Source organism: Nerophis lumbriciformis, linkage group LG14 (genome assembly GCF_033978685.3).
Source record: "Nerophis lumbriciformis linkage group LG14, RoL_Nlum_v2.1, whole genome shotgun sequence".
In the NCBI taxonomy this organism is placed as follows: domain Eukaryota; kingdom Metazoa; phylum Chordata; class Actinopteri; order Syngnathiformes; family Syngnathidae; genus Nerophis; species Nerophis lumbriciformis.
Genome location: NC_084561.2, coordinates 2,355,841 through 2,427,673, shown reverse-complemented (window position 1 = coordinate 2,427,673; position 71,833 = coordinate 2,355,841). Strand labels below are relative to the sequence as shown.

Sequence of the window (71,833 nt, the reverse complement as noted above, 5' to 3'; positions counted from 1 at the left end):
AAACGGTGCCTGTGGCCTTGATGGATCTTCACGCTTGCTCGCCGTCTCCGAGCGGCAGCCAGGAAACACTGCAGGCATCTTACAGCAGCTCATCCTAACTCGTGTTCTGTTCCATTGCTGCTAATGTGCATCAAAAGTGGCCGCAAAATGGCAACTGGGCCTCTTGTTTTTTTTGCAGTTTGAATAATTACACGTAACCTCATTTGCAACACAGAACCAGCAATCACCTTTGGACTTCCAGTCTCTCACTCGTAAAATGTCAAAAAAGTGTTTGCATTCCATCTAAGCGCTAAAAAGAGAACTTGGTCTCCTTCAGAGCTTTTATCTACATTACCTGTTTCTTCTATCAGGCTGTCTTCACCTGCATCCGCAGACTGAAACACAAAAGAACATATTTAAAGTCAATACTTTCTTCCTATTCTTTTTTTGATGCAAATATATGTACCATATAAAGGGACGAGAATGTCATATCTTCATCTTTATCCATTATCCCCGACTCATTCATCTGGTGAAGAAAAGATTTTCAATTCATTGTGTCTCCTTTTAAAAGCTTTGTGTTAAAGAGGTGGAAAATATTGATTGGATAGGAGCTGTGTATGTAACCCAATTAACATCCATCCATCCATTTTCTACTGCTTGTCCCTTGCGGGGTCGCTGGAGCCTATCCCAGCTGCACTCGGGCTGAAGGCAGGGTTTTAACATTAAATGTACACAAAACATATTTTGGAAAGATTATTTTACATTCCAACTGCTAAATCTGTCAATTTTTTTACAAAATACTAAGCAGTAAATTGTTTTCTCTCTCTCTAGCTGTTAAAAAAATATTAAAAGAAGTGTTTCCCATATGTTTATTTCACTCTGGCGACCCGCCACAAATAAATTTGGAGCGCCACAGAGAAGATCTTTTTATTTTTATTGTTTTACATGCCTTGAGTTGGTCATCACTTGCAAACACATGAAACGGGACTAGCTGTGTAGCTTGTCATTCCATATCCGTGCTGTAGATGGCATCATAACGCCTCCTCTCAACACAACTCAAATAACTCATATCCATCTGTTAACCTGAGTTTATATCTATTTATAGAATGCTGTTTTAACTATGAAATGGCATTATTTTAACAAAATAAGACACCATTCTATAGAGCACAGAAAATATTAGGGATGGTTTTTTTTTATTGCTGTAGGTGTTCTAAGTTATGCTGCACAAAATTAAGCAATCAAATGTACATTCCTAATGACAAAAACAACTACAAGGCGGTGCTGGATGCAATATGGACAGTGATCAATGCGGCGCATACACCAGTGCAAAGATAATAAAGGTGGAAAATAGTACATTTAAAACACAGCCTGACTGGGTTTTTGCCACAAGCAAAAACGGTACTGATAGTGGCAACAAGTGCTACCGCTGGTGGATTACAACCACGGCTGTTGTCAACAAAAACTAATACAGATAAGTAGTGACGGGTCATTTTTGGCACCACCCGAATCCTGCCGGTCATACTGGGCACCAAGTCACGTAAAATCTAACAGTGCCATGTTACGGTACCCGTGTTGCGCCTGATGTCACTTAGGCACTTGGCGATCACTCCAGCAGCACTGAGAGCGGACTTAGCCAAACTTCCTTAAGGTCAGAGCAGTCGCATTCGCAACTAAAAATAGGTCATGCGCGTATTAAAAAAATAAAATAAAAGTAGCACACGTGCGAATACAGATTTTGAACTTTAATTAGTGCTTTGCCCCTAAAATACATTCATCCAAATTTGATCAAAATAGAGTAAAATGTGTGTCAATATGTGTAACATGTTTGAAATAAACTTAACCCATAACAATCAAATGGAAAGGGATTGACGCGGAGGTGTCACTGATCACTGTGCGCGCTGACAGCAGTGTGTGTGTGTGTGTGTGTGTGTGTGTGTGTGTGTGTGTGTGTGTGTGTGTGTGTGTGTGTGTGTCTCCTGCGCCGCAGCGCCATGCATAGAGGGGAGTGGGCAGTAGTTGTAGCGGGGCTGTGTGAGACCTCCAAGTCTTGGAACAAGCAAGAAAACAAGGTCTTAGTTGGAGGAACTGGTCAGTAAAAGACTTTTTTTTTCACCACCTTAAAACTTGACACAAACTGCATAACTATGAGGGTCGGAGGGACAAACTTGCCATTCAATTAATACCCCGTTTATTGACAAGAACATACAGCCATGACAGCACATTCAATCTATTTATTACGCAGAAGCAACACAAACCAGTGAAAGATTCAAAAGAGTGGACAAACTGCCGCTGCTAGCCTGCTAAGCTAACAAAACAGCTCAGAGCAACTACCGTATTTCCCGCACTATAAGGCGCACCTAAAAACCACAAATTTTCTCAAAAGCTGACAGTGCGCCCTATAACCCGGTGCGCTTTATATATGGAATAATATTAAGATTCATTTTCATAAAGTTTCGGTCTCGCAACTTCGGTAAACAGCCGCCATCTTTTTTCCCGGTAGAACAGGAAGCGCTTCTTCTTCTACGCAAGCAACCGCCAAGGTAAGCACCCGCCCCCATAGAACAGGAAGCGCTTCTTCTTCTACTGTAAGCAACCACCCGCCCGCGTAGAAGAAGAAAAAGCGCGCGGATATTACCGTACGTTTCATTTCCTTTGTGTGTTTACATCTGTAAAGACCACAAAATGGCTCCTACTAAGCGACAGGGATCCGGTTCATGAAAAGACGCAATCTCTCCATCCGCACACGGATTACTATTTCACAGCAACTGATATTCCTGTGAACCGCACTGTGGATACAACGGGAGCACGTACGGTGAATATTCGCACCACAGGGAATGAGAAGTCATCCTTCACTGTGGTTCTAGCTTGCCATGCTAATGGCCAGAAACTTCCACCCATGGTGATATTCAAAAGGAAGACCTTGCCAAAAGAGACCTTTCCAGCCGGCGTCATCATAAAAGCTAACTCGAAGGGATGGATGAAGAAAAGATGAGCGAGTGGTTAAGGTAAGTTTAAGTTTACGTGAAGAGGCCGGGTGGCTTTTTTCACGCAGCTCTTTCCATGTTGATATACGTATGTTTGTGATTGCACATTTGCGTACATTTTGGGAGTGAACAGAGTTGTTAGAACGCTGGTTTTTAATATATTATTAAAGTTTGACTGACCTATCTGACTGTTTTTTTGACATTCCTTTAGCGCAGTTAGATGCGGCTTACAACACCGGGCGGCTTATAGGTGGACAAAGTTTTGAAATATGCCGTTCATTGAAGGCGCGGCTTTTAACCCAGGGCGCCTTATGGTGCGGAAAATACGGTACTTATATACATTGGCTTTGATTAGCATTAGCAAGTATACATGGCAATTTCAACACCTCATAATTTGTTATGAAAACTACAACTAAGAGGCACGCTACAATCAAATGAGCTGGTGCTTATTAAGTGCAATATTTGCTGTATTAACACTTTTTAGGGCGCAACAAAATACTAGTTTTAGCATTGACTGGACTGACCATTAACTATAGACTACTGCCACTACATTTTTAAATGATGCAATAAAAATGTTATCATCAAGAACATCCATTCTTCTATTTTCTACCGCTTGTTCCGTTCGGGTCGCGGGGGTGTTGGAGCCTATCTCAGCTGCATTAAGAACAATGAATATTTATTAACGCAAACAAAAGTACCATTGAGTACCACTATTGTTTCCCAGGTACGGGGAATTGGTACCGTATCGGTTCAAATGTGAACGGCACCCATCCCTACAGATAAGTTAAGCAATGCTTTTGTAGCAACTGTGATTCATTTTGATTAATCCAAATTCAATAGAGTGATTCATCTGATTTTAAATTAATCGTTTGACAGCACTCATTTTAGTCAGATAAAAAAGCTTGCCCTTCAGTTACATAAACTGGGCAACATTTAATATATTGATTACTGCAAACAGATAACCGTATTGCAACAATGAATCATTACAGGTCATTCATTTAAATACTTGTATGTATGTATGTAAACATAGAAAATAAACAGAAGACATATTTTACAAAATGATTTAAGTATTGCCCTTTTGACCTTTTAGGTGTTCTCCAAATAGTGTTTATGATTATCAATATTTTTGGGGCTCCATTTCAAACGTCCTACCAAGTTACCAAATATGGTTTCAGTGCAATTAACGGGTTATTGTTATCACAATATCCCAAAAATATTGTAACAAGCTACGCAGCACTCCTGGCCGCTATTTTTTTTCCAGCCAAAAGGTTTCTCACCTCATCATCAGAGTCGAGAGTTACCTCGTCTTCATCATCACCAGTGCCGAGATGATCCCCCTCGTCTTCATGGAGCAAACCCCCCAGCTCGTCCACGTCGTCATCTTCAGTGGGCATTCTGCCGTTATTCTCTGCTTCATCCAGCACGTTCATGTCAAGGATATCCATGTCATGCATGTTCTCATGTTCGTCCTGAGTAGAAAGGGATTATATTTACAGCCTGATAATGTCAGAGTTATGTTGCATTAACAAAACTTACATTGCCGTCCTGGGATTCCTCCTCTAAATTGCTGTCCTCTGGTTCATCGTTGTCTTGTCTTGCATCTGAGAAAATGTATTGGGACAAATATCACTGCAAGAACTTATGAAGTGACATTTTCAAAATGTGGTTTTGTTACTTTCAAGCATGCTAATGTGCTCAACCACTTGCGTGCTGTGTGCGGTAGGGCTAGGCGTATCGATTCAAATATCAATACCACGAGTATTGGATCGATACCAACTTGATATGATCCATTTTTTTCAATTTAAATTTATTCAGGATAGCCTCTTGAGATGCAGCATCTCGTTTTCAAGGGGTTCTTAACACAAATACAAAAACATACATCACAACACAACACACTGTTCTACCATGTGCTCACACACATTTACATCAACCATTGCAATCCAACACAACACAGGAGCAACATCATACAACTTCTAAATCAGAAACAAAAACACTTTGTTTGCAGGTTGGAAAATAAATTTGATTTCAAATTAAAAAAGAAGTAATGAACTTTACATACTCTGCTGTGCTAACAGTGCACCTCTACCAATCTCTCTGCTGCTACGCCTTGTCCCTCCTCTCCCTGCTCCTCTGTCAATGTGCATGTAATTGAGGTTATTTTTGTTACGTTTTAATATCTAGATTTTTGGAACATTGTTATATTGGAATAGCGTTTTTTTTCTTAAATAATTGTGAGTACAAAAAATATATTTGATATAGTAATGTTTATTTATATTGTATTTAGTTAGTCGTTGGCGTTCATGAGATAGAATGCATTAACAACATGTGTGCTTGTCTCATAAGGATCGTGAACAATAAAATTACAAAAAAGTGCAGTTCCCCTTTTCAGCTGATGTTATATTTAAATGTAATTTTATTGTTTGTTCATTGTTATGCCTTTTGATCTTATTTTAAACGTTTAAAGATGTTCAGTACCATTTCACTTTGCATGTTCTGTGCCTTTGATTTGTTTTAAGTATTTCAAACATTATTCTTTTGAGTTGTTTTAAAGTTCTTTACAAATAAATATTTTTTTTTAGGGTGTCTGGAACAGATGGGAGAAACAGTATTATTTGACTTTGTCTTGAAAAGTTTTAATCTGGTGCACAACAAGGGCAATAGATGACAGCAGTTTTACCTCTGGCAGCCCGTCTCGGGGTAGCTTTTTTCGGCGTAGCCTCTGGCGAAATCACAATAGTGTCCGGGTTTCCACCTTCCTCCTCGATAGCCTGCGTGTCCACATAATTCAGCCAAAAATCAACTTACATTGCAAGACCACTAAATGCAAAGCAAATTTGCAACAGCGCAACTTTGGAATACTGAAACATCAACACCGCCGATACCAGCTCTTTATGCTCGAATACCAACCGTCAAATGAAAATAGCGATACTTTTGATACTTCAGTAATTAGAGATCATGTGTATCATTAACAGGAACACAGTGTAAAGAAGTAACGAGGCATTGATGCTTTTGTGAAGTATTGTTTACATGTTCAAATAAATGAAATGTGAATTACTTTTTATTATAATAGTAGTTCTTATATTTAATTTTTAAGCGTTTATTATTTTACTTATTTCCTTTAAGGTTTGAAACACCATTTTCTTAGGGTTTTTATGATTTTGTCCTCTATTTGTTCTGTTTTATTAGCTGGGCTATATCGTTATTCACGCCACTACCTCAATAGATTTCAGAGTTTTAAATAAATAAATGTCTTATATTCTTTATGCCACAGGTGTCAAAGTCAAAGACGGGGGGGGGGGGAATCTCGCCCGCTACAACATTTTATCAGGCTTTCGAAAGCCTGCAAACGTGTTAATAATTACTTTATCTTTCATTATTTAATTTATTAGTTCTTCCCATTTTGAAATAATATACATGTACTCCATGCAATTGTATATTTTTTTCGACCAAAAATTCCCACCCCTAATAATGCAACAAATATATTATCATATAAACCCATCCATCCATTTCCTACCGCTTGTCCCGGGGCATGCTGGAGCCTATCTCAGCTGCATTTGGGCGGAAGGCGGTGTACACCCTGGACAAGTCGCCACCTCATCACAGGGCCAACACAGACAGACAACATTCACACTCACATTCACACACTAAGGCCAATTTAGTGTTGCCAATCAACCTATCCCCAGGTGCATGTCTTTGGAGGTGGGAGGGGCCTATCCCCAGGTGCATGTCTTTGGAGGTGGGAGGAAGCCGGAGGGAACCCACGCAGTCACGGGGAGAACATGCAAACTCCACACAGAAAGATACCGAGCCCGGGATTGAACCCACTACTCAGGACCTTCGTATTGTGAGGCACATGCACTAACCCCTGTTCCACCGTGCTGCATATGAACCATTTTGTTAAAATAGAAATACATACTATTTATCTGTTTGATGTATGATTTCAAAGCAAGTTATTAACATTGCAGACTGTAAAAATGACAATACATTTTACAGTAAAACTGTGAAATTTACTGTAAATGAAAAAAACAGTACCACAGTTTGGCGATAAAATTCTGGCAACTGAGCTGCCAGTTGTCTACCGTAAAATAAAAAAACGGGTAAAGTTTTGCCATTAACAGTAATACACCATGTGTACAGCTCCACTAATGGACATTGGAGTGTTACTTTCAAAGGCAAAATTAAAGTACTGCTAGAAACATAATTGTATATGGGAATTTATTGTATTATATACATAGTAGGTCCTGAGCAGTCCTGGGTTCAATCCCGGGCTCTGGATCTTTCTGTGTGGAGTTTGCATGTTCTCCCTGTGACTGTGTGGGTTCCTCCGGCTTCCTCCCACCTTCAAAAACATGCACCTGGGGATAGGTTGATTGGCAACACTAAATTGGCCTTAGTGTGTGAATGTGAGTGTGAATGTTGTCTGTCTGTGTTGGCCCCGTGATGAGGTGGCGACTTGTCCAGGGTGTACCCCGCCTTCCGCCCGATTGTAGCTGAGATTTAAGATCTAGTAAGAGCGGTAACGGTTTACCATTTAAAGAAATAGGCTGTAAAAAACAAACAAAAAAAACACCGCAAATTTTACTGAAACGTTTGGCGACCGGGTTGCCAGTTTTTACCGTCAAATCTACACATTTGATATACATCGTACGTAAACAGTCTACTCAATGACATTGTGTATTTATAATCACTCAAATATAACAGCTTTCTTTACACCAAGTATCGGATCGATATCGCCGATACCAGCGTGGATTTGAATCAAATGAGTGGAATAGCACATGACTATTTAGAAGGAGGAAATGAAATGAGTGGAATAGCACATTAGAAGGAGGAAATTAAATGAGTGGAATTATACAAATGACTATTTAGAAGGAGGAACTCAAATGAGTGGAATAGCACATTAGAAGGAGGCCATTCTAACGTAGCATTAGCTTCTAGCTTTAGCCGCTAATGTTAGCACGCAGTTAAAGGCGATTAACTTGTTCGCGAGCAGTTTTATGCAACGTCATGATGTTAGTACCTGGTGCATGTGTTCAAACAAGACTAAATGATTGTTTAGAAGAGTAGAAATAGGACCTTTTTCAGGCGCTCAGACAGCACGCTCTTCACGCCAGCAGTGTCCAGGTTTCGCTTCTTCAGCTCGGCCTTCAGATCAATAACCCTCAGCTCAGACAATTTGCGAACCTCAGCGCCGTCGGGAATTTCGAGGTCAGTTGCTGGATCGGCCATCGTCCCGTCTGGATAAAAGCTTCTCTGGAAAAATGAATGAATTACAGCACAATTTAGGCGCGCAGTGTTGCGTGCAACAATTCAAAATGGAGGTCCGGCTGCTTGCGGTTGAGCGATGACGTCACTGCGCATGCTCAGTTGATTCACAATGGCGCCGCTGCCGCTTGCAGTTGGTCGGTGACGTCACTACGCATGCTGCCTTCAAGTAACGTTGGACCACATCTGCAAATATATTATTGTATGAGAAGAAAAACATAACATGAGATAATAAATGCACACTTGTGCCGCTTTCACCCCTCCCGTTTATGCACAATCGAGGTTTAATAATGTTCTTGCAGTAATATAAGTCTTCCCGGATTGTTGTTAATAATCAAATGTAAACACTCAAATGTAGATATTTTTCTTATGCCTTCTGATCTCTCTCTCTCTCTCTCTATGTCCACTACTTGCTGTACATATCCTACCAAGTCACACCTACACTGTTCCAATATCCATTTCTGTTCTCAATTGTTGATGACTGATGATAACAACCAAACCTAACCCCCCCTCCACACCCCGAATTGTAAATAATGTAAATAATCCAATGTATACACCCTGATGATTATCTTGTGTGATGACTGTATTATAATGATAATATATATGATAGTATATATCTGTATCATGAATCAATTTAAGCAAAGTGTAAAAACGTATTGGGGTGTTACCATTTAGTGGTCAATAGTACGGAATATGTACTGTACTGTGCAACCTACTAATAAAAGTCTCAATCAATCAATCAATCAGAACAGGGCGGTCCAAAGTGCAGCCCGCAGCTCATTTTTTTAACGGCCCACAGCACAATTGTTAGCATTCTAATCATTTTTCGTACGTGTTGTAATAAGAAATGGAAATGTGTAAGAAGTGGTGTAACATTATAAACATGTTCCAAATAAACAGAAACAGAACATAATAGCATGTAAGCTTTTTTGCTAATTTTGCAGATATACATCCATCCATCCATTGAGTGATTGATTGAGACTTTTATTAGTAGATTGCACAGTGAAGTACATATTCCATACAATTGACCACTAAATGGTAACACCCCAATAAGTTTTTACACTTGTTTAAGTCGGGGTCCACTTGATTCATGATACAGATTTATACTATCATATATACTATCATCATAATACAGTCATCACACAAGTTCATCATCACAGTATATAAATTGAATTATTTACATTATTTACAATCCGGGGTGTGGGATATGGAGGGGGGGGGGGTTAAGTTTGGTTGGTATCAAAACTTCAGTCATCAACAATTGTATCATCAGAGAAATGGACATTGGAACAGTGTAGGTGTGACTTGGTAGGATATGTACAGCAAGTAGTGGACACAGAGAGAGAGATCAGAAATTATAAGAAAAAGTGACTACATTTGATTGTTTACATTTGATTATTTACAATCCGAAGAGGTATGATGAGGAAGGGAGGGTGTTAGTTTAGGGTTGAAGTTGCCTGGAGGTGTTATTTTAGTGCGGTTTTGAAGGAGGATAGAGATGCCCTTTCTTTTACACCTGTTGGGAGTGCATTCCACATTGATGTGGCATAGAAAGAGAATGAGTTAAGACCTTTGTTAGTTAGGAATCTGGGTTTAACGTGGTTAGTAGAGCTCCCCCTGGTGTTGTGGTTATGGCGGTCATTTACGTTAAGGAAGTAGTTTGACATGTACTTCGGTATCAGGGAGGTGTAGCGGATTTTATAGACTAGGCTCAGTGCAAGTTGTTTGACTCTGTCCTCCACCCTGAGCCAGCCCACTTTGGAGAAGTGGGTAGGAGTGAGGTGTGATCTGGGGTGGAGGTCTAGAAGTAATCTGACTAGCTTGTTCTGGAATGTTTGGAGTTTAGATTTGAGGGTTTGGAGGTGCTAGGGTACCAGGAGGTGCATGCGTAATGGAAAAATGGTTGAACGAGAGTTCCCGCCTTAATCTTCATGGTGCATTTGTTGACCAGAGAGGAGATTCTATAGAGAAATCTTGTTCGTTGGTTGACCTTTTTGATGACCTTGGTTGCCATTTTATCACAGGAAAGATTAGCCTCTAGAATGGAACCTAGGTAGGTGACCTCATCTTTCCTGGTGATAACAATGTCACCCACTTTTATAGTGAAGTCATTGACTTTCTTAAGGTTGATGTGGGACCCAAACAGGATGGATTGTGTTTTACCCAAGTGTATGGATAGCTTGTTGTCAGCGAGCCAGGTGCAAGTTCTACAGAGTTCAGCACTGAGAATTTTCTCCACCTGTGACTTGTCCTTGTCTGATACCAGCAGGGCCGAGTCATCCGCAAACAAGAACAATTCACAGTCGCATGCTGATGACAAGGCAGCGCGGTGGAAGAGGGGTTAGTGCATCTGCCTCACAATACGAAGGTCCTGAGTAGTCTTGGGTTCAATCCCGGGCTTGGGATCTTTCTGTGTGGAGTTTGCATGTTCTCCCCGTGACTGCGTGGGTTCCCTCCGGGTACTCCGGCTTCCTCCCACTTCCAAAGACATGCACCGGGGGATAAGTTGATTGGCAACACTAAATGGTCCCTAGTGTGTGGATGTTAGTGTGAATGTTGTCTGTCTATCTGTGTTGGCCCTGCGATGAGGTGGCGACTTGTCCAGGGTGTGGGTGCGTGGTTAACGGTGTCAAAGGCCTTCTGAAGGTCCAGCATGACCATGCCGCAGTATTTGCCCGCGTCCACCTCATGTTTGATGTGGTCGCTCAGATAGAGAAGGCATGTGTCAGTGGAGTGGTTAGTTCTGAAGTCAGATAGAGAAGGCATGTGTCAGTGGAGTGGTTAGTTCTGAAGTCAGATAGAGAAGGCATGTGTCAGTGGAGTGGTTAGTCCTGAAGTCAGATAGAGAAGGCATGTGTCAGTGGAGTGGTTAGTTCTGAAGTCAGATAGAGAAGGCATGTGTCAGTGGAGTGGTTAGTTCTGAAGTCAGATAGAGAAGGCATGTGTCAGTGGAGTGGTTAGTTCTGAAGTCAGATAGAGAAGGCATGTGTCAGTGGAGTGGTTAGTTCTGAAGTCAGATAGAGAAGGCATGTGTCAGTGGAGTGGTTAGTTCTGAAGTCAGATAGAGAAGGCATGTGTCAGTGGAGTGGTTAGTTCTGAAGTCAGATAGAGAAGGCATGTGTCAGTGGAGTGGTTAGTTCTGAAGCCGGATGGGAATTTGTACATGAGTTTATTGGTGGCAAGGTAACTATCAACCTGTTCATAAACTATTTTTTCCATTACTTTGGAAATGGAACTGAGAATAGAAACAGGTCGGTAGTTGCCAGGTTCTAATTTGGTTCCCTTTGTAAAGAGGGGAGTTACTCTTGCTATTTTAAATTCTTTTGGTACTTGGCCTTGAGTAATTGAGAGGTTTATTATGTGCGTGATGATCGGGGCAATGATGGAGGCAGAGTCCCTGAGGAATCTGGAGGGGATATTGTCAAGGCCGGTGGCCTTGTTTGGGTGGAGCGCGCTCAATGTTTTATTCATCTCGTCAGCTGAGACCATTTCTAATTTGAAATCGCTATTGGATACTCCTAGCTTTCTGTAGAAGGCTTTAATGTGTTCCACACCAAAGTGACCAGAGTGGTGGGACAGCTTGTTGACTAGAGTTGTGGCGATGCTGTTGAAAAGGGCGTTAAGTCTGCTTACTACCTCCATTTTGTCTGTAATGAGGGAGTCACCCTCCTTGATGCTGATGTTGATGAGTCTGGTTTGAAGTTTCTGGCTGCAACCAGGAAGCTGGTTGTTGAGGATTTTCCAGAGCTCACGTAATGTAATTTTTTTCCAAAGGATTTAGTCAGGTTGGTTGTCTTATTTCTTAATTTCTTAATTCATCCATTTTCTACCGCTTGTCCCATTCGGGGTGGTGGACGTGCTGGAGCCTATCTCAGATGTACAACAAATACTTTGTTACTTGATGAATGATACCTGTTAGCATGCTAAAGTTAGCGTGCTAATTTTGTTTGTATACACTTCAGTCATAGTTTGGTACTTGATAGACTTAGACTTAGACTTCCTTTTTATTGTCATTCAAATTTTAACTTTACAGTACAAATAAGAACAACATTTCGTTGCATTAGCTCATGGTAATGCAGGATAACAAATCAATAAGGTGCAGATATAAATAAATAGATTACTGCACGCATTAACATCAACATCTGCCTGTTAGCATTTTCAGCTACACACAAACCTCAGATTAATATATTTTGGTACTTGGCGTTTTAGCATGCTAACATAAGCATGGTAGCTTTTTTGGCTAATTTAGCAGGTATACACCGAGTGTCTTAATATTTTGGCATTTAACTAATTCAACTGTAAGCATGCTATTGTTAGAATGTTCACAAAGTACTGTTACTACGCTAGCTTTTCAGCTTACATTGCTCTTTTTTTTTTTTACTTGACGCTATCTGGCTAGCGTGCTAAGTGTTAGCATTTCACTTCGGCTTTGGCTCCTCAGCATTCACTCAACATTTCTACCAAAATAGCATTCTCTAGCTCTTTGAAAACAATGTGCTTTAGAAGGTGAAAACTATGAAAGTGGCCCCCGCATCCTTTATTGACCCTCGCTTGCTTTCAAAGTTGTGGCTTTTCACGACATCATAAAGGAACAACATGGACATGATAGCACCTCTGACCTGTCCCCGGCTAGATCAGCCCATCATGTGACTTCATGAAAGTCACCTTTGTGGGGGGTGGGGGAGAGTAGGCTTCGCTGCACATCTTAAAATAAAGCCCGGAGCTCTGCCGACTATCAGTCAGTCAGCAACAGACATGTGCTGCAAGTATTTGGCTTTTCTCCAGATAATAATCTTAACTAGCATGATGTTGCTGTTAAAATGTGATGTTAGCAATATAGCTACGTAGCAGTGACGTGCGGTGAGGTTGATGGCTGGTGAGGCACTGACTTCATCACAGTCACATTTACAAACATATGAACCCTAAAGAGTATCTTATTCACCATTTGATTGGCAGCAGTTAACGGGTTATGTTTAAAAGCTCATACCAGCATTCTTCCCTGCTTGGCACTCAGCATCAAGCGTTGGAATTGGGGGTTAAATCACCAAAAATGATTCCCGGGCGCGGCGCCGCTGCTGCCCACTGCTCCCCTCACCTCCCAGGGGGTGAACAAGGGGATGGGTCAAATGCAGAGGACAAATTTCATTACACCTAGTGTGTGTGTGACAATCATTGCTACTTTAACTTAACTTTAACTTTACACATACAAACTGTAGCACACAAAAAAGCACATTTTATAAAAAAAACGTTATTATGGTCTTACCTTTACTTAGAAATTAAGTCCACAACTAAAGCCCTCACTTAAACTTTCCACGTGCAAGATTGAATCTATTTAAAAAAGTGTAACCGAGGGTTTATAAATGTGGCCTATACTGTATGAAACTACAAAATAACAAACACGGAGGCTCCAGTTTACACGAGGACCACTTTATTTACCTTCTTTCAAAAACCTCCGCTCCACTCTAACGTGTCATCACTTCCGCTCTTAGCGCCTTCAAAATAAGAGCTCAAGGCATATACTGTATAACAGCGCATAACAGGAACTTAACATCACAAAGAGGAAAGCCCATGAAAATAGGTTACAAAAGTTATTTAATAAGAAGCCAAAAAGTGCAAAAACAATAATGTTCGTGTTGGAGGAGTTGTGAATTAGGTACACCTGCAGTCTGCAGGGGTACCTAATGTTGTGGCCCTGCAGTCATTCACAACTCCTCCAACACCAACATTATTGTTTTTGCACTTTTTGGCTTCTTATGAAATAATTTTTTTAAATAGATTCAATCTTGCACGTGGAAAGTTTAAGTGTGGGCTTTAGTTGATATAACAATTCTACGGCGGGGGTGCAGGAGGCGAGCCTCAGCCAGTGTGTCTTTTGCAGCCGTTTTATGATCGCTCAGCACAAGAAATACGTTACACACATACAGTTGTTGACAAAATACACTGTACATTATATACCTCAGCTAACTAAACTATGGAAATGTATAATATAATTCATATAGCAATACGGTCTCACTGCACAGCAGGCCAGCAGTTAGCCGAGTCCGCAATCCATGTTGAGGCACTGAGTGACGTGCCTCAACTGGCTGCTGGTCATCGCACCGTCTCTTCTCAGTATTTGAACGGCAAATGTGAAAATTCAGCGATTTTGAATAAAAATAATCTAAAACTGGTGAAGTTAAATGGAAAATAACTTTATAGTATAATCACTGGATACATATAACAATTTAATTTTTTTTTTTTCTTTTTACATTTTTTTTCTTTCCATGATGGCAGGTGAGGCCCCGCCTCTAGTGACTGCACGTCACTGCTACATAGCTATGCTAGTGTTGTTAAACGTATATGTCCTCCTCCTTAACATTACGTTGTTATGGCATCTATGACGTTGGACAAGTCCAGATATGTGGTTTACTGGCAAACTTTAGTTTTCATACGGCACACTTTTTGGATGGTTCAGTTCCTGTAAGAAAATGCGGTCTTTGTTTGAACGAAAAACACGGTTTTATTGTGCCGCATATGTTTAAAGTATTTCATATTTTCTCTTTTAAAGGGCGAAGTCCTCCCAGGTTCTTTTCTTCGACTTGACCAAATAAGGTGAGGAAACTCAAATTGAAGATAAACAATTTATTCTACAAATGGAGAAAGTACAAACAGTAGCAATACCAGCGTCGGAGAGAAGACCGTGCCCTACAAAGTCTGGCGCCTTCTCTCTCCATTGTACCTCAGCTCACATGCTTTTGTACAACTTGCTGGCGGAGTTGTTTGGGCGTTGCCAAGTGAAACCAAAAGTTAATCTAAGCCCGTGTTTTGGACACATTCAAAACATTTGCCCACTCTTGCGTTATCTAATTCCTTGGCACCTCTTCTCACCATCAAAACCAAATAAGTTAATGTGTGTGTATTTGCATGGTAAAAACACACTTTCTTTTTACTCATTCCCCTCTGCTTTTAAAGCAGAAAATATTCCTCTGACAAAGTGGATAAAGTACACAATAGCATGTCTTTGAGACAAACAGCTCATTAGCATTACAGTAGGGCTTATTACAAGCACTTTTAAATGGTATACATTTCAGTAACAAGGCTGGATTTTGAATAATGTACTTAGAATTGTTGGAAAACTATAATATGGGACGTTTAATGCTTAGTAGGAATGGACATTGTTGTCGTCATTAAATTTGTCAGTGTTAACAGGTGTGAATAATGACCACGTATTGGAGGCAAAGTCCTCGGACAAAGAAGAGAGCTCCGACACACTGCCGGAGTCGAAGCTTACGGACGCCGCTGGTCGTGGTTCATACAGGTTGAGTTTGGAGACCAGCGGTTTGCCGACTGTAACTGCTCGCTTTTCTGCTACTTCCTCCTCCATGTCGGAGTAAACGTAATGGAGACATACGGAAAAGGTGAGCTCCTTCTGTAAGACATTATAGAGCATCTTTGTTAGTAGGAAATATAGAGTCCCAGATATTAATGAAACTGACCTGAAGTCTCTGCAGACTTTGAATGTGAGTGTAGAGAGTGGGGAACTGAGGTGAAGGGACATGTTCTTTGATCAATAACAAGCTGCCGGCTTCAAGCAGGGTTTCCTGATTGCTCTTCTTCAGGTCCATATCTACATCCTGCCATAACCAAGACAAAATAGACTTTGTATAAAACATAGCAGAGCAGCAGCGCTGTGTGTCATCTTACCTCAGGGAAGTCGGTCAGCTGAGCGGAGCATGAACAAATTTCTTTGGGCTTGTCCAGTATGCGCGTGTAGATCACCATAACGTTGGAGAACTCCGCAGCAAATCTACAGTTTAAAGCACATTATCAGCACGTTACTGTAAATCAGCGCTGTCCAACATTTTTCATACTCAAAAATGAAAGCATGCAGGGGCCATTCTGATCATTTTCATTTTCAAAACTAACACAATATATGGATTTATTTTACCTTTAAGGCTCCCCTCAAGTTTGGTCCCAGGGAAGTGTCGCAATGCTAAAAATGCTAAAAATAGGTCAAACTGTATCTTCATTCTTTTCAACGCCTACATCTCGAAATCAACTTCAGAGCTATCTGTCAATACAAAGTTTCATTTATTTTATGATTTAGGCCCTTTTTGTCAGATAAAACAGTGTTTTTTATGGCAAAAACACACAATTTGCAATCCAAATTGGATATCAAAATGTTCAAAGTGGAATATTTGATGCAAAGTCATTTGAGCCTTAAATACCATTTCAACTTCATTTAAAAAGGGGGCGGTGTGGCGCAGTGGAAGAGTGGCCGTGTGCAACCCGAGGGTCCCTGGTTCAATCCCCACCTAGTACCAACCTCGTCATGTCCGTTGTGTCCTGAGCAAGACACTTCACCCTTGCTCCTGATGGGTTGCATGGCAGCTCCCTCCATCAGTGTGTGAATGTGTGTGTGAATGGGTAAATGTGGAAGTAGTGTCAAAGCGCTTTGAGTACCTTGAAGGTAGAAAAGCGCTATACAAGTACAACCCATTTATTTATTTAAAAATAAAAATATGTCAGTAATTGATTTGAATTCATTATTACGCATCATTATCAATGCATAAATCTCTAGATCAACTTCAGATCTGTTCGTCGATTATTAGTTTATATAGTTTCTTTTTTTTGTCTGGTTTGTTTTAGGGACTTTTCGTCATAGAAAACTTTTTTTGTGGCAACACAAAACGTGAAATGTTTTCTTCCAAAAAAATGTTCAAAGTGGAATATTTGATGTAAAATAATTGGAGCTTTCAAAGGGTCAATAATTCATAACAACGTTGATTTGGATTCATTATTATTTTTTGAGCAATGACAGGTTTAAATAAAAAAAGCTTTGTTATTAGAGTCAACATTGCAACTTGTTCTCGTTATATTTCACCTGTTTGCTCTTTTATTCCACTTTTTCAATGTTTTTTGTAATAGTATTTTTAAACTGTGCCGCAGGCCTTAAAAAAAAATCAGCTGTGGTTCGCTTATGGCTCCATATGCTCCAATTAACGACTCTAGATAGATAGATAGTACTTTATTGATTCCTTCAGGAAAATGTAATCTATTCCGTGAAGCAGTCCCCTACAGGGTCTAAAACATTTCAGGGTTCAGAAAACATTTTTATCAACAACTTCCTAATATAGTTATTTTTAACTCCACTAGATGGCTGTAGTTGCATTTAAAGTACCATGAGAGGTGTGGGATACTGTTGTTTACACATACCTCATCAGCGCTATTAATGCTGACTCATTTGATTTCACACATACCCAAGCTGGACCTTCACACCGCAGTCAAAGTGGATGAAGCGGCTCTTTGGGAGGGCTGTAAATGACATTTTAGATGAAATACCAATGGCCCACGGAGGTAGCATTGTATTCAGTGGTGTGCCTTCAGTACCATGAGCGACGGCCCACTGTAGGTTCCGAGCAGAATAGGCTGCAGAACATTCCGAAGTCTGAATCTTATCGGTGAGGGAACGTCGCTCAGAAAGATTACTGCGGAGCTCCAGAGCCTGCCTCCCTCGGGTGATTTCAAAACGACCCATGTCTGGTAAGAGCATAAAGACAATGATCTGTTATTCCAAAATAAATGGTCTATTATATAAACAAATATGTTCATTGGGATGGCCATGTGACAAATGCAGTGAGTGACAAAAGTGTGATGATAACCATAGACATGGCACTTACTGTGACATCAGTACAATATTACTAATATAGTTCATTAAATATCAATTGCATACAAAATGTGTGTTTAGTGCTTGTTCCTGTCCTGCGCTCTTATTTTGGTGGCACTTCCTGTTGTCTTGGTGTTTTTTCGTAACTGTTTTACGCCTGCCTTCGAGCACTTTTTCCCTCACCTGTTTGCTGTTTGTGATTAGCACTATCGACTATCCTTTTTCGATGCCAACCTCTAGTACGCAAGTACTTTGTGGACGCCGTCTGCTCCACATTTCCTGCAAGTGTTTTGCTGGGTTTCAGCAGTTTTGTTTTGTTTTGGTCATAGTATGTCTGTTCAGAGCACTTCCCTTTTGTTTTGTCAGTTTAATTAATAAAGACCCCTTTTACTGCACGCTGCTACCTCGTTCATCCGCATCCTCTAAATCACTACAAAATCACTACTTTCCTCGGGCAATGGAAAGCAGGATATAACCCTGATATAGTGTTTGTCAGTCATAAGATCACCGGAGTCAGCAAGAAGCTGGTATTGGAGCCCCTGCCAAAAACCCAACACCGTCCAATTGGCATTAGACTCAACGCTGCAATCACCCCAGCCACTGTCCCATTCCGGAGAAGATTCAACTTCGGGAAAGCGAACTGGCCTGGCTTCCAAGAAGACCTCGAAAGGAAGATTGCCCATCTCCCAGCGGACCCCAAAAGCTATGACAACTTCACTAAACTCGTGCACCAGGCAGCCCGAAAGAACACCCCAAGAAGCTGCCGCACTCAATACATACTTGATACCGGACTTGATACCCATAGCAGCAAACTATATGAGCAATACCAACAGCTTTATCAATCTGACCCCTTTGCTGAAAGCACCATGGAAGTAGGTGAGAGCCTCATGACTTCCCTATCAGAATGCTGCCAAAGGAAATGGCAAAACCTGATGGAGACAACTGATATGGCGAAAAACAGCAAAAAGGCATGGAGCCTGATCCGAAAAATCAGCAATGACCCGTCAACTCCAACACAGCAACAGTATACCACCACTGCCAACCAAGTTGCTCATCAGCTGCTGCTCAATGGAAAATCCAAAACCAAACAGCCAAGACCAAAGGTAGACCAACTTCAGTACTCCCAAACCACCGGACTGACTGAGCCGTTCTCCCCTGAAGAGCTCAATACCAGCATCAATGCCCTTAAGACCGGTAAAGCCATCGGCCAGGACAACATTTGCACTGAAGAGATCAAACACTTTGGACCTCTGACACGGAAATGGATCCTCGACCTGACGAACGACTGCATGCTGACAAGAACCATCCCAAAGATCTGGAGAAAAAAACAGAATCATAGCTCTTCTCAAACCGGGTAAAGATCCATCCCACGCAAAAAGTTGCCGCCCAATCTCCCTGCTATGTCACCCATATAAACTCTTTGAGCGCCTGATCCTCAACAGGTTGGCCCCAGTTGCTGAACCTGCCATCATCCCCCAACAAGCTGGATTCCGACCTGGCAAGTCCACAAAAAGCCAACTTCTGAATCTCACCCAATATATTGAGGATGGGTTTCAGAATGGACTGGTAACAGGTGCCGTCTTCACCGATCTGTCTGCCGCGTACGACACTGTGAACCACTGCCTCCTCCTAAAAAAGACCCTGGAGATGACAAAAGATCTGGCACTCACAGACCTCATTGGAGTCCTCTTGAAAGACAGGCGCTTCTATGTAACTTTAAACAACAAGCAAAGTCGCTGGCGACGACAGAAGAACGGCCTACCTCAAGGTAGTGTGCTGGCTCCACTACTGTATAACATCTATACCAACGACCAGCCAATGGACCAGAACACTGAACGATTCATCTACGCTGACGACCTCTGTGTAACATCTCAAGAGAGTACGTTTGAAGCAAACCTCACCTCAGCCCTAGATGAGCTACTCCTCTACTACGAGCAAAACCATCTACACGCAAACCCTGCGAAGACCCAAGTCTGCTCGTTCCATCTCAGCAACCGGGATGCAAACCGACCTCTTAACATCAAATGGTCTGGAACACCACTTGAGAACTGTACCAACCCTGTCTACCTTGGCGTAACCCTGGACCGCACACTCTCCTTCAAGGAACACATCAAAAACACCAAACTGAATGTCAGCTACCGAAACAACATCTTACAGAAACTGACAAATTCCAAATGGGGAGCCACAGCACACACACTAAGATGTACTGTGCTATTCCTCGGCGGAGTATGCATGTCCTGTCTGGGAGAGATCAACCCATGCCAAGAAACTCGACCCAGCACTGAACAACACCTGCCGCTTGATCACTGGTTGCATGAAGCCTACCAACCTGAACAACCTACATCTCCTCGCTGGCATTGCCCCTGCAGACATGAGACGGGAAGTTGCCAGCAGAGTAGAGTTCACAAAAGCTACCAGTGATGAACGCCACCTCCTCTATGGACGTGAACCCTCAGCCCAACGTCTGAAGTCAAGGAGAAGCTTCCTCAGCAATGTCCAACATCTCGGGAAGAAACCAGACTCCAGCTATGGACACAAAGACTAGAGAAAGACCCCCCTCCTATTGACATGGGAATCCCCCCTTCTGAAGACCTGCCCCCCAGGTCAGAAACACCATGGGTCCAGTGGAAGACACTGAACCGCCCGAGAACAGGAACAGGGCGATCAAAAGCTGCAATGGCCAGGTGGGGCTACAAAACCGGCCCAACCACCTGCGAATGCGGAGAAGAGGACCACACCATGCAGCGCTGCCTTGTCTGTCCTCTGATACCCAGCTTAAAAGATCTCGCAGAGTTAAACGACAATGCAAAAGACTGTGTAAAGAAATGGGAATCTGTCATATAACCACATGCTTCAAAGACACGAAAAGAAGAAGAAGAACTACAAAAGAGATATAGACAAGTTTGGCCTCCACAACGTACTCAAATCTCTTGTCCATTGGGCGCGCTCATATGGATCAATTCCACCAATTTGACTTATTTTTTCAAGGTAGCGAGTCTTTGAGGTAAGGTACAGTACGATCCATTTGAATTCAGTTTGTTGGTCTCTCTCACTTTACACAGTACAGCCTTGTAAACTAAAGCTTTGGCCAGCAAAAATGGCTACTAATGCATTGCGAAATCCTGTGCCCGTTCCAGCCCTATTTTGTGGAGAAAATATGTGTCAAAGTAAAAGTTGGTCAGTTGATTAGCAAAATGTTTGACATACCTTCCGCCACCCTGTCCAGCATGACCGTGACCTTCTCGTCTTCGCAAACGCGGCGCTTGAGGAAGCTTATGAAGATACCGTTGGACACGTCTTCCCTCTTCACCTCGTAAGCCTCTGCGTCGACGCATCTGAACACAAGCGCTCACTCAGTCATAGGTCTTCATACCGTAGGCGGAAGAGCTGCAGCTTACGTGGCGTAGCCAAACACTATGTTTGCCGTCACCTTCACCAGCCCGGACTGGACGGCGACGCCATCGTTTGGGTTTCTTAAAAGGTACAAAAAAAAACTTGACGCACAAATGCGTACGGTTAAAAAAAACAAACGTGGGAGCCAAAAACCCAACCTTTTGCGGCACATGTCCAGCAGGAAGACATTGAGTCCGGTCTCTTTCTCCTGCATCCTGGTAAGAATATTTTGCACGCACAAGCAGTGCTCTGACGTGTACGAGGCCGGTGCATCAATGGGAACCATGAAACTGTTGCCGTAGTTCTCATAACCGTGACCGGCAAAGTAGAGCAAGCCTGTGGAAGACAAAAACATGAGGACATACAGTGTAAGACAGGCCTGTGAAACGTACGGCCCACGAGCTGTATCAGGGTTAGGGTACGGCCCACGAGCTGTATCAGGCCCACCCACGGGTTTAATCTGCCCTGCAAAATGAGTTTGCTATGTATAAAAATGACTTGCAATTTTTTTATGAAAGACAATCCTGTTCCAAATGTCTCTACTGGATGGTGCAATGCCAATTGAAGCACATGCCAGTGTTTAAAGATGACGTTGTAGCGCTTGCTTTAAGGACATACTGTAATTCACTTGACTTTGTAGTCATTATTCACTGTCATTCTTCTCTTGTGCACATAACAATGTTCTTCTTCTTTAGCATTCATATATGCAGTTAAGAGTGAGTCATTCGGTGCGGCCCCTTTAAGTGACCGTCAGGAGATTTACCCAAAGGTTGGGGTTTGTTGTGACCGCCATTTTTGAGTCGCTTAATGTAAGAAGTCTTTAGTCTTGTCTTTGATGGAATAAATGGCGCATAACGTTTTTGTGTTTCAAATATACTTCGGGTTGTCTTGCTTTCGCGTTACAAGTGCAACAACGAGTAGCTGCCGCTACTCCAATCAGCGTAGGTGCAAGCAATCAGCTGCTCCTAGATGACTGGTGCAGTATCGACACACAATACCTTTTTACATTGTAAATCATCCACTCAACAAATAAAATAACGAAACGTGAAGATGCAAAGACCTAAGTCAACTTGACCATCTTCTTTGTAGCTAGAGTTCCGTGCAGCGCTTGCAATTAGTTGAGGGCGCGATGCACACCCTGAACTCCATTGTAAAAATGTGTGTTTCTACATTTGTTGTTAGTTCTATTTTATTTTATGCTTAAATCTACCATGTTCACATTTCTTAAGTTTGTAGTTATGTTACCTTGATTTCAGCTATGGTGTCATTTTAATAATTGTTTTGTTTATATTATAAATAAATGATGATAAATGAAGGTGTTGTGGCAGTTGCGGATGTCACCAATCGAAGAGTGAAATTCCAAACACGTCTTAAATGGTGAACTGCCAACAAGAGAATGCCAAACAAGAAGTGCTTAAAGTTGCTTTGTAAATAGTCTAAGTCATACTTGCCAACCTTGAGACCTCCGATTTCGGGAGGTGGGAGGTGGGGGGTGGGGGGCGTGGTTAAGATATATATATATATATATATATATATATAAGAAATACTTGACTTTCAGTGAATTCTAGCTATATATATATATATATACATATATATATATATACATACCGGTACATATATATTTTATTATATATATATATATATATATATATATATATATATATAAATAAATAAAATAAATACTTGAATTTCAGTGTTCATTTATTTACACATATACACACACATAACACTCCTCTACTCATTGTTGAGTTAAGGGTTAAATTGTCCATCCTTGTTCTATTCTCTGTCACTATTTCAGAACACACACATTATACAAATATACATTATAAAATCAATAAGAAAACGGGAGCTCTAATTTGGGAGTCTGAATTAGGATCAGAAGTTCCTATATAAACATTGCGCACTCACGTTGCCATTTTGTATTGATTACTGCAGCTGTGCACTGGATTCATTCACAAATACAAACTACAACTCACAAACACTTTAGAGTTAGGCTCCACCATCAGAATGTGTACTTAAACTTATAAAGATCACATGGATATTATTCAGTGAGTTGATTCACCAAAACTAACCTGTTATACAGGAGGAAAAAGCACACAGGACGTTTCAATTGTTCACAGACTGGTCGCGCTCATCAGAATGACAAGACACTTCCGGTCTGCAGGTGATAGCATTCAATTGGGAAGAAACGCCCTACTGCCCCCTACTGACCAATGTGAATACTGATAAATGTGGAATGACAGCTCCAAAAACGAATTCAAACCACAAAATAAACTAAATAAATCAACACAAAAATGTGACACATTATGGGTGGGTCACATGTGCATGTACAACAGGCTGTCAACACGTCACTCAGGTCCGCATGGAGCTGGAGGGGGCGTGGCCTCCAGCTCCGCCTGAATTTCGGGAGAAAATTTGTCCCGGGAGGTTTTCGGGAGAGGTGCTGAATTTCGGGAGTCTCCCGGAAAATCCGGGAGGGTTGGCAAGTATGGTCTAAGTTCATTGTGTTGTTCATGGTGTTTTTGAAACTGCACCAATTTTTTCCTCAGAATTTTCAACTAACTTCAAGTGTTTTGCCAAGAGGATTATTTGTAATATGTACATGTTTAGAATGTGCTCGTGTAAAACAAAGAAAACAACTTGGAATTGTCCTTGTTTTGAAGTTATTATGTCATGATCTTACTAGTCCAGCCCACGTTGGTCAATGCGGCCCCTGAGCTAAAATGAGTCTGAACCCCTGCTATAAGACATGTTTGGGCGTTAACGCTCGGGTGACGAACCGTAAACTCCTTTGCCGAGGAGCAGAAGGAACTCGGTGACGGCGCTGTGCATCTCCTGCAAGTTGAGGTCCAGCAGAGAGACCACCTTGAAGTCCATTTGCCTGAGCAGGTTGCTTAACTCGTGGACATCCGCCATGGGAGCGCAGAGCTCATTGAGGTGGCGGTAGTTCAGGTTGCCGATCAGAAGAGCCACCTTGTCTGTTGCTGTGGACGTAAAATACAAACCCCGTTTCCGTAGGAGTTGGGAAATTGTGTTAGATGTAAATATAAACAGAATACAATGATTTGCAAATCCTTTTCAAGCCATATTCAGTTGAATATGCTACAAAGACAACATATTTGATGTTCAAACTCATAAACTTTATTTTTTTTTTGCAAATAATCATTAACTTAGAATTTCATGGCTGCAACACGTGACAAAGTAGTTGGGAAAGGGCATGTTCACCACTGTGTTACATGGCCTTTCCTTTTAACAACACTCAGTAAAGGTTTGGGAACTGAGGAGACACATTTTTGAAGCTTCTCAGGTGGAATTCTTTCCCATTCTTGCTTGATGTACAGCTTAAGTTGTTCAACAGTCCGGGGGTCTCCGTTGTGCTAGTTTAGGCTTCACATTTTCAATGGGAGACAGGTCTGGACTACAGGCAGGCCAGTCTAGTACCCGCACTCTTTTACTATGAAGCCACGTTGATGTAACACGTGGCTTGGCATTGTCTTGCTGAAATAAGCAGGGGCGTCCATGGTAACGTTGCTTGGATGGCAACATATGTTGCTCCAAAACCTGTATGTACCTCTCAGCATTAATGGTGCCTTCACAGATGTGTAAGTTACCCATGTCTTGGGCACTAATACACCCCCATACCGTCACACATGCTGGCTTTTACACTTTGTGCCTATAACAATCCGGATGGTTCTTTTCCTCTTTGGTCCGGAGGACACGACGTCCACAGTTTCCAAAAGCAATTTGAAATGTGGACTTGTCAGACCACAGAACACTTTTCCACTTTGTATCAGTCCATCTTAGATGAGCTCAGGCCCAGCGAAGCCGACGGCGTTTCTGGGTGTTGTTAATAAACGGTTTTTGCCTTGCATAGGAGAGTTTTAACTTGCACTTACAGATGTAGCGACCAACTGTAGTTACTGACAGTGGGTTTCTGAAGTGTTCCTGAGCCCATGTGGTGATATCCTTTACACACTGATGTGGCTTGTTGATGCAGTACAGCCTGAGGGATGGAAGGTCACGGGCTTAGCTGCTTACGTGCAGTGATTTCTCCAGATTCTCTGAACCCTTTGATGATATTACGGAGCGTAGATGGTGAAATCCCTAAATTCCTTGCAAGAGCTGGTTGAGAAAGGTTTTTCTTAAACTGTTCAACAATTTGCTCACGCATTTGTTGACAAAGTGGTGACCCTCACCCCATCCTTGTTTGTGAATGACTGAGCATTTCATGGAATCTACTTTTATACCCAATCATGGCACCCACCTGTTCCCAATTAGCCTGCACACCTGTGGGATGTTCCAAATAAGTGTTTGATGAGCATTCCTCAACTTTATCAGTATTTATTGCCACCTTTCCCAACTTCTTTGTCACGTGTTGCTGGCATCAAATTCTAAAGTTAATGATTATTTGCCCAAAAAAAAAATGTTTATGAGTTTGAACATCAAATATGTTGTCTTTGTAGCATATTCAACTGAATATGGCTTGAAAAGGATTTGCAAATCATTGTATTCCGTTTATATTTACATCTAACACAATTTCCCAACTCATATGGAAACGGGGTTTGTAGTTGAAATTGTTAAAAAAATATTGCACATGAGCTTGTGAAAACTCGATTTTCCTGTCCTGGGTTAGGGTTAGGCACTAATCAAAATAACGGAGGAAATGATTGATGCTATTGATCACAAAGTGTGCAGCTGGACCTAACCAAAGCATGACCCAATTATTCATAACATTTTAATAAATGCATTTGAAATGTATGACATCAGAACGTTGGGTTTAAAGAAAGTTAACGTCCCAACGATAGTCACACACACACACACACACACACACACACACACACACAACACACACACACACACACACACACACACACACACACACACACACACACACACACACACACACACACACACACACACACACACACACACACACACTAGGTGTGGTGAAATGATTGTGCAATTGGGCAAAGAGCTATTTAACCAATAGGAAGCAATAAATGAAGCTAGGCAACATACATCTGAAGCTTTAAATATATCAACTCCAGGGATCATTCTTGAGACCAAAATTGTTCATTGTCAATGTGAATGACCTTTGTAAAGTTACAGAGGACTTAAAGTTTGTATTATTTTCAGACGAGACCAAATTTTGTTCAGGACAGAATACTTAATGTCTGCTTGACTTATGATTTCAAAGCAAGTTAACCATCAAATGTACATATTTTTTTAATTATAATGATCAAATTTATTATAATGATCAAATGTATAGGCAGTTATGTAATACAACACGGCGATTATACATGTTATACTCATACATTATACATGTTATACTCATACATATTCACTGTTACAAATGGCCCTCTGAGGGCAACAACACGCAACTTAGATTCAATATCCCTCTTCAAATGAAGACTCAAAACACATCTATTCCTGACTGCTTATTCATTGTAATCATCTTTTCTTTTCTCTTTGTTGTTGTTGTTTTTATCCAATTTGATTTTATTGTTGTGATTTTGTACTATTTCCTTGAGTGCCCAGAAAGGCGCCTTAAAAATAAAATGTATTATTATTATTATTAATGATGATTATATTTTGCAAGGACAGCACAGTTAAAAATTGTAGTTATAATGATTGTCAATGGAGACTTTTCTGTCCCATGGTACGAAACTGCTAATGATGTTTGGAATCTGACAGCAAATGAATAAAACAATCAATGTGTTTTATTACTAATGTTATATATATTCAGGCTTGATATTTAACCCACAGCCCTCGCCCTTTAACATTTACAATATGGATGATAGTTAATTTTACAAATACTTCCAAATAAAAACTGACATTATTAGATCAAATGGGCATTCCAAGGGTTAAAATCCCCCCAAAAAACATTACATGTTTGCTATTTTTTGTACTGAAGTTGAGCAAAGACATTTTTTTATACACTCAAATAGGGATCACCTTTGAACCAATACAGTACCAATTTGGGGTACCTGGGAATCGATACCGATACTCAACAGTACCAATTTTGGTACTTTTGTGTGTGTTAATAAATGGTAATTGTTTGATAACATTTTAATTTTGAATGTAACATTTAAAAATGACCTTGTTATTATAACTGTGCTGTCCAGTTGCTATATATGTTTTTATTATATAAACCATTTGAGTCTCATTTGCAATGAAGTTACACTTCCGAGACAATAGATGGCAGTACTGTATATAGGTTATCTATGGGCTAGGAAGTGACTTTTTCCAGTAAGCCAAATGTGTTATGTTGCACCCTACAAAGTGTTTATACTATAAGTATTGAGCCTTTCACACACTAGATGTTTGATTATAACATTTATCTTAGTTGTAGTTTGGAGGTGTTGAAATCGCCATGTAAAATTGCTAATGCTAATAGTAGCCTGTCTATGGCAAATCCAATGTAAATTAGCACAAAGCTAGCACATTTTGGAAGAGTGGAGCATTATTTTACGGTCAAGCGTTTTCTACCAAGCATACTTACTTTGTTGGTTACTTGTAAGGTTACTTTAGTTTGGTTTGATTGAGTCTACCCTGAGTGCTGCTTGAGCGATTGTTTACGTGAGCCGGTGTTTAGTCTGCAGTCGGACCTGATGTCACATGCAACAAAGATATCGAAATATGACACTGTTTTTACGTGAATTCGGTAAAACTAACGAATACGAATTTTTTGTCCCGGCGCTATTTAACTGGGCTAAAATTATTTCCCAGTGTATCGTTGGTACAGAAAATATTTTGGAATAAACATATTAAAATTGACCATTAAAAAAAACTTTTCGGGAAAAAAAATGGGAGTAACGAGACTGAAGTTATGGCCAAAAACAGAGCAAAAACTTACCTGAAAGAACCAAAAATGCTTTTCTCTACTTAAGGGCCACTTGACTGAAGAAAATATGCCACAAAGGGGACCTATTATCACTATTATCAGCGTCTGTCGGCATTCATTCAGAAGTTCTTCAGAAAATTCCAAGTTACCATAGAAATTCTTGGTTTGTGGTTGCGGTGGATGACTTCTGGCACTGTTGACTGATCTTTCCAATTCATTAGATTCTGTAAACAAAAAAATGATTGCATTTGTCTATAAGCATCAGGATGTAAAAACTATCCTACTTTCATGGTCTAGTTCAGTGGTTCTCAAACCTTTTTCACCAAGTACCACCTTTAGAAAACTCTTGGCTCTCCAAGTAATGACAAGCATTCAAATACTGTAGCTTAGTAGGCCTAAGTATTCACTAAAAACAAGGCGGAGGTTTTATTTAACAAGTATATTTGATATTTGTGGCCACTGTAACAAACATTACGCACAATTTGAACAGTAACACTGTGTTTGAATATTTAATGAAATGATTCTTTGGCGGACCACAGATTGAGAATCACTGGTCTGTGGGCATGCATATGGTTCATTTTTATCATAAAGTCCACACTGCAAAACGTCAACAAATAAATGAGGTAACACTGACAACAGAAAGTGAACTTCTCCTCGTCAAATACCTGAGCCGCGATCAACTTCTACCCAGGAGAGATCCGTGATGGAAGTTGGGCCTGCATAGAGGCGAAAAACACAGCAAAGGTGTTGCAAATGTGCAATGTAATATCAATCTTACCAAAAAATGACCACAGTCTCACCTATACTGACAGTTGCCGGGTCACTCCACATCTCATGATACAAGTTGAACACCTTGCACCTGTACTGCCCTCTGTGTGCCGTGGTCACACTCGCAATCTGGAAGCAGTTCAAGGCTCAGCACCAGCGACGGAAAGCAATTGTTATATGATATGATATCATGGGGATAGGTTGATTGGTAACACTAAAGGTCAGGGGAGTTGGCGGGCCAATTTAGAACAGAAATACCATGGTCCGTAAACCAGGCACGGGTAGATTTTGCGCTGTGTGCAGGCGCCAATTCCTGTTGGAACTTGAAATCTCCATCTCCATAGAGCAGGTCAGCAGCAGGAAGCATGAAGTGCTCTAAAACTTGCTGGTAGACGGCTGCGTTGACCCTGGATCTCAGGAAACAGAGTGGACCGACACCAGCAGATGACATGGCACCCCAAACCATCACCCAACCATGCAAATTTTGCATTTCCTTTGGAAATCGAGGTCCCAGAGTCTGGAGGAAGACAGGAGAGGCACAGGATCCACGTTGCCTGAAGTCTAGTGTAAAGTTTCCACCATCAGTGATGGTTTGGGGTGCCATGTCATCTGCTGGTGTCGGTCCACTCTGTTTCCTGAGATCCAGGGTCAACGCAGCCGTCTACCAGCAAGTTTTAGAGCACTTCATGCTTCCTGCTGCTGACCTGCTCTATGGAGATGGAGATTTCAAGTTCCAACAGGACTTGGCGCCTGCACACAGCGCAAAATCTACCCGTGCCTGGTTTACGGACCATGGTATTTCTGTTCTAAATTGGCCCGCCAACTCCCCTGACCTTAGCCCCATAGAAAATCTGTGGGGTATTGTGAAAAGGAAGATGCAGAATGCCAGACCCAAAAACGCAGAAGAGTTGAAGGCCACTATCAGAGCAACCTGGGCTCTCATAACACCTGAGCAGTGCCAGAAACTCATCGACTCCATGCCACGCCGCATTAACGCAGTAATTGAGGCAAAAGGAGCTCCAACCAAGTATTGAGTATTGTACATGCTCATATTTTTCATTTTCATACTTTTCAGTTGGCCAACATTTCTAAAAATCCCTTTTTTGTATTAGCCTTAAGTAATATTCTAATTTTGTGACACACGGAATTTTGGATTTTCATTTGTTGCCACTTCAAATCATCAAAATTAAATGAAATAAACATTTGAATGCATCAGTCTGTGTGCAATGAATAAATATAATGTACAAGTTACACCTTTTGAATGCAATTACTAAAATAAATCAAGTTTTTCAAAATATTCTAATTTACTGGCTTTTACCTGTATATAATGTAGAACAGACACCTTCATAACAATATGTAACATTATCAACATTTACCGTATTTTGATCAATTGCCGGGACCGATTTCCTCTGCGCATTGATTTCTGTTTCCATAGCAGCGCACGTCTGACTTCTGGCAACAAATGTGTGCGTGTGTGTGTGTGTGTGTGTGTGTGTGTGTGTGTGTGTGTGTGTGTGTGTGTGTGTGTGTGTGTGTGTGTGTGTGTGTGTTACAATCATTGCAGACTTGGTAACAGACAACAAAGAAGACTATTTTGGACAAATGAGGATTTACAACTTTATCTTCTTGAATATAGTGAGGATGAATGACTGCTTTTAGAAGTGAGCAGGAATGAAGAGTGAGACGTTGGAGCAGACGAAAGCCAAGAGAGTGAGGTGAAAGTGATTTTGTCATGCTATTTTGACATCAATGTAGTGCTTATCCAAATAAACAGGGAAAAAAACGTCCCTGGCCAGCTGGACCAAACAGACAATTGTCCATCAAGTGAGTCACTATAATATTGATCATGATACACATCACTACACTACATACACTGTCTGGCTAGCTGTGTACAAACAAAACATGAAATAATACTTTACAGATACTGTAAGATGATTGTTTGTTTTTCACTCAGTCCTATCCCAGAGTTGTGTATTACAAACTCAAAGGTGTTGTTGTAGAAGTTAGCTTTTACGGCTACTATCGAAGCGTGCCGATGTGTTACTATGCTAGAAAAAGAGTTCCTCAGTGTTCGCTCTTACATTTTTACATGTTTGAATGCAAAAAAAAAATCAACTTTTGTCTCTCATTAGGATTGTGAACAATAGGCAAAATTCATTAAAAAAAAGTGCAGTTCCCCTTTAACGGCGGGGAAAAAAAACCCTCAGCCACTTACGGTTATTTATCTCAATGTCAATTCGATGTGGAATAATCGTGCAGCCCTTTTAAAAAGCTATGAAAAGTTGCTGCCTTCTGGTACCGTATGACCTACTTTGAGAAGCTGCGTCTTGTTTGGCACGGGCGCTGAGTTGTGGTACCACTGGTACTGGGGAGGAGGGTTGGCCACGGCGTTGCACTCCAGAAGCAGCGTGTCCCCCTCAGACAGCGCCTGGCACTGAGGCTGGTAGATGACACGCAGCCCACTGGCTGAACCTGAAAACAGGGTGCCTGAAATGACAAGATTGACTTCATAAAAGTAGAACCTTTAACCTGATCAGTCCTACTTTCAGATAAAAAATAAGACAATCCATCTAAAGCAGCGGTGTCCAAGAGACGTCACCAGTTGATAAGGAATCTAGCCCACAAGGTGCCTTCAAAATTATATTTTTAAATATCTGACAGCAAAATTGCTGCATGTGTGCCGCCACCTTGAGGACAATGTCAGTAGTTCAGGCAAAGTCCACTAATTGCACTTTAAAGTGCACACAGCACAGCATTTTTTTTACATATGACCCAATCCAAAACAACCTTTCTCACTCATAAACACAGGGCCGGCCCGTGGCATAGGCCGTATAGGCAGATGCTAAGGGCGCCGTCCATCAGGGGGCGCCACGCCAGTGCCACAAATGTTGGAGAAAAAAAAAAGAAAAAAAAAGTTGGTACTATTATTTCTAAATACAAAAAATAATCCCACGTTAATTAAAATACAAAGTAAAGCCTATTTAATAGAAATACTATTTGTCACAACATTACGCCCCCCCCCCCCCTGCACGGTGCGCCCCCTCCCTTCTCGTATCATGACTCTTTTAGGACGTCACCACATCAAAAAATCAACACAAGATGTCAAAACGGCCAAAACTGTCAGGTGCCCAGGGAAGAAAAAAGAGAAAAGAAGAGGAGGAGAAACGAGAAAAGACAGAGGTAGCAGGTAGGTAACGTTAGCCTACATGAAATTATTTGTCTGTTACAGAATGTGATAGTAACCTGGCTTTTTAGCATTAAGCTAATGTTACATGATTCGGCAATTGCTAATCAATAAATAGCTAGTTCTGTTTTAACGTCGGGTTAATATTGTGGAGGGGGCTAAATTGTTATGGAAAATAATAATGTAACGTTAGGTAATTACTGTACTCCCACCTTACATTCCTCAGGGACATTTGTATTAGATATTTTAAGCAGGTGTTTTTTGTTTACATTGTTATTGCCTTCTGGTTAGCCAATGTTTGCCCTGCAGGTAATAGTCACTTTTCCACCCCTTTATATATTAGGTATAGTTGTAAGTAAAAAAAAAAAGGTCAAAGACAAAGCTATTCGGTTTCTTGTGAGTATATACACTTCACTGCCGATGTGGGGGGGGCGCCACCTAAAATCTTGCCTAGGGCGCCAGATTGGTTAGGGCCGGGCCTGCATAAACAGCTAATTTTTTGTTTCATGTGACATCACATGGACAGAGATAAGACCTTCTGCAGGAAAGTTCTGTGGTCAGATGAAACAAAAATGGCTACAATACCCAGCAATATGTTTGGAGGAGAAAAGGTGAGGCCTTTAATCCCAGGAACATCATGCCTACCGCCAAGCATGGTGGTGGTAGTATTATGCTCTGGGCCTGTTTTGCTGCCAATGGAACTGCTGCTTTAAATGTGACAATGAAAAAGGAGGATTAGCTCCAAATTGTTCAGGACAAGCTAAAATCATCAGCCCGGAGGTTGGGTCTTGGGCGCAGTTGGGTGTTCCAACAGGACAATGACCTCAAAAGTGGTAAAGGAATGGCTAAATCAGGCTAGTATGAAGGTTTTAGAATGGCCTTCCCAAAGTCCTGACTTAAAGGTGTGGACAATGCTGAAGAAACAAGTCCAACACATTTAGCTGAACTGCAGCAATTTAGTGGTCAAGTGGTCAAGCAGAAGCTTGTGGATGGCTACCAAAAGCGCCTTATTGCGGGTAAACTTGCCAAGGGACATGTAAGCAAATATTAACATTGCTGTATGTATACTTTTCACCCTCACATTTTCAGTAGAGCCATAATAAATTCATAAAAGAAGCTAACTTCATGAATGTTTTTTGCGACCAACAAGTATGTGCTCCAATCACTACATCACAAAAAAAAAAAAGAGTTGTAGAAATTATTGGAAACTCAAAACAGCCATGACATGATGTTCTTTACAAGTGTCCGTACACTTTTGACCACCACTGTATATATATATATATATATATATATATATATATATATATATATGTTAGAGCTGTAGAAGGACAACCCCACCCTATTTCTGGGTTTGCTATGTCACTGAAGGGGGTCAAGCTAAGTGGTGACTTTGGAGAAATGCTAGTTTCCTTCCCTGACAGTGACGACAATGACATAGATTCCATCCGTTTATCTCCCATGTAACTATGCTTTTGATTTTTGACTAGCTTGCTCAAAGAGGGGCGTATTTTAGAAGTGTTGTACTAGTGATAAAGATCTTTTTAGAAGATCTGAAGGGGGAATTGTCGGAGGCAGATATTTACATATATCCGAATTTAAGTGTTGCTTCTTTTTATTTCATAATCATATTACAAAATAGCTCGTGTTTTTCTTCCAAATGTGGTCTTTTGAATGTCTGCAAAACTGTGTGCTTAACCTTGAATGAGGATTGTTAGAGAGAGATAATGGACATTTGTTTTGGCTAGAGACACAGGACTGCCAGGGACTTAAGAGGGGAGAGGGTGTAGCGGGGGGGGAGACCATCTTAGCGGGACGATCCGAATGTTCTATGCTGTCTCTGTGAATGTATATCTGCAAAGCTTTGCAAATATGTTACAAAATACCTATCCTGTCTCTGGTGGTTTTTCAACTCAGCTTTAAGTGTCGGAAAGAGCTTGGGAGCGACTTGTGACTTGAATTCCCTGGGAGGAACAACTGGTCCAAAACGCAACAATTTATATATATATACATATCATATATATGTACATATATCTACACCCCTGATCTAAAGGCATAAATAGGTCAACTAGATTTAAGACATTTGGATTATGATAAGTTCATTTTCAAACATGGAGGAGGGAACATACCTGGACCAGTGCCGACGGGCGAGTAAACCAAGCGCACCCGAGCCCAGTGGGAGAAGCAGCAGGTGTCCCCATGGTTGACCCGACAGATGTAAGAACCCTGGTGCTGGGGGCCCAGAGGACGCAGGACCAGCTCAGGTGTGCTTCCAGTCGCTTCCAAAACCTTACACAGAAGAAGGTATTACACACACAGTAATGAACGATCTGAATTCAGAGGTGAGCAGTCAGATTCAGATGAATGAAATGGATGTCTGGAGAACATTTGAGCAGACAAATGTGAGGAAAAGCCAGGGGCCTGACTGCATTAGTGCTAAACTACTTAAAGAATGTGCTCTCTTTTTATGTGGCATTTTCTCTCACATTTTCCAACTGTCTTTATCACAGAACTGTGTCCCCAAAGTATGGAAGGAGTCCCTAGTAGTACCTGTTGCAAAGGTCCCATCACTAAAGGGGGCTAAATGACTAGCGCCCTGTGGCATTGACCTCCCTGCTGATGAAAAGCTTGGAGAAAATAGTGACCTCAAGATCACAGAGGATCCATGTTAATAGTACACTGTCTGATGCTCACTTATGCTCCACAGGATCACCCCAGGGGCGGGTCCTGTCCCCCCTGCTGACGATACGGCTTTTAATACCATCGTTATATCGGGATAAGCATGTTGATGACACATTCTCGCTGTGTCTGCAAATTTGACTGCCTCAAGCGAACAAACCCTTCCTCAACGCAATGTAGCGTCCTCGCTAGCAAGCTAGCGGCTAACGTCCGTACACAGCGTAGCGTCTTCTAAATCACTAACCCTCGCCTCCATGGTGGCAAACAAACTAGGTTTCTTACAGGCATCCTCATTGGAGGAGAAGGAATAGCGAAACATGCTACACTACATGGAGGATATGCTAACCGCTAAGCTATAACTCTTGATGTAAACAATACCAAGTATAATAGCAGAATATGGTCGATACTACGGTGGTTGATCAATATTTTTTAATATTAAAACCAAAAAATGTTGTTGACAAACTGAGGTAAATAACTCCCTGGACACAGATTTAAAGGCACAAACCAAAATATTGCAATCAAGGTCAATCCATTTAAATATGGAATTGTTAAAGTTACGTTTATCCTGTTTTTCTTATTATAATTGTGTTAAAAAATGTAATCATTTAATACTTGAACGTCCATTCCAAAGACGGTGCCTTTCATACAGAACAACCAGACACAGAAGAAAAGTGTGAACAAAGTGGAGGTGAAATGTAACGAGAACAAGTTGCAATGTTGACTGTCTTTTTTCTTGAAACCGGACATTGCTCCAAAAATAATAATGAATCCAAATCAATGATTTGAAGGCTCCAAAAGCTTGGTTCCAATCTCGTGACCTTGAAGCACTTCTAGGTTTCAGGTGATGGTCTATTATGTCCATCGTGGAGGGTGTCAGTCCATCGCCAGCCAGGCATAAAAAAATACCGTCCTGAAAATGAGTGATCATCAATCTTCACTGTGATGTCACTTTGGTCACTTGATTGACAGTCCACTTTCAGGCTCAAATGACTTTCCATCAGATGTTCCATTTTGAATCTTTTGGGGGAAAATGTTGCATATTTTGTGTTTTTGCCATCAACAAATAGTTTTCCTGAACAAATAGGGCATAAAACATAAATTAAACTATATTTTGACAGATAGATCCAAAGTTTAGCTCGAGATTTACCTTTGGAAAAAAAATGATGTATGACTTATTTTTAACATCTTCTGAGACCCTTCCAGGTGCCCAGGACCAAAAATACTATATATTGGTTTTGAAAAATGCAAAAAAGATAAAAATGACCGCTGCATGCTTTGATGTGTCGGTGGCAAAGACTACAAGTAGACAAAAGTATTGGGACACTTAGGACTAAAACTTGACAAAAGTATTGGGACACTCAGGACTAACACTGGACAAAAGTATTGGGACACTTAGGACTACCACTGGACAAAAGTATTGGGTCACTTAGGACTAAAACTCGACAAAAGTATTGGGACACTCAGGACTAACACTGGACAAAAGTATTGGGACACTTGGGACTACCACTGGACAAAAGTATTGGGTCACTTAGGACTAAAACTCAACAAAAGTATTGGGATACTCAGGACTAACACTGGACAAAAGTATTGGGACACTTAGGACTACCACTGGACAAAAGTATTGGGTCACTTAGGACTAAAACTCGACAAAAGTATTGGGACACTCAGGACTAACACTGGACAAAAGTATTGGGACACTTAGGACTAACACTCGACAAAAGTATTGGGACACTCAGGACTAACACTGGACAAAAGTATTGGAACACTTAGGACTAACACTAGACAAAAGTATTGGGACACTTAGGACTACCACTGGACAAAAGTATTGGGACACTTAGGACTACCACTAGACAAAAGTATTGGGACACTTAGGACTAACACTAGACAAAAGTATTGGGACACTTAGGTCTACCACTGGACAAAAGTATTGGGTCACTTAGGACTACCACTAGACAAAAGTATTGGGACACTTAGGACTGACAAAAAGTTTGGACACCCCTGCTCTTGATTTTCCTGTGTGAATGGCGCTGACCTGGCAATTTTCCGGCTTAAACGCATAACAAAGTGTTGTGCTAATTACACACCAGCTGTTTGATTGCAACATTCATCTTAGCTGTCGTTTAATGACCAAATTTGGAGGTGTTGAAATCGCTGTGTAAAATCGCTAATGATAACAGTAGCCTGTGTATGGCAAATCCAATGTAAATTAGCATTGAGCTCACGCATTTTGGAAGAGTGGAGCCTTACTTTAAGTTTGAGTGTTTTCTACCAAGCGTACTTGCTTTGTTGGTGTTGACAATTGCAACATTACTTCGAGGGAGTTGGGCTGAGTCCGCCCTCAGTGCTGCTTGACTAATTGTTTACGTGAGCCAGTGTTTAGTCTACAACCAGAGGTGACGTCGCGAGCATCAAAGGTATCGAAATAAGGCACGGTTTGATTTTACCTGAATCGATACCCGGTAGTAGCCACGCAATTCGGTCGATGCCTATAAAAGTACCGAATTCGGCACCCATCCCCAGTCCCGATAAAACTTTTTCATTTCTGACACAATACTGATATTAGAGTCTTGAGTACTGGCCGATACTGATAATTATCCGATCCGATATCAGCACAAATCTTTCCCCAAAAAAGGGACTCCAGTGTGAAAGTGGAAGCCACAATGCTGGCAACACATCCGAATGAGATGGGATGTCACTTTGCCCATAAATACTGTATCTACTGTACTGTTAGAGCTCCATTACACTCCTTCCCGTGATCCCTGTGTGAAAGGGGCTTAGAAGAGAAAAAGGCAAAGACTCACCTCCTCTTTGCCTTTGAACCACTGGTAAGTGAGAGCAGGCGGTCCAGAGGCCCGGCAGGTCAACACCACCGTGCTGCCCGCTGCTGCCTGCAGGGAGTTGGGCTGGACTGTGACGCAGATCTGCTGCCTTTCTGGGGGTTTGACAGGCAAATACAAACAACCAAAGTGAGGCAGCCTTATGATTGATTGGGACACAAAGATCAAATGTAGTGTTTTTCTCCACTTGCTGTAGACATTAGGGGTGTCTAAAGTGCGGCCCGCAGCTACCGTGGCACCTTCCAAAAATGCTATTACAAAAAAAAACATAAAAAAGTGAAATAAAAGAGCAAACAGGTGAAATGTAACAAGAAAAGTTGCAATGTTGACTCTAATACCACAAAGCTGCCTTGCATGATGTTTTATTAAATTGTCATTGCTCCAAAAACAAAGATGAATCCAAATCAATCTTGTTGTGAATTATCCATCTATTGAAGGCTCCAATGACTTCACATCAAATGTTCCACTTTCAAATACTTTTTTGGGGGGGAAATGTTGCATGTTTTGTGTGTTTGGCATTAAAAAACACTGTTGTTGACAAAAGGGGAATGAAACAAAAAAACATACAAAAATAATAAAAACTTATAATCGACTGAGAGATCTGAAGTTGACCTTGAGAATTATGAGTTGAAATGCAAGAAAAAAAATAAAAATGTTTTGACTTATTTTTAACACGTTAATGAGTGGGGCTCTTTTTGATCTCTGAGAATTCTTTTATTTATCTTTTTTAAACTGTCATTGCTCAAAAATAATAATGAATTAAAATTAACGTTATGAATTATTGCCCTATTTAAGGATCCAATTACTTTACATCAAATATTCCAATATGAAATGTTTTGGGGGAAAATATTGCATATTTTGTGTGTTTCCCATAAGAAACAGTGTTGTCTTTCACAAAAATGGCATAAATCATAAAAAAATGTCAACTTTATAGCGACAAATCGATCTGAAGTTGATCTCGAGATTTAAGAGTAGAAATTTAAGAAATAAAAATAATGTATGACTTATATTTAACACGTTAATGAGTGGGGCCCTTTTTGATCCCTGAGAATGTTATTTATTTATCTTTTTTAAACTGTCATGGCTCAAATAATAAGGAATTAAAATCATGAATTATTGACCGATTTAAGGATCCAATTAATTTACATCAAATATTCCACTTTGCCTTTTTTTTGTGCATATTTTGTGTGTTTGCCATAAGAAACAGTGTTGTATTTGACAAAAAGGGCATAAATCATAAAATAATACAAGTCAACTTTATATCGACAGATCGATCTGAAGTTGATCTCAATATTTATCAGTTGAAATGTAATAAAAATAAAAATAATGTATGACTTATTTTGGGTGGGGCCCTTTTTGATCCGTGAGAATTTTTATTTATTTATTTATATTTTATTTATCTTTTTCAAACTGTCATTGCTAAAAAAAAATAAGGAATCAATGTTATGAATTTATTGACCTTTTTAAGGATCAATTACTTGAAAAAAAAAAAAAACTTTTGGGGGGAAAAATATTGCATAAATCATAAAAATAGGTCAACTTTATAGCAACAGATAGATCTGAAATTGATCTACAGATTTATCAGTTGGTATTGAAGAAAATAAATAAACATAATGTATGACTTATTTTTAACACTTTCATGAGTGGGGTCCTTTTGGATCCCTTAGAATTGTATTTATTTATCTTCTTTAAACAGTCTTTGCTCTAAACATTATAAATAATTAAAATCAACTATATTAATTATTTACCTATTTAAGGATCCAATTACTTTACATCAAATATTTAACTTTAAAAATGTTATAGAATTATTTTTTTTTGGGGGGGGGTATTGCATATTTTGTGTGTTTGCCATAAAAACAACTTTATTGTCCTTCACATTAGGGTAATAAATCGTTAAAAAAAAGTAAACTTTACATCAACACATAGATCTGAAGTTGATTTACAGATTTAAGCGTTGAAAAACAATATATATTTTTAACCTTTTTAATGACTGAGACCCTTCAGGGTCATCGGGATCAAACTTGAGGGGATCCCTAAAGGTTAAAAAAAATCTATACATTGTATTGGAGTTGAGTCAAAATGGCCATCCCATGCTCGGATTTTTCCGTGTGCGGCCCTCAGTGGAACAGGTTTGTACTCTACCTGGTCAGGGAGAATGCTCACCTGTGGCAGTGAGCAGCTGCAGTGCCCCCTGGTGGCCTATCTTCTTCAGGCACTGGAGCAGGAAGACCTGAGAGCAGGACCGATCAGCCAGCAGGGCCAAGAGGCTGCGTCCTGGACTTCCTGTGGCGCTCAACGCCTGGAGTGAGCAGCTGGTCAGATCCATCTCACTGCAGGAGAGAAGCTGCATGTTACACACACAAACATCTCACTGCAGGAGACAAGCTGCATGTTACACACACAAACATCTCACTGCAGGAAAGAAGCTGCATGTTACACACACAAACATCTCACTGCAGGAGAGAAGCTGCATGTTACACACACAAACATCTCACTGCAGGAGAGAAGCTGCATGTTACACACACAAACATCTCACTGCAGGAGAGAAGCTGCATGTTACACACACAAACATCTCACTGCAGGAAAGAAGCTGCATGTTACACACACAAACATCTCACTGCAGGAAAGAAGCTGCATGTTACACACACAAACATCTCACTGCAGGAGAGAAGCTGCATGTTACACACACAAACATCTCACTGCAGGAGAGAAGCTGCATGTTACACACACAAACATCTCACTGCAAGAGAGAAGCTGCATGTTACACACACAAACATCTCACTGCAGGAGAGAAGCTGCATGTTACACACACAAACATCTCACTGCAGGAGAGAAGCTGCATGTTACACACACAAACATCTCACTGCAGGAGTGAAGCTGCATGTTACACACACAAACATCTCACTGCAGGAGAGAAGCTGCATGTTACACACACAAACATCTCACTGCAGGAGAGAAGCTGCATGTTACACACACAAACAATGTCAAGGTCATCTTTCAAGTGGGGGATACCGTTCACATTTCAACCGATACTGTACCAATTCCCGATACCAGTAATCAACAGTACTACATTTAGGTCATTTGTGTGTGTTTATAAATATTGTACATTTTTAATGTAACATTTCAAAATGAGCTGATTATGTCGTCAAACTAAGAAGTCGCTTTCACCAGGAAGCTGAATGTGTCATGTTACGCCCCACAAAGTGTTTATACTGTAAGGGTTGCGCTTATTACTGTTTGATAGCAACATTCATCTTAGCTGTAGTTTAATGACCAAATTTGGAGGTGTTGAAATCGCCGTGTAAAATCGCTAATGCTAACAGTAGCCTGTGTATGGCAAGTCCAATGTAAATTAGCATTGAGCTCACGCATTTTGGAAGAGTGGAGCCTTACTTTAAGTTTGAGTGTTTTCTACCAAGCGTACTTGCTTTGTTGGTGTTGACAATTGCAACATTACTTCGAGGGAGTTGGGCTGAGTCCGCCCTCAGTGCTGCTTGACTAATTGTTTACATGAGCCGGTGTTTAGTCTACAACCAGAAGTGACGTCGCGAGCATCAAAAGGTATCGAAATAAGGCACCGTTTGATTTTACCTGAATCGATACCCGGTAGTAGCCACGCAATTCGGTCGATGCCTATAAAAGTATCGAATTCGGCACCCATCCCCAGTCCCGATAGAACTTTTTCATTTCTGACACAATACTGATATTAGAGTCTTGAGTACTGGCCGATACTGATAATGATCCCATCCAATATCAGCACAAATCATACATACGTTTGACATTTTGTAGTGTGAAATGTTAAAAAAGGTTTGATGAAGGGAATTTAGTCAAACAGAGAACAATGGTAGGCATGAATTTAAATGACTAAAACACAAATAGAAATGTTTTGTATAGTTTTTTGCTGCTATCGGAACAAGGGAGGGAGACCCCGGTTTGAAGTATCATTTTTACTGCTATAGAAGTAATTAGGGTTGCCACCTTTCAGAACCGGAAATAAGGAACACTCCTCGCAGCGAAACTGCACGGCCGAAATCCATTTGAGGGTTTGGCTCCCCAAAACCCTGAAATGCATAGAAACATGTCTATCTTGTATACCAACAAACTAAATGCTTTGATTTCATTGACATCATTTCACAGGTCATATCAGCCTCTGGGATCACTTGGTGGTCCGTAAGGAAGGGGAAGTCAAGAAAGCATTTAGTCATACTTCAAGTTTAAAGTGCTTTATTAGCAATGAACATTGCTCAAGTGCTGTAAATTAAACAAAGACTTGCAGTTTAACACCCAAAAAACTCAATGAAACTCTTGAACTTGTGTATACATGTTTGGATAATGATTACGTAACTAGACTGAACTTGAGCATATAGGCCTGCCTACTGTATTCTATACATATTAGAGATGCGCGGTTTGTGGGCACAACCGCGGAGTCCGCGGATTATCCGCGGATCGGGCGGATGAAATTTAAAAAATTTTGATTTTATCCGCGGGTCGGGTCAAATTACGTCAGGTGCCTGCTCGTTTTTCGTATGGCGTCGTGCCTTGTGCAGGGGCTAGTGAAAAACGGCATGTAGCATTAGCTGCACTGTCATGGCATCCAAAAGGAGAGTGTATTTGCCTAGCACACATGGTTATTATAGGTGTAGAAAAGTGATAGGTTTAAAAAGGTAGTTTGCCTAGCCCACATGGTTATTATAGGTGTAGAAAAATGATAGGTTTAAAAAAATAGTCTGCCTAGCCCAGAAGGTTATTATAGGTGTAGAAAAGTGATAGGTTTAAAAAAATAGTCTGCCTAGCCCAGAAGGTTATTATAGGTGTAGAAAAGTGATAGGTTTAAAAAAGTAGTTTGCCTAGCCCAGAAGGTTATAGGTGTAGAAAAGTGATAGGTTTAAAAAAGTAGTTTGCCTAGCCCAGAAGGTTATTATAGGTGTAGAAAAGTGATAGGTTTAAAAAAATAGTCTGCCTAGCCCAGAAGGTTATTATAGGTGTAGAAAAATGATAGGTTTAAAAAAATAGTCTGCCTAGCCCAGAAGGTTATTATAGGTGTAGAAAAGTGATAGGTTTAAAAAAATAGTCTGCCTAGCCCAGAAGGTTATTATAGGTGTAGAAAAGTGATAGGTTTAAAAAAGTAGTTTGCCTAGCCCAGAAGGTTATAGGTGTAGAAAAGTGATAGGTTTAAAAAAGTAGTTTGCCTAGCCCAGAAGGTTATTATAGGTGTAGAAAAGTGATAGGTTTAAAAAAATAGTCTGCCTAGCCCAGAAGGTTATTATAGGTGTAGAAAAATGATAGGTTTAAAAAAATAGTCTGCCTAGCCCAGAAGGTTATTATAGGTGTAGAAAAATGATAGGTTTAAAAAAATAGTCTGCCTAGCCCAGAAGGTTATTATAGGTGTAAAAAAGTGATAGGTTTAAAAAAGTAGTTTGCCTAGCCCAGAAGGTTATAGGTGTAGAAAAGTGATAGGTTTAAAAAAGTAGTTTGCCTAGCCCAGAAGGTTATTATAGGTGTAGAAAAGTGATAGGTTTAAAAAAATAGTCTGCCTAGCCCAGAAGGTTATTATAGGTGTAGAAAAATGATAGGTTTAAAAAAATAGTCTGCCTAGCCCAGAAGGTTATTATAGGTGTAGAAAAATGATAGGTTTAAAAAAATAGTCTGCCTAGCCCAGAAGGTTATTATAGGTGTAGAAAAGTGATAGGTTTAAAAAAATAGTCTGCCTAGCCCAGAAGGTTATTATAGGTGTAGAAAAGTGATAGGTTTAAAAAAGTAGTTTGCCTAGCCCAGAAGGTTATAGGTGTAAAAAAGTGATAGGTTTAAAAAAGTAGTTTGCCTAGCCCAGAAGGTTATAGGTGTAGAAAAGTGATAGGTTTAAAAAAGTAGTTTGCCTAGCCCAGAAGGTTATTATAGGTGTAGAAAAGTGATAGGTTTAAAAAAGTAGTTTGCCTAGCCCAGAAGGTTATTATAGGTGTAGAAAAGTGATAGGTTTAAAAAAGTAGTTTGCCTAGCCCAGAAGGTTATTATATGTGTAGAAAAGTGATAGGTTTAAAAAAGTAGTTTGCCTAGCCCAGAAGGTTATTATAGGTGTAGAAAAGTGATAGGTTTAAAAAAGTAGTTTGCCTAGCCCAGAAGGTTATTATAGGTGTAGAAAAGTGATAGGTTTAAAAAAGTAGTTTGCCTAGCCCAGAAGGTTAGTATATGTGTAGAAAAGTAATAGGTTTAAAAAAGTAGTTTGCCTAGCCCAGAAGGTTATAGGTGTAAAAAAGTGATAGGTTTAAAAAAGTAGTTTGCCTAGCCCAGAAGGTTATAGGTGTAGAAAAGTGATAGGTTTAAAAAAGTAGTTTGCCTAGCCCAGAAGGTTATTATATGTGTAGAAAAGTGATAGGTTTAAAAAAGTAGTTTGCCTAGCCCAGAAGGTTATTATATGTGTAGAAAAGTGATAGGTTTAAAAAAGTAGTTTGCCTAGCCCAGAAGGTTATTATAGGTGTAGAAAAGTGATAGGTTTAAAAAAGTAGTTTGCCTAGCCCAGAAGGTTATTATAAGTGTAGAAAAGTGATAGGTTTAAAAAAGTAGTTTGCCTAGCCCAGAAGGTTATTATAAGTGTAGAAAAGTGATAGGTTTAAAAAAGTAGTTTGCACATGTTGGCGCCGTACGACAGCATGCAGACTCCCAAAAGGTGCGTTCAAGGCCCACCTGCAGAGGAGTTTGGGCTGTTCAGACGCAGCGGCCGCCAGGTGTCTCCAGCCACAGGTGTTGTTGTCCAACATCTTGGCCAACATGTCCATCACTTCCTTCTCCAGGTCACCAATACTGGCCCTGGACTGATCCATCTTCTGCCTGTCGATCAGCTCTACTGCGCTATAACGACATGACACAAATGGCTAAAAAAAAACAAGACAAGTGGTGACAGACTTTCACTTCCACATTCGCTCGGGACAAGTCGCTGCTTGACAAAACTCCCAACATTACAATCATTCAAACGCTAAAGTGCATTGAACGCACCACTTCCGGCACATTCGTCAGTGCATTAAAGTCAACCAAACTTACCCACTGAGGCGAGGTTGTCGCTTAAAGTCGAGCAGGAAGACGTCACTTTGGTTACACAATTGATTTTTATCGGTGATAAAGTCGATCTATTGATAGATTTGGTTCCTTCGGTCGGTTTCCTCATTTGCGCCATGTCGCGCACACGGGGAGGGTCGTGCTCAGCTGTCGCCATGGCAACCGCACACCGGAAGTTGACGTACATGACTGCCGGAAACAAAGTTCCAAAGTTGAATAAAATGTTAATAACAGCAACAATGTCCAAACTTAGGGTGATACAGTGATAGCATGAACCTTGTTTATGACCGCACAAACGTATAAGACAGGGATGTCCAAACTGCGGCCAGGGGGCCATTTGTGGCCCGTAGCTCATTTGTTAATGGCCCGTGGCACCATTGTTAGCATTCTAATATTGGCACCACAACTTTTGCAGATAAACAGGGTCAAATATTTTTTATTTGACGACTGCAACCTGTTAGCATGATAACGCTAATAGAATGAGAACCTTCACAGACATTTAGCTATTTTTATCGCTCCACACCAGAGTCATATTTTGCTACTTGACTCATGCTAGCCTTTTCTTTTTAACATTTCAGGTATACAACGCATGCTAAAGTTAGTATTTTAGCATGCTAACATTAGCATTCTAGCTTATTTAGCAGGTATAAACTTCAGGGTCATGTGTTTTGATATTTCACTAATGCTAACAGTGCTATTGCTAGCATGTTAACATAGTAATGTTGTCATGCAAGCTTTTTTTTTAGCTCATTTTGCTCATACTTTTGTTACTTGACGCTATCTGGCCAACTGTTAGCATTTCAGTTCAGCTTTGGTGTTTCAACATTTACACAAAATTTCCATCGAAATTTCATTTTCTAGTTCTTTGAAAAAATTCTATAAATCATGCCGGTTTTGAAGGTGAAAACTGACAAAATGGCCCCGGCATCCTTTGATTTTTCAGTCTGTGGCCCTCAGTGGAAAAAGTTTGGCCATGTTCAACAGTCCGCTCATTTGAGCAGGAAAACGCTGAACACCAGTTTTCTACCTGTCAACTGTCAGTTTAGCATCTTTGTTTTCTACCTGTCAACTGTCAGTTTAGCATCTTTGTTTTCTACCTGTCAACTGTCAGTTTAGCATCTTTGTTTTCTACCTGTCAACTGTCAGTTTAGCATCTTTGTTTTCTACCTGTCAACTGTCAGTTTAGCATCTTTGTTTTCTACCTGTCAACTGTCAGTTTAGCATCTTTGTTTTCTACCTGTCAACTGTCAGTTTAGCATCTTTGTTTTCTACCTGTCAACTGTCAGTTTAGCATCTTTGTTTTCTACCTGTCAACTGTCAGTTTAGCATCTTTGTTTTCTACCTGTCAACTGTCAGTTTAGCATCTTTGTTTTCTACCTGTCAACTGTCAGTTTAGCATCTTTGTTTTCTACCTGTCAACTGTCAGTTTAGCATCTTTGTTTTCTACCTGTCAACTGTCAGTTTAGCATCTTTGTTTTCTACCTGTCAACTGTCAGTTTAGCATCTTTGTTTTCTACCTGTCAACTGTCAGGTTAGCATCTTTGTTTTCTACCTGTCAACTGTCAGTTTAGCATCTTTGGTTTCTACCTGTCAACTGTCAGTTTAGCATCTTTGTTTTCTACCTGTCAACTGTCAGTTTAGCATCTTTGTTTTCTACCTGTCAACTGTCAGTTTAGCATCTTTGTTTTCTACCTGTCAACTGTCAGTTTAGCATCTTTGGTTTCTACCTGTCAACTGTCAGTTTAGCATCTTTGGTTTCTACCTGTCAACTGTCAGTTTAGCATCTTTGTTTTCTACCTGTCAACTGTCAGTTTAGCATCTTTGGTTTCTACCTGTCAACTGTCAGTTTAGGCTGCTCGCCAGCTCCTCATCACCACTTCAAGATGGCGGCCAAATTGCTTGCGTCACAGCAGCCAATGCTGCGTCTACTTAAAAGATGTCTATGGCTATAAAATCATCGCAAACACGGCAATCTGTTGCGTCCACTGCAGTTCGCTACCTTATTCATACTTTTTGTCAAGTGATTTTTTTAAGCTCACACACAGTAACGTAACGTTAGTCCATGTATCACACACAGTAACTTAACGTTAGACGGCGGTCAGCAGCACCGCGTATTTTAGCCACCTACAAAAAGACAAACATAGTCAAATAAAGGTCAGTTAAAATGTATACTATATTAAGAATATGTGTACATATTGCATAGGGCCCTGACATCTAACAAGTACAACTCTGTTAATTGTTATGTTCATGTATTTGTTATGTTTTTCATGTGTACGCACACATAAACACACATACAGTATGAGATGAGATCAATGAGATAAGGTAAGAACAGGATAGAAACTGCTGTGGAACTACAAACCCTGTTTCCATATGAGTTGGGAAATTGTGTTAGATGTAAATATAAACGGAATACAATGATTTGCAAATAATTTTCAACTCATATTCAGTTGAATATGCTACAAAGACAACATATTTGATGTTCAAACTGATAAACTTTTTTTTTGTGAAAATAATCATTAACTTTAGAATTTGATGCCAAAAACACGTGACAAAGAAGTTGGGAAAGGTGGCAATAAATACTGATATAGTTGAGGAATGCTCATCAAACACTTATTTGGAACATCCCACAGGTGAACAGGCAAATTGAGAACAGGTGGGTGCCAAAATGCTCAGTCATTCACAAACAAGGATGGGGCAAGGGTCACCACTTTGTCAACAAATGCATGAGCAAATTGTTGAACAGTTTAAGAAAAACCTTTCTCAACCAGCTATTGCAAGGAATTTAGGGATTTCACCATCTAGGGTCCGTAATATCATCAAAGGGTTCAGAGAATCTGGAGAAATCACTGCACGTAAGCAGCTAAGCCCGTGACCTTCCATCCCTCAGGCTGTACTGCATCAACAAGCGACATCAGTGTGTAAAGGATATCACCACATGGGCTCAGGAACACTTCAGAAACCCACTGTCAGTAACTACAGTTGGTCGCTACATCTGTAAGTGCAAGTTAAAACTCTCCTATGCAAGGCGAAAACCGTTTATCAACAACACCCAGAAACGCCGTCGGCTTCGCTGGGCCTGAGCTCATCTAAGATGGACTGATACAAAGTGGAAAAGTGTTCTGTGGTCTGACGAGTCCACATTTCAAATCGTTTTTGGAAACTGTGGACGTCGTGTCCTCCGGACCAAAGAGGAAAAGAACCATCCGGATTGTTATAGGCGCAAAGTGTAAAAGGCAGCATGTGTGATGGTATGGGGGTGTATTAGTGCCCAAGACATGGGTAACTTACACATCTGTGAAGGCGCCATTGATGCTGAAAGGTACATACAGGTTTTGGAGCAACATATGTTGCCATCCAAGCAACGTTACCATGGACGCCCCTGCTTATTTCAGCAACACAATGCAATGCCACGTGTTACATCAACATGGCTTCATAGTAAAAGAGTGCGGGTACTAGACTGGCCTGCCTGTAGTCCAGACCTGTCTCCCATTGAAAATGTGAAGCCTAAAATAGCACAGCGGAGACCCCCGGACTGTTGAACAACTTAAGCTGTACATCAAGCAAGAATGGGAAAGAATTCCACCTGAGAAGCTTCAAAAATGTGTCTCCTCAGTTCCCAAACCTTTACTGAGTGTTGTTAAAAGGAAAGGCCATGTAACACAGTGGTGAACATGCCCTTTCCCAACTACTTTGGCACGTGTTGCAGCCATGAAATTCTAAGTTAATTATTATTTGCAAAAGAAAAATAAAGTTTATGAGTTTGAACATCAAATATGTTGTCTTTGTAGCATATTCAACTGAATATGGCTTGAAAATGATTTGCAAATCATTGTATTCCGTTTATATTTACATCTAACACAATTTCCCAACTCATAGGGTTTGTAGTTACAATGCAATATGCCATGGAAATACAATGTTAACACTTTTGTACAAATAAGTACAGTTGCACTTGTTTTTTCAAATGTTTATTCTGTAAAGGAATGAGTTAAATGTTTAAAATGACTGGTTAATAGTGCTATTATGAAGTGCAATGTCAGCACTATTTTTTCCCTGCAATTTCAAATGCACTTGTTTTAATAAATAAATACAGCGTTTTAAAAGCATACACAATCTGTGTAAAAATATTAGTATGTGGTTAAAAGGACTTGAAAGGACTCAAAACTCAAAATGCAGGACTTGGGACTTGACTTGAGACTGTCCAGTCTTGACTTTGGACTTGACTCGGGACTTGCCAGTCTTGACTCGGGACTTGACTTGAGACTTGAGGGCAAAGACTTGTGAGTTGCAAAACAATGACTTGGTCCCACCTCTGTTAAATACACAAATAGCACCTGTAACTGACACGGCACTTTTTAATACGGTGCGCCCTATGGTCGAGAAAATACGGTATAGTGGCTCCGATAACGGGAACCGCTTCTCAAAAAGGGATTGGAATCCGTGGAATCGGTTCTTTTCTTATCGAAGCATCGACATCAACCCTAATTAGCATAATGACATACTAAAAAAAAACAACTTCCCAGCACAAACACAATGTTTGTATGGCACAAACAACCAGCCTTTGAAGTGAAGTGAATTATATTTATATAGCGCTTTTCTCTAGTGACTCAAAGCGCTTTACATAGTGAAAGCCAATATGTAAGTTCCATTTAAAGCAGTGTGGGTGGCACTGGGAGCAGGTGGGTCAAGTGTCTTGCCCAAGGACACAACGGCAGCGACGAGGATGGCGGAAGCGGGAATCGAACCTGCAACCCTCAAGTTGCTGGCACGGCCACTCTACCAACCGAGCTATGCCGCCCAAAATGTATATAAATATTCAAATTTCAATTTATTTGAATATTTGCAAAGACAAGAGGTCCAGCTTTGTCTCCACATAAATGCCAAGATGTTGACATTAGCTTAGCATAAATTGACTCACATTGAATTGCGTTTAGCTGTTTTAAATGTCAAATCTAAATCCTACCCACATAATCACGACATGTCAAAGATCTGGTCTTTACAAGCAATTCAAGGATGTTTTACTCAGGGATGGTCAATAAAAAACAATCTTTAATGAATCCTTTTCAACAAATCCACTCACTGCGTCAAAGTCAGCAACATTTGACAGTTGGCTTCATTCAGCAAGATGATACAGAAGTCCAGTCTAGTCTAGTCACGCTAAAACTTCTTCCCTTTCCTCAATCTGTTGTGGCGCCAAATGTTTTCCTTGCGGAGCCGCTTCCAGTACTCCCAGGTGTCTTCCTCCAGCTGGTGAAGCTGGCAGGTAGGTCCCAGGTTGATGTGGAAGAGCCTGGCAGAAGACAGCCAGGAGCGTCAGTGGGCGCACCTTGGAAATAAGAAGGAAGAGGACTTCTTACCACTCTGGATATTCTTCAGGAGGCTTCAGTTTGGGGTCTTCTCCTTGCTTGTAGATGTTGGCCCCCACTGCATAAGTGGTCAGTCGCTCTGGGTCCTTGCAGACTTCTGGTCCTTGCAGCTCATCCTTCACCAAACCTTTTCCTTTGCCTTTGACCGCTGGACCACCAACACTTTCATTATTGCAACACATTGATGGGCTTATAATCATCTCAAATGTCTTAATAATTATTCAACAATTTATTTCCCATGAATTTGTTTTAATACAAATTAATTAAAAAAATAAAATAAAGTGTTTTGTAAAAGTGATAGGAGGCCTCAAAATTAAATTCAGACTTCAAATTGTAAATAGTTTATAATAATTTATTAAATGTATTTTTGTATTTATTCATGTTTTATTTATGTAAAATGTGCTATTTTGCACAAAAAAATATTATTGAACAATTTAATCCCCCTAAATTTGTTTTCATAAAAAGCATGTCTCAAATTAAATTGAAGTTTGATTAAAAAAAGCATAAAAATCGTTTTACATACATACAAAATAGTTTGTATTTTTTTATATAGGGGGCAAGGGGGCATTAAAATAAAACAGGGGCTAAAAATTCTGTTTTCAAATTGTAAATAGTTAAGTTTTTACCTATTAATTTTTTATTAGATTTATTTATTTTTTATTATAAAAATATACATTTTTTTAACAATGTATTACCCATTAATTCATAAAAGTACAGCACATATCAAATTAATTTCAAGTTTGATTAAAAAAGTTCACATCAATAAAAAAATATATAATTATTTATATATTTAATTATTAGATTTAATTATTTATGTTTGTTATTTTGCCAACAAAAAAAACAACTATTGAAAAAGGTATTTTCCCTGAATTCGTTTTAGTACAAAACATGTATCCAATTGAAAACAAGTTTGATTAAAATGTATAAAATCGTGACACATAGCTAAAAAAAAATGCTAATTTGTTTTGTGATAGCAGTGGAAGGGCCCCAGTTTAGCCAGGGGCTAACAATTCAGGTTTCAAAATGTAAATATTAGGTAGTTATTACCTGTTTTGTTTATGTCTTCATATTTTAATTATGTCCAATGTGTTATTTTGCTCAAAAATATGTTTTAAACTATTTCACATGAATTCGTTTCAGTACAAAACATGTATCAAATTAAATTCAGGTTTTTATTTATGTATCTATGTTTTAGTTATGTACAATTTGTTATTTTACACAAACGTTTTTTTTAACTACTTATTTGAAATGAAGCCGTTTCAGCACAAAACATGCATCAAATTAAATTCAGGTTTTATTGAAAAAGTATACCGATTCAATTAAATGTATATATATATATATATATATATATATATATATATATATATATATATATATATATATATATATATATATATATATATATATATGTGCATATATATATATATATATATATATATATATATATGTGTGCGTGTGTGTGTGTGTGTGTGTGTGTGTGTGTGTGTGTGTGTGTGTGTGTGTGTGTGTGTGTGTGTACATTGGAGTGTTACTTTCAAAGGCAAAATTAAAGTATTGCTAGAAACATAATTTTATATGGGACTTTATTGTATTATATGTATAGTACATGTTCCAAAAAGAAAAAAGCATAAAACACAGTATATTTAAATATACTAAATGTAAAAAAGGGAATAAATATTCAAAATAATCTAGTTTGGTTACGCCAACATGAGCGCACCCACAAGGTTGTAAAAGTTTCAACTACAATTCTAAATAAGATGTCAAAAGCAAACTGAAATCAAATACACACAGCTTAAAGATTGATCAATACTTATTTATGATGATTTATCAAAACATAAAAGAAATATACCTGAACAGAACGCTCATGATGGTTACACCAAAAAGTAACGCTATGAATTGCGTTTTTCCAAGTTTTTGGGGCATTTTTATGCTATTTTCAAGCATCTCATTTTTATTATCGTTGATTTTAAATGGTCAAACTAATGCATATTATATATGCATGCCCTAGTAAACAACAAAAAAGTCATATTTATTTTGACTGTTACATTTTGAAGTACATTTGTGCAGGTGGGTGCGAATGTACCCATTACCAGAGCTGTACACCTACAGTATATATATATATATATATATATATATATATATATATATATATATATATATATATATATATATATATATGTGTGTGTGTGTGTGTGTAATAGGGCTAGGGGGCCTCAAAATAAATTGTGCTAATGGCCCAACTTAGCCCAGGGCTTTAAATTCACATTTCAAATTGTAAACAGTAGACTTTTTTAACTCCATCCATCCATTTACTACCGCTTGTAGTTTTTTTTAATTGTTGATTTGAAAAAGGTATTGCTCCCCTAATCAAAAACAGTATTAAATAGTGATTGCAGTGCACAAATATGAAATAAAGACTAAGAAAAAGTGATGTTTTATCAAGCAAGACAATTATTGAATGCAAGGAGGTTGTAAGAAAAAGGTTGTAATACAATGAGATGTTTTATCAAGCAGGATAATGAATTATTGAACACAAGGAGGTTGTAAGAAAGGTTGTAATAAAAAGAGATGTTTAATCAAGCAGGATAATGAATTAGGGAGGTTGTAATAAAAAGAGATGTTTAATCAAGTAGAATAATGAATTAGGGAGGTTGTAGTGACGCTAGCATGTAATGTTGCTAGCTAACACGCACACTTAAGATGTCCTTACTTACCAACTTTCTTCGCATATCCGCAGGCTTGTAGTTTGTTATAAGGGATATTCCTGCGCAGCGTTAGTAGCGCATTGTTTGCAAAGTGTCTGGTTGATAAAGCAAGCCCGACAAAAAAGTGACTAGACATGTTGACTGCAGCTGAGCGATGCTAACATGCTAACATGCTAACATGCTAGTGTTTGACATTCAGCTCCTTCTTCCGGTGCTACTTCCGCTTTGGCACGCCACTGCCAGTCTAAAACTGTACTGCTCTTTCTCTTTAACTTTCTGTGACATCAAATGAAATATTTGACCCGTCTTTTGTAGTAACCTCAACACCTTCTAAATATGTATTCCACGGTTTATTACAAAGCAAGCATTTAATATCAGTTTTTAAAAAAGGCATTTTTAATTGCTACCATTAAAATCCACGAGATGGCGCACGCCATGACAACATGTTCTAACGGTACGCAGCATGGAGCGCTACTGCCTACTGGCGCTGACGAGACGCGGGGCCGCCATCTTGGAGTGGTGATCCGCTCCACTCAGTGCAATTCATTTGGCAGGAGCAATGAACTGTCAGCGCATTTAATTCATTTTACCTCACTGAATACCACTGATTTTCACCACCTTTTTCGTCATACGTGTAGCTATGATAAAGGACACATGTTTTATTATTCATAGTTTGCTTAACAGTAATAGAATATTCTTATATGCTCGAAGTGACCAGATGTCCGAGATCAAAACTGGGAATATAATCCCAGAGAAGGGGGAAAAAAACGGTCAGCTATTTTTAAATTGAAGAAACAATATGATTAGGTTATATATACATGCTACATAAATAATGTATGAATACATTAGATATCTATACATCTTATAGACTGTATCTCTGTTGCTGCAGCAGCAGAGAGTTTATTCTGTCTTGACACTTTGTATTGATATTTTCTATTACATTCTTCCCTTAAATGATCATGTTTACAGTGATTGTTTTATATGTATTTTTGATGTATGTCGCTTTGGATAAAAGTGTCTGCCAAATACTTCTACATAAAGATATATAAACACCTGAAAGTCTTTATATCAGCTAAAACCACCAATCTGTTTCACTGGACTCAGAATAAAACCAAATTCTGTTTTACCCAACAATGTTAGTATTTGAACTTGAAGACTTATTCCTGGTTACAATTATACTGTTAAGAAAGTATTGTCTTATACTTTGCCTAAAATGAGAATGCATCATAATCAGTGGCGGCTGGTGAATTTTCACAAAATACAACCAATAGTACGTTGATGTTAAATCTTACTTGTGAAAAGTAATCCCCCGATTCCTATTTTCAACAGTCCGCTCATTTGAGCAGGAAAACGCTGAACTTGTTTTCTACCTGTCAACTGTCAGTTTAGCATCTTGGTTTTCTACCTGTCAACTGTCAGTTTAGCATCTTTGTTTTCTACCTGTCAACTGTCAGTTTAGCATCTTTGTTTTCTACTTGTCAACTGTCAGTTTAGCATCTTTGTTTTCTACCTGTCAACTGTCAGTTTAGCATCTTTGTTTTCTACCTGTCAACTGTCAGTTTAGCATCTTTTTTTTCTACCTGTCAACTGTCAGTTTAGGCTGCTCGCCGCTCCTCGTCGCCACTTCAAGATGGCGGCCCAATTTCCCGCGTTTTGATTGATTGATTGATTGAGACTTTTATCAGTAGGTTGCACAGTGAAGTACATATTCCGTACAATTGAACACTAAATGGTAACACCCCAATAAGTTCAAGTTTACCTTGAAAAAAAAATTTTACCTTGAAAAAAAAAATTTACCTTGAACATTTTTTTTTACCTTGAAAATCATTTGTTTACCTTGAAAATCATTTTTAACCTTGAAAAAAAATTAACCTTGAAAATGTTTTTTACCTTGAAAATCATTTTTTATCTTTAAAAAAAATTTTTACCTTAAAAAAAAATTTACCTTGAAAAAAAATGTTACCTTGAAAATCATTTGTTTACCTTGAAAATCATTTTTAACCTTGAAAAAAAAAATTTACCTTGAAAATATTTTTTTACCTTGAAAATCATTACCTTGAAAATCATTTTTAACCTTGAAAAAAAAATGTTACCTTGAAAAAAAAATGTACCTTGAAAAAAAACTTTTACCTTGAAAAATTTTTTTTACCTTGAAAATAGTTTTTTACCTTGAAAATCATGTTTTAACTTAAAACATTTTTTTTTAATTTTTAAAAGTTTTTTAATTTTTTTTAATTTTTTTTTTATTTTTGTAATTTTTTTAAAAATGTTTAATTTTTTTTTTTTTTTTTTTTTTTTTAAATTAAAAATTTAAAAAATTTAAAATTTTTTTTTAAATTTGTAAAAAAAAATAAAAAATTAAAAAAAAATAATTAAATTTAAAAAAAAAATTTTATTTCTAAAATATTTTAATTTTTTTTTAAATATTTAACTTTTTTAACTCTTTTAAAACTTTTTTTTAACTTTTTTAAAACTTTTTTTTAACTTTTTTTAACTTTTTTTTAAAAATGTAACCCTAACCCTAACCCTAACCCTAACCCTAACCCTAATCTTAACCCTAACCCTAACCCTAACCCTAACCCTAACCTTAACCCTAACCCTAACCCTTACCCTAACCCTAACCCTAACCCTAACCCTAAAAAAAAATGTTAATTGTTAAAATTGTTTAAAAAAATAAAAACAATTTAAAATTGTTTTAAATTGTTTAAAAAAAAAATAAAAAAAGTTTTTGAAAAATTAACAAATAAAAAAAAAATTAAAAAATTAAAAAAAATTAAAAAAAATTAAAAACATTTTTAAAAAATTAAAAAAAAATTAAAAAAAATTACAAAACATTTTTAAAAAATGTAAAAACATTTTAAAAAAAATGTAAAAACATTTACCTTGAAAATCATTTGTTTACCTTGAAAATCATTTTTAACCTTGAAAAAAAAATGTTACCTTGAAAACTGGTGGAGACTAGATAACTGGCAGTCTCTCCATCTTTTCTCGCCATGGTAACATGTGATCCATATGCACTGTGTGCTGTCTCTGTCCCTCTTGATAGATAGATAGATAGATTGATATATATATATATATATATATATATATATATATATATATATATATATATATATATAAATATTTCTTATATAATTTCTATATATATATATATATATATATATATATATATATATATATATATATATATATATATATATATATATATATATAAGAAAATACTTCACTTTCAGTGAATTCTAGCTATATGTATATATATATATTTATTTTATTATATATATATATATATATATATATATATATGATTCAATTAAATTTATATATATATATATATATATATATATATATATATATATATATATATATATATATATACACACAGTATATATATATATATATGAAATACTTCAGTATTTCTTATATATATATATATATATTTATATATATGAAATACTTGACTTGGTGAATTCTAGCTGTAAATATACTCTTCCCCTCTTGGCCACGCCCCCGCCCCACCCCGACCACGCCCCCCACCCCCCACCTCCCGAAATCGGAGGTCTCAAGGTTGGCAAGGATGTGTTACCATTTAGTGGTCAATTGTACGGAATATGTACTGTACTGTGAAATCTACTAATAAAAGTTTAAATCAATCAATTGAAGTCCACTGGATCAGTGGTCCCCAACCACCGATTGGTATTGGGCCGCACAAGAAATAAAAAAATAAAATAAAAAATAAATAAATATACATTTATTTATTTTTTTATTAAATCAACATAAAAAACACAATATATACATTATATATCAATATAGATCAATACAGTCTACAGGGATACAGTCCGTAAGCGCACATGATTGTATTTATTTATGACAAAAAAAAAAATAATAATTAAAAAAAAAAAACATAATCCCGCCCCCGGTCCGTGGGACACATCTTCAAGCGTTGACCTGTCCGTATACCGGAGCTACAAAAAGGTTGGGGACCACTGCACTAGATGGCGCACGCCATGACAACATGTATGCCTATGCCTACCTTCTATTGTCAAGCCGAAGAAGAGCATTTTTAATTGCTACCATTAAAGTCCACTAGATGGCGCACGCCATGACAACATGTATGCCTACCTTCTATTGTCAAGTCGAAGAAGAGCATTTTTAATTGCTACCATTGAAGTCCACCAGATGGCGCACGCCATGACAACATGTATGCCATTGCCTACCTTCTATTGTCAAGCCGAAGAAGAGCATTTCTCAGCTGATGACGTCATGTCTTCCTACGACACTGTCCAGAAAAGTGCCCTGAAAATAAAAGGTCTCGGAGTCATTTCTTCTGGGAAGAAGTAAGTAAAATGCGTACATTGCTTGTTGAAGTAGCATTTAAAGTGTACTTGTTCGAGGCAGTCCTTTCACTGCGTTATATTCAGCTGTTAGCCTTCATGCTAGCTACACAATAAGCTACATAAAACATCAAACACAGAAAGGAAGTTGTCATAAATAAATAAATAAATAAATACGTGCAAAGTGCAACAGTATTTTCCGACAAGATCGTACAAAATCAGCCATTTTCGGGATGACAAACACTGTTTGCGTCTGTAATTGAAGCAGATATATTGGCAATATTTGTAGGTCCCAGTACCAAAGTATACTTTTCAAAATACAACAAATGACGAACAGTTTTATTATTGCCTTTATTTTAACACACACATACATTAAACATACGTTTCCTACTGCAATCATTTAGGATGTTTTGTCATTATAGTGAACATACTGGACAACTTCTCTTTTAGTAGTAAGTATGTCTTACAAAAGATCCTTATTTTGGCTGCTGACATATGCAGTAACATTGTATTATTTTGTCAACATTATGAGGGACAAGCAGTAGAAGATGGATTATTAATCTACTTGTTCATTTACTGTTAATATCTGGTTACTTTCTGTTTTAACATATTCTATCTAATCTGCTGTTAAAATGTATTAAGCACGTATCTGATACTTTACATATGTTTTGGGTGTTACTACAAATTTTGGTATTGATACGATACACAATACCATATTTTTCGGACTATAAGTGGCAGTTTTTTTCATAGTTTGGCCGGGGGTGCGACTTATACTCAGGAGCGACTTATGTGTGAAATGATGAACACATTAGCGTAAATCCATCCATCCATCCATCTTCTTCCGCTTATCCGAGTTCGGATCGCGGGGGCAGCAGCTTAAGCAGGGAAGCCCAGACTTCCCTCTCCCCAGCCACTTCGTCCAGCTCCTCCCGGGGGATCCCGAGGCGTTCCCAGGCCAGCCGGGAGACATAGTCTTCCCAACGTGTCCTGGGTCTTCCCCGTGGCCTCCTACCGGTTGGACGTGCCCTAAACACCTTCCTAGGGAGGCGTTCGGGTGGCATCCTGACCAGATGCCCGAACCACCTCATCTGGCTCCTCTCCATGTGGAGGAGCAGCGGCTTTACTTTGAGCTCCCCCCGAATGACAGAGCTTCTCACCCTATCTCTAAGGGAGAGCCCCGCCACCCGGCGGAGGAAACTCATTTGGGCCGCTTGTACCCGTGATCTTGTCCTTTCGGTCATGACCCAAAGTTCATGACCATAGGTGAGGATGGGAACGTAGATCGACCGGTAAATCGAGAGCTTTGCCTTCCGGCTCAGCTCCTTCTTCACTACAACGGATCGATACAGCGTCCGCATTACTGAAGACACCGCACCGATCCGCCTGTCGATCTCACGATCCACTCTTCCCTCACTCGTGAACAAGACTCCGAGGTACTTGAACTCCTCCACTTGGGGCAAGATCTCCTCCCCAACCCGGAGATGGCACTCCACCCTTTTCCGGGCGAGAACCATGGACTCGGACTTGGAGGTGCTGATTCCCATCCCAGTCGCTTCACACTCGGCTGCGAACCGATCCAGTGAGAGCTGAAGATCTTGGCCGGAGGAAGCCATCAGGTCCACATCATGTTTAAAAAGCAGAGACCTAATCCTGCAGCCACCAAACCAGATACCCTCAACGCCTTGACTGCGCCTAGAAATTCTGTCCATAAAAGTTCAGAACAGAATGGGTGACAAAGGGCAGCCTTGGCGGAGTCCAACCCTCACTGGAAACGTGTCCGACTTACTGCCGGCAATGCGGACCAAGCTCTGACACTGATCATACAGGGAGCGGACTGCCACAATCAGACAGTCCGTTACCCCATACTCTCTGAGCACTCCCCACAGGACTTCCCGGGGTACACGGTCGAATGCCTTCTCCAAGTCCACAAAACACATGTAGACTGGTTGGGCAAACTCCCATGCACCCACAAGGACCCTGCCCAGAGTATAGAGCATTAGCGTAAAATATCAAATAATATTATTAATCTCATTCACGTAAGAGACTAGACGTATAAGATTTCATGGGATTTAGTGATTAGGAGCGACAGATTGTTTGGTAAACATATAGCATGTTCTATATGTTATAGTTATTTGAATGACTCTTACCATAATATGTTACGTTAACATACCAGTTGGTTATTTATGCCTCATAGCCCGATTGTAGCTGAGATAGGCTCCAGCGCCCCCCGCGACCCCAAAGGGAATAAGCGGTAGAAAATGGATGGATGGATGGATAACGTACACTTATTCAGCCTGTTGTTCACTATTCTTCATTTATTTTAAATTGCCTTTCAAATGTCTATTCTTGCTGTTGGCTTTTATCAAATATATTTCCCCCAAAAAATGCGACTTATACTCCAGTGCGACTTATGTATGTTTTTTCCCTTCTTTATTATGCATTTTCGGCCGGTGCGACTTATACTCCGGAGCGACTTGTACTCCGAAAAATACGGTAGTTTTCAAAATATTTTTTGATAATAAAAAATATTGTAATGTCGGCGGTGGCACGTGTGTTAGTGCATGTGCCTCACAATACGAAGGTCCTGGGTTTGATCCCTTTCTTTCTGTTTGGAGGTAGTTTGCATGTTCTCCCTGTGACTGCGTGGGTTCCCTCCGGGTACTCCTGCTTCCTCCCACCTCCAAAGACATGCACCTAGGGATAGGTTAATTGGCAACACTAAATTGGTCCTAGTTTGGCGTGTGTGCGTGTGTGTGTATTTCACCCGTGTATTAGTCTAATATCATTATTTATCATTATTTGCATGCATGGTGGCACAGAAATAGGCAGCAGCGAGAGTATAACTACAACATTTTATGGAGAAAAAACCCCCCATTTATAAATCAATTAAGAGTCGCTTATTTAACAGTTATGAATGAATACACAAGTAATAAAAACTGGACATGAGTAAGTCATGTTTATACATTTTTATTAATTAAATAGGAGCTGGAGCCTTTTTTAATTTGCATCTTTCAGGATTTGTATAGTAACCAGTAAGATGTGCCATTCAACAGGAAGAAAAAGAAGGAGAAGGAGAGCAAGCATCGCATGGAGCAGGTGGTGAGCGGTCAGAACGAGGAGGAGGGCAACGCCACAAAGGCCTACATGGACAAAAGGACGCCTGCTCAGATCGCCTTTGACAAGATGCAAGAAAAGAGGGTGTGTATCCAAACTCAACCTATGATGAATATGTTTATAAACAGTAGTGATGGGTTGATGAGGCGTCATGAAGCGTTTCGACACATTGCAAAACTGTATTGATACTGTGTCGATACTGTGTCACTAAATACTGACATCTGCTGGACATTAAAAATCCCTACAGGCAACCTATGGACCGACTCAACTGACACTGATTTGATGCCCTAGTACAGGGGTCACCAACCTTTTTGAAACCAAAAACTACTTCTTGGGTACTGATTAATGCGAAGGGCTACCAGTTTGATACACACTTTAATAAATAAATATATTGTCATTTGTAAGTTACACGTAAGTGTGATTTAAACAAGAATAGCTAAATAAATACATTAATATATATAAAAAAATTGGTATTTCTGTCTGTCATTCCGTCGTACATTTTTTTTTCCTTTTACGGAAGGTTTTTTGTAGAGAATAAATGATGAAAAAAACACTTAATTGAACGGTGTAAAAGAGGAGAAAACACGAAAAAAATTTAAATAACATTTTGAAACATAGTTTATCTTCAATTCCGACTCTTTAAAATTCTAAATTCAACCGACAAAAAGAAGAGAAAAACTAGCTCATTTGAATCTTTTTGAAAAAATTAAAAAAAGAATTTATGGAACATCATTAGTCATTTTTCCTGATTAAGATACATTTTAGAATTTTGATGACATGTTTTAATTTGGTTAAAATCCTATCTGCACTTTGTTAGAATATTTAACAAATTGGACCAAGCTATATTTCTAACAAAGACAAATCAGTATTTCTTCTAGATTTTCCAGAACAAAAATTTTAAAATAAATTCAAAATACTTTGAAATAAGATTTAAATTTGATTCTACAGATTTTCTAGATTTGCCAGAATAATTTCTTTGAATTTTAATCATAGTAAGTTTGAAGAAATATTTCACAAATATTCTTCGTCGAAAAACCAGAAGCTAAAATATTTATTATTCTTTACAATAAAAAATAAATAAAAATTACTTGAACATTGATTTAAATTGTCAGGAAAGAAGAGGAAGAAATTTAAAAGGTAAAAAGGTATATTTGTTTAAAAATCCTAAAATCATTTTTAAGGTTGTATTTTTTCTCTAAAATTGTATTTCTAAAAGTAATAAGAAGCAAAGTAAAAAATAAATGAATTTATTTAAACAAGTGAAGACCCATCCATCCATCCATTTTCTACCGCTTATTCCAAGTGAAGACCAAGTCTTTAAAATATTTTCTTGGATTTTCAAATTCTATTTGAGTTTTGTCTCTTTTAGAATTAAAAATGTGGAGCAAAGCGAGACCAGCTTGCTAGTAAATAAATACAATTTAAAAAATAGAGGCAGCTCACTGGTAAGTGCTGCTATTTGAGCTATTTTTAGAACAGGCCAGCGGGCGACTGATCTGGTCCTTACGGGCTACTTGGTGACCGCGGGCACCGCGTTGGTGAATCCTGCCCTAGTATATACAATAATATAAACCAAGTCATTGTATTTCAATTATTTCATATCTTCATTTAAATAAAAATATATTTGTATCTTTTTTAGATACAGTCAATAAATAATGTGAACATGTATCATAACATGGAAATCTAAGAGAACGTGTTGTGGATGATTGTGGACTGGGAATTGTTTTAATGTTATTTTTTTACACATTTTTATTTAAAAAAAAAAAGTTTTTCCGACGTATTACATTTTAGACGATTTCTCTTCTTAGTTATTATTTCTCCGGCTGTAGAAAAGAGCCGCTCACAGGGCACAGAGGAGGCGACACAGTTGGCGTATCGGTCACGTGACCAAAACAGCTCATGATCGGTCACGTGACTTTCTAAAAGCGGTACGCGCACCGACACAGGGTTTTGCTCTATGAGCTCGACGCATGCGCCGATGCATCGGTGTTGCCGGACCCATCACTAATAAACAGGATTTAATAACAATAGGAAATAATAGGAAATGTCCGAAATGGGATAAAGCAGTGGTCCCCAACCACCGGTCAGTGGATCGATTGGTACCGGGGCCACACAAGAAATAAAAAAATAAATAAAATAAAATACATGATTTTTTTTTTTTTTTTTTTTTTATTAAATCAACATAAAAAACACAAGATACACTTACAATTAGTGCACCAACCCAAAAAAAACCTCACTCCCCCATTCACACAAAAGGGTTGTTTCTTTCTGTTATTAATATTGTGGTTCCTACATTATATATCAATATATATCAATACAGTCCGTAAGCACACATGATTGAGCCTTTTTAATTTGCACATTTTTCAAGCGTTGACCGGTCCGCAGTTACAAAAAGGTTGGGGACCACTGGGATAAAGGACAAGTGTTTTGGGGCTGATCCGGATCTTTTCTACCCCGTTACCTTCCGTTTATGCTACCAGCCTCAACTTGTGTGTTAGCAAAGACCCCATTTCTTTCATTCCGCTATAGATAGCTGGAAAAGTTATGAGCGGATTTCAATCAGACCTTCAGAAAATGGAACAAGTGATTACATTTTGGGGCTGATATGGATCGCTGTCTGGATTCAGGACTTAAAAAAAAAAAAAAAAAGGCCTGACGGAGGTCTGCGCTCTAGGAGGACTTGTTGTCATTGTAGTCAAAACATACACAGAACTGATCACAGCACCTCAAATATCAAGTGGCAACACAAACATTAAAAAAACACACAGAAAACGATGTCAGCAAAGAACAAAATCATGAAATATCAGCCATTCTTGTTATGTCCATGCACAAGGAAAGAAATGGATTTATTTTTGCTGCTGCTTTGGTCCAAAAAGGGGAGGAGTTAAGTTGCTGAACACTTTGATAGCATGTAAATGAAAAATGTCAAAACTTTTAATTGTGGTCACTATGTTTTTCCTGGTGTGTTAAAAGTTGTGTCCAAGTGCGAGTTGTGTGGTAGTACAACATTAGCAAGCATTCCTTGTCTTCTTCTTTCTCCACAGCAAATGGAGAGGATTTTAAACAAAGCGTCCAAGACACACAAGCACAGAGTGGAAGTAGGCCGTCACACATTTCAAACCACTCTTTCATCAAACGTATGAAGAAAGGCGTCGACTAACCTGTCCTTGTCTTTTTTCTGCAGGACTTTAATCGCCACCTGGACAACCTGACGGAGCATTATGATATTCCTAAAGTCAGCTGGACCAAATAAGTCTTTTGTTTTATTTTGGGCTTGTTTAATGTATTTACCATGAAAAGTGGCTTACTGGGTCAGTGTATGTTTTGGTCTTTGAATTTTCTTTTCTTGAGTGGGAATTGAAAAATAAAAAGCGATTGGTTTATTTGAATTTTATTTTGAAATACAAAAAAAGAATAAAATTGAAAAACAAAGGGTGATTTTCATTTTACAAAGTCAGAAATGCAGGATGTGACACCGCATTATTCTTTTCGGGTCAATCTGCGGTCATGTCTTTAAATAGCAACAGAACAAAAACATCGGTTTTTGGTCGTTTTTTTTTTTTAGTTTTTGCTGACCAGTGATGTTTATTTTTGGTATATCAAATACAAAATGAAAAATACAATGTTTTTAGATCTAGTTATTGCTTTTAATCAGTTTTTTCTTTGGTCATTAATTTTCTTTTCATGAATATTAAGTAAAAAACGATTGCTTGGTTTGAATTTTATTTTGAAACACAAAAAATAAACTTTAAACTAAAGCCGTCTTTTTTATTATCGAAAGGCAATAACTCCAAAAATGAAAATCGGCGGGGAAGAAAAACGGGCCCAAAACATGAATACTTTTTTTTAACACCGGAACCGGAAGTTGATAGGTAAAGACGACACCACGGACTGGTCTGTAGAAATAAAATAAAACAGTTTGGTGTTGTATCGTTTGTCAGTAAAAATATGGATCAATTACATTTGATATATAAACGTTTGTCAGTAAAAATATGGATCAATTACATTTGATGTATAAACGCAGGATACAACAACATCATTTCCCCTGCAGTCTTGTCTTTAGATGGCTACTTCCGTTCCCCGTGTCACAATAAGAGAAAACATCTGCTTTTGCTGACTGATCATTTTCACTTTCGGTATATATAAAACCTTTTTAGATTTAGTTGTTGCTCTTTGGTTGGTGTATTTTTGGTCCTTGTTTAGATTTTATTTCGAAACTAATGACATTTTAAGGCAAACAAGTATTTTTCAGCGTCAAAGAGCAATAACTATACATCCAAAAAACGGATGACTGATGTTGAAGAAAATCCATCCATTTTCTACCGCTTAGTCCCTTTTTGGGGTCGCGCGGGGCGCTGGAGCCTATCTCAGCTACAATCGGGCGGAAGGCGGGGTACACCCTGGACAAGTCGCCACCTCATCGCAGGGCCAACACAGATAGACAGACAACATTCACACTCACATTCACACACTAGGGCCAATTTAGTGTTGCCAATCAACTTATCCCCAGGTGCATGTCTTTGGAGGTGGGAGGAAGCCGGAGTACCCGGAGGGAACCCACGCAGTCACGGGGAGGACATGCAAACTCCACACAGAAAGATCCCGAGCCCGGGATTGAACCCAAGACTACTCAGGACCTTCGTATTGTGAGGCAGATGCACTAACCCCTCTGCCACCGTGAAGAAAATCAGCAGAAAAAAAAAAACCCGGACCAAAAACATGTTTTTAATTGTCCGACACTGGAAACGGAAGTTGATAGTTCAAGACAAAACCACGGACTGGCTTGTTGAAAGGAAACAAAAGTTTAAAAACAGTTTAATCATGGATCAATATATAAAGGCAATATAAAGCAATTATTTCCCGACAGGTCAGTCTTGAGATAGCTACTTCCTGTTTCAATATTTGAAGATTTTAACGAAAATATAACATATTTACTTTTATTTTCACAGTGCTAAAATATATTATGTTGCCTGACTTGTCCAGGGTCAAATGCACCCGGGATAGGCTCCAATAAAGATAGTCACTTCCGCTTCTGAAACATTTGAAAACACTTGTTTGAGGTAGGCTCCAGCGACCCCAAAAGGGACAAGCGGTAGAAAATGGTCGGATGTTTTTTTCCGTTTCTGCTGACTTCCATTTTCATCATATGAAATATAACATGAAAATACAAACCGTTTTTAAGAAAACAAAAACCTGTTACTCTTTGGCCTTTTTTTTTTGTATTTCAAAATAAAATTCAAGTAGGATTTAGTTTTTCAACAACAATAACCAAAGTAAACATTGATCTTACTGCAGCATATTTGCTGTACTGTTTTCCAATGTTGTTATAATTAAAAGAACACAAGTTGGCGTTGCTTTGTTTATTAATGCTGTGAACCACAGTCCAGTTGGAGACCATTAAGGATGGCACGTGATATTAATCCCATAAAAACACTTCACTTTTGGAGCAGGCAGACTGTGGAGCAGCTGCATGACCTCTGGTTTTACCCCCCCTCCCCAGTCATGATCATTAGGGCCCGCATGGCCCATTGCATAAGGACTCCCACAGGGAGTCCTTATGCAATGGGACATAAGGACCTATTGAATTTGTAAGGTTTTATTATTATTATTATTATACCGGCCGCCTCTTTGAGCTGCAATTTGACCCACTTAACATGCTTCAAAACTCACCATATTTGACGCACACGTCAGGACCTGCGAAAATTGCCTTTTGATAAAAAAAACCAAACCCCAAAAATAAAAATTGCGCTCTAGCGCCCCCTAGGAAAAAAAAAACTAGACTGCCTGTAACTCCCACTAGGAAGGTCGGAGAGACATGAAACAAAAACCTCTATGTAGGTCTGACTTACACCTACCTTTCATAATTGTACATTCTCGGGCTAAAATCAACAGGAAGTTGGCAATTCCCCCTTCAAGACAAAAAAGTAATAAAAACAGACACTTTTGCCTCTTTGAGCTGTAATTTGACCCCCTTAACATGCTTCAAAACTCACCAAACTGAACGCACACATCACGACTGCCAAAAAGTGTGATCTAATAAAAAAACCTAACCCCAAATCTCAAAATTGTGCTCTAGCGCAATTTTTTAATAAAACACACAAAAAACTGCTCCTCGGATGAAAAAACTGACAAAACTGCCTGTAACTCCCACTGGGAAGGTCGGAGAGACATGAAACAAAAACCTCTATGTAGGTCTCACTTAGACCTACATTTCATAAACCCCCAGCAAAAATCAACAGGAAGTTTGCTATTCCCCCTTCAAAACAAATTTTTTGTAAAAACCGGTCACCTTCCTTCAAAAACTATCTCCTCTGAGCGCGTTTGTCGTTTCGGCTTCAAACTAACACAGGTGAGGGATTAAACCCTTGTGATTAAAAGTATAGATGGGCATTTTTAATTTCACTTGAATCATTTCCCCCAGCGACCCCACACACTCATAAAAGTGATTGATTTCCGTGCCTTTATTGTGTTGTTCATTTGGGTCCCAGCATGTCGCTGGGCTTCACCCACTGGTCAAACTGCTCCTCTGTGAGGTATCCCAGCTCCACGGCCACCGCCTTCAGCGTGGAGCCCTTCTTGTGCGCCGTCTTGGCGATGGCGGCCGCCTTGTCGTAGCCGATGTGCGGGTTGAGGGCGGTGACCAGCATGAGCGACTCGTTCATCAGCTTGTCGATCCTCTCCTTGTTGGCCCGGATGCCCGCCACGCAGTTGCGGGTGAAGGAGACGGAGGCGTCGCCCAGCAGCCGCGCCGAGTTGAGCACGTTCTTCACAATCATGGGCTTGAAGACGTTGAGCTCAAAGTGGCCGTTGCTGCCGCCGATGGTGACGGCCACGTGGTTGCCCATGACCTGGGCGGCCACCATGGTCATGGCCTCGCACTGGGTGGGGTTGACCTTGCCGGGCATGATGCTGCTCCCGGGCTCGTTCTCCGGGAGGATGAGCTCCCCCAGGCCGGAGCGCGGCCCCGAGCCGAGGAAGCGGACGTCGTTGGCGATCTTCATCATGCTGACGGCCACCGTGTTCAGGGCGCCGCTCAGCTCCACCAGGGCGTCGTGGGCCGCCAGGGCTTCGAACTTGTTCGGGGCCGTGACGAACGGCAGCCCGGTGAGGGCGGAGACGGTGGAGGCCACCTTTTCCGCAAAGCCCACGCGCGTGTTGAGGCCCGTGCCGACCGCCGTGCCTCCGGCGGCCAGCTCGTACACCCTGGGCATGGCAGCTTTGATGCGTAGGATGCTGTAGTTGACCTGCTGCACGTATCCGCTGAACTCCTGTCCGAGCGAGAGCGGCACCGCATCCTGAGTGTGCGTGCGGCCGATCTTGATGATGTCTTTAAACTCCTCCGCCTTGGCCGCCAAGGCGTCATGGAGCGTCTGCAGGCCGGGCAGCAGGACCTGATGGACCTCGGTGGCTGCGGCAATGTGCATGGCGGTAGGGAAGGTGTCGTTAGAACTCTGGCTCTTATTGACGTGGTCGTTGGGGTGGACTGGGTCTTTAGAACCCAGCTGCCCTCCAAGAATCTCAATAGCTCGGTTGCTGATCACCTCGTTGACGTTCATGTTGGTTTGCGTGCCGGAGCCGGTCTGCCACACCACCAGAGGGAAATGGTCGTCCAGCTCGCCCGACGCAACTTCATCCGCCGCCTGGCAAATGGCGTCGGCTATCTTGGGGTCCAGGCCGTAGTCTTTGTTCACCACCGCCGCCGCTTTCTTCAGGACGCCGAAGGCTTGGATGACTTGAAGCGGCATTCTCTCCGACGGTCCTCCGATCTTGAAGTTGATGGTGGACCTGACCGTCTGGGCGCCATAGTACTTGTCCGAGGGGACCTTCAGCTCGCCGAACGTGTCCCGTTCCACTCGGAAGCCCGAGCTGGCCATCCTGCACGCGTTACTTATTGCACCTTTGCACTCGACGCCAACTTGCTGCAAAGTCCGGAGGTTGTAGTTAAACCGCTGGAGGCGTCCGAAAGAGCGAAGCATGGCTGCTGCACTAGAGGTGAATCCGGAGGACGTCAACGCTGACATCAACGCTGCTCCCGAGCTGCCATTGGGCCGACGGGAAGACCCAGCTTACGGCAACCAATAGAAGAGGAGCATGGGTGGTATTTCCTGGTCAGTGACCAATCACAGGAGGACATTCAATGCTTATTTATAAAGTGACACGACTGTTTCCGGTTTACCTATTTTTATTTATTTTTTATTTTTTGACAACATAAAGAGGGACTTTAATTGTTTTTAATCAGTTCCATTCTTATATAAGTACATGTTTTGAACCGTTATACATTCAGTTATTCTTCTCTCTGTGGTTATGGCGCACATAATAATCAGATTCATGGAAAGCACACAAAGTAAAAAAAAACATTTCCTTAAAGGGTGTGTGCGTGTAGTAAACTTACAAAGAAATGTTTTAGCTGTCACAAAAAACACATTTATTGCTATGTTTACGTTGATAAATAGTTGAATATATTTCTGTGCGCTAACCCTTATTGAGAATGCGGTTGTTTTTAATTCTTTTTAAAAAACCTTTTTGTTTAATTTTCTCTATTGCGTGCATGTGTGGAACAACACCGGGGACCCTCTCATCGGTTATACGGGCGGTTGCCATGGTTACGAGTCACGACAAAACAAGACAATCGACACGGGGGAGAAAAAATAAACTACTTCCTGGTTTCCGGTTTACCCTTCGAAAATATATTCCAGTTGATTGACGTCATTTTATACATGCCTTATATATTTGAATATTGCCTATTCGTAAATATATTCTTATGACAACCATTTCTTTAAAATATGGATATTTTTGTTTATTTTTTACGTTCATATGGTTGCCATTTTGAAAGGTTTGTGGTTGTATCATATTGTTGAAATAAAATTTTGGAAAACCAACAAACACGCTTTATAATTTTATAAAACTCACTAAACATGACACTTTTTAGGTAAGATAGAAGAGGAGCATGGGTGGTATTTCCTGGTTAATGACCAATCGCAGGAGGACATTGTATTTTGATTAATTGATTGATTGATTGAAACTTTTATTAGTAGATTGCACAGTACAGTACATATTCTGTACAATTGACCACTAAATGGTAACACCCCAATAAGTTTTTCAACCTGTTTAAGTCGGGGTCCACGTTAATCAATTCATGGTAAATGGTCATTTATGAAGTGACATGACTGTTTCCGGTATATTCTTCAAAAATAAATGTGGACATTTTTGTTTATTTTTTACGTTCATTTGGTTGCCGTTTTGAAAGGTTTCTGGTTATTTTGAATGTGAGGTTGTATCATATTGTTGAAATAAAGTTTTGGAAAACCAACGCTTTATAATTTTATGAAACGCACGACACCGGCACTCAACAACCAATAGAAGAGGAGCATGGGTGGTATTTCCTGGTCAGTGACCAATCACAGGAGGACATTCAATGGTTATTTATAAAGTGACATGCATTTAAACCAAGTTATTTTGAATGTGAGGTATCGTTGAAATAAAATTTTGGAAAACCAACAAACACGCTTTATAATTTTATAAAACTCACTAAACATGACACTTTTTAGGTAAGATAGAAGAGGAGCATGGGTGGTATTTCCTGGTTAATGACCAATCGCAGGAGGACATTGAATTTTGATTAATTGATTGATTGATTGAGACTTTTATTAGTAGATTGCACAGTACAGTACATATTCTGTACAATTGACCACTAAATGGTAACACCCCAATAGGTTTTTCAACCACGTTAATCAATTCATGGTAAATGGTCATTTATGAAGTGACATGACTGTTTCCAGTATATTCTTCAAAAATAAATGTGGAAGTTTTTGTTTATTTTTTACGTTCATTTGGTTGCCGTTTTGAAAGGTTTCTGGTTATTTTGAAAGTGAGGTTGTATCATATTGTTGAAATAAAGTTTTGGAAAACCAACAAACACGCTTTATAATTTTATGAAACGCACTAAACTTGACACTTTTTAGGTAAAATATAAAAAAAATATCCAATATTCTTCAAAGAAGCCTGTGACATATTTTATTTTATGCAATATTTGACATTTTTAATATTGTGACTTTCACATTGGGAGAATTTCGCACGACACCGGCACTCAACAACCAATAGAAGAGGAGCATGGGTGGTATTTCCTGGTCAGTGACCAATCACAGGAGGACATTGAATGGTTATTTATAAAGTGACATGACTGTTTCCGGTTTACCCTTCGAAATTAAATTCCAAATGACTGACGTCATTTTATACATGCTTCATATATTTGAATACTAGCTATTCGTAAATATATTCTTATGACCACAATTTTTTTTTTCAATATGGATGTTTTTGTTTATTTTTTACGTTCATATGGTTGCCGTTTTGAAAGGTTTGTGGTTATTTTGAATGTAACTTTGTATCATATTTTTGAAATAAAGTTTTGGAAAATCAACAAACACACTTTATAGTTTTATGAAACGCACTAAACTTGACACTTTTTAGGCAAAATATTTAAAAAAAATACAATATTCTTCAAAGAACCCTGTCAAATATTTTATTTTATGCAATATTTGACATTTTTAATATTGTGACTTTCACGTTGGGAGAATTTCGCGACACCGGCACTCAACAACCAATAGAAGAGGAGCATGGGTGGTATTTCCTGGTCAATGACCAATCACAGGAGGACATTGAATGCTTATTTATAAAGTGACATGACTGTTTCCGGTTTACCCTTCGAAAATAAATTCCAAATGATTGACGTCATTTTATACATGTTTTACATATTTGAATATTGGCTATTCGTAAATATATTCTTATGACCACAATTTTTTTTTTAATTGATTTTTCTGTTTATTTTTTACGTTCATATGGTTGCTGTTTTGAAAGGTTTGTGATTATTTTGAATGTGAGGTTGTATCATATTCTTGTAATGTTATAAAACTCACTAAACATGGCACTTTTAAGGTAAAATGTTCAACTTTCTGAAAAAAAATCCAATATTTTTCAAAGAAGCCTCGCACTTATTTTATTTCATGCAATATTTGACATTTTTAATATTGTGACTTTTACGTTGGGAGCTGTCTTTAGGCGAAAGTGAAGTCTGGATACAGTAATTGGCACGACACCAGCACTCAACAACCAATAGAAGAGGAGCATGGGTGTTATTTCCTGGTCAATGGCCAATCACAGGAGGACATCCAATGCTTATTTATGAAGTGACTTGACTGTTTCCGGTATATTCTTCACAAATAAATGTAAACCGATTTACGTCATTTTATACATGCTTTACATATTTGAAAATTGGCTATTCGTGGATATATTCTTATGACCACCATTTTAAAGAAATGTGCAAGTTTTTGTTCATTTTTTACGTTCATGTGGTTGCCGTTTTGAAAGGTTTCTGGTTGTTTTGAATGTGAGGTTGCATCATATTGTTGAAATAAAGTTTTGGACAACAAACAAACACGCTTTAAAAATTTTTTACACTTTTTAGGTAAAATATTTTTTTTAAATCCAATATTCTTCAAAGAAGCCTGTCACATGTTTTATTTTATGCAATATTTGACATTTTTAAATACTGTGAAGTCCGGCACTCAACAACCAATAGAAGAGGAGCGTGGGCGGTATTTTCAGACGGGATGACCAATCACAGGAGGACATCGAATAGTTAATTAGGAAGACACATGATTGTTTCCGGTTTATTCTTCGAAAATAAATTCCAATTGATTG

The 71,833-nt window shown here is 39.3% G+C and overlaps 5 protein-coding genes across 6 annotated transcripts in view; 1 reads left to right on the top strand and 4 right to left on the bottom strand.

Annotated features, from left to right (window-relative positions):
• Positions 1–8,402, bottom strand: part of safb (scaffold attachment factor B) — a 25,326-nt gene extending 16,924 nt beyond the window's left edge. Inside the window, exons 1-6 of one of the 2 annotated variants that reach the window (XM_061976246.1) lie at positions 8,037–8,402; positions 5,641–5,731; positions 4,500–4,564; positions 4,241–4,432; positions 446–505; positions 335–374 (exon numbers count right to left, since the gene is read on the bottom strand). In XM_061976246.1, the coding sequence (XP_061832230.1) occupies positions 335–374; positions 446–505; positions 4,241–4,432; positions 4,500–4,564; positions 5,641–5,731; positions 8,037–8,189 (601 nt within the window). In that variant the 5' untranslated portion in view covers positions 8,190–8,402. The remainder of the gene's footprint in view (positions 1–334; positions 375–445; positions 506–4,240; positions 4,433–4,499; positions 4,565–5,640; positions 5,732–8,036) is intronic. The other variant, XM_061976247.2, reaches the window with a different exon arrangement.
• A 6,429-nt stretch (positions 8,403–14,831) lies between these two features.
• On the bottom strand, positions 14,832–44,792 carry malt2 (MALT paracaspase 2). Its single transcript, XM_061976232.2, has 18 exons — positions 44,609–44,792; positions 44,255–44,419; positions 39,737–39,903; positions 37,538–37,668; positions 34,187–34,346; positions 31,188–31,363; positions 28,909–29,005; positions 28,774–28,824; positions 28,258–28,332; positions 24,045–24,248; positions 21,423–21,600; positions 21,270–21,344; positions 21,079–21,206; positions 17,595–17,744; positions 17,465–17,519; positions 15,909–16,011; positions 15,701–15,838; positions 14,832–15,633 (listed from the first exon to the last, which is right to left on the bottom strand). The coding sequence occupies exons 2-18, from the start codon at positions 44,389–44,391 to the stop codon at positions 15,364–15,366; spliced, it is 2,295 nt and encodes a 764-aa protein (XP_061832216.1). The 5' UTR covers positions 44,392–44,419; positions 44,609–44,792; the 3' UTR covers positions 14,832–15,363.
• Positions 44,793–49,649: 4,857 nt separating this feature from the next.
• On the bottom strand, positions 49,650–52,911 carry mrpl54 (mitochondrial ribosomal protein L54). The gene is made up of 3 exons (XM_061976454.2): positions 52,701–52,911; positions 49,978–50,134; positions 49,650–49,910 (listed from the first exon to the last, which is right to left on the bottom strand). Exons 1-3 carry the CDS (start codon positions 52,825–52,827, stop codon positions 49,778–49,780), a joined length of 417 nt encoding a protein of 138 aa, XP_061832438.1. The 5' UTR covers positions 52,828–52,911; the 3' UTR covers positions 49,650–49,777.
• Positions 52,912–56,905: 3,994 nt separating this feature from the next.
• Positions 56,906–63,568, top strand: fam32a (family with sequence similarity 32 member A). The gene is made up of 4 exons (XM_061976234.2): positions 56,906–57,025; positions 60,076–60,220; positions 63,181–63,234; positions 63,321–63,568. The coding sequence occupies exons 1-4, from the start codon at positions 56,952–56,954 to the stop codon at positions 63,387–63,389; spliced, it is 342 nt and encodes a 113-aa protein (XP_061832218.2). The 5' UTR covers positions 56,906–56,951; the 3' UTR covers positions 63,390–63,568.
• Positions 63,569–65,481: 1,913 nt separating this feature from the next.
• On the bottom strand, positions 65,482–68,176 carry fh (fumarate hydratase). The gene has a single exon (XM_061976233.2). It carries the CDS (start codon positions 68,155–68,157, stop codon positions 66,610–66,612), a length of 1,548 nt encoding a protein of 515 aa, XP_061832217.1. The 5' UTR covers positions 68,158–68,176; the 3' UTR covers positions 65,482–66,609.
• Between the last annotated feature and the right edge of the window lie 3,657 nt (positions 68,177–71,833).

What these genes read in the sequence shown, in the direction of transcription:
- mrpl54 (XM_061976454.2), bottom strand. Translation starts at nt 52,827, where the DNA reads ATGTCTAGTCACTTTTTTGTCGGGCTTGCTTTATCAACCAGACACTTT. An exon ending in CGGATATGCGAAGAAAGTTG is followed by an intron (nt 50,135 to 52,700) that starts GTAAGTAAGGAC and finishes TTGGTGGTCCAG; the next exon opens with CGGTCAAAGGCAAAGGAAAA. An exon ending in CCTGAAGAATATCCAGAGTG is followed by an intron (nt 49,911 to 49,977) that starts GTAAGAAGTCCT and finishes GTCTTCTGCCAG; the next exon opens with GCTCTTCCACATCAACCTGG.
- fam32a (XM_061976234.2), top strand. Translation starts at nt 56,952, where the DNA reads ATGTCTTCCTACGACACTGTCCAGAAAAGTGCCCTGAAAATAAAAGGT. An exon ending in GTCATTTCTTCTGGGAAGAA is followed by an intron (nt 57,026 to 60,075) that starts GTAAGTAAAATG and finishes GCCATTCAACAG; the next exon opens with GAAGAAAAAGAAGGAGAAGG. An exon ending in ACAAGATGCAAGAAAAGAGG is followed by an intron (nt 60,221 to 63,180) that starts GTGTGTATCCAA and finishes CTTTCTCCACAG; the next exon opens with CAAATGGAGAGGATTTTAAA.
- malt2 (XM_061976232.2), bottom strand. Translation starts at nt 44,391, where the DNA reads ATGGATCAGTCCAGGGCCAGTATTGGTGACCTGGAGAAGGAAGTGATG. An exon ending in CAGCCCAAACTCCTCTGCAG is followed by an intron (nt 39,904 to 44,254) that starts GTGGGCCTTGAA and finishes TCTCTCCTGCAG; the next exon opens with TGAGATGGATCTGACCAGCT. An exon ending in ACAAGACGCAGCTTCTCAAA is followed by an intron (nt 29,006 to 31,187) that starts GTAGGTCATACG and finishes AACTGCTTCCAG; the next exon opens with ATTGCGAGTGTGACCACGGC.
- fh (XM_061976233.2), bottom strand. Translation starts at nt 68,157, where the DNA reads ATGTCAGCGTTGACGTCCTCCGGATTCACCTCTAGTGCAGCAGCCATG.